Genomic DNA, 72,089 nt, shown 5'->3' with positions numbered 1-72,089 from the left:
CTTGTTGTTGTGTCTGATATACAATAAAATCTCTTCTCTGGTGCAAATGTTGTAATTGCGAACCTAAACAAAAAAAGTGAAACAATTACTTGTTGCCAGCTTGTGACTAGATTCAGTATTTTTGACAAGACAACGACAAAGACAATCAAACCGTGAACACATATCCTTGACAAAATATTCCTACATTTTTCAGTAGCCAGAGTATCACATCAACTTGTACCTGAAATAAATTGAAACACTTTATCCAACACAAGTAAACTTGCCTTCTTTTTCAGTCCTTTCTTCTGCTTGTAGCTAAAACTGGACCTTCTCTTTTGATCAGTTAAAAATTCAGTTTTCAACTTTTTCTTGCCATACTTGCTGTTTCGTCCAACTTCCTGATAGGTAGTTTTCTTGATTGGAGTTTTCTCTGCAGACTGTAATAGGACAAAAAAATTACTGCTGTGTTGACAGGAAATTAAGTCTGACAAGATTGTTAGCTTTGGTTTGTGACAAAATAAACCATGCACTTCCATGACTACTCTGAAGAAAAACCACCTTGAAATGTTTATTGTTAGGCGTTCTGCTTGTTTGTAGTTGCTCACTTTCTTCATAAAGAGTTGAAATGTGGAATGTACATGTACAAAAGACGAGCAATTAACTCGTGCGGTAAAGAAAATACACTGTCTATGTTTGAGATGATAGAGATCGTATCGTGAGTTCATCGTACCGAGAACAGAAAAAATGCTAGCATCTCTCAACGTACAAAATGAAAGTCTTGACTGCGGGTTAAGATTTTGAGTCTTCGACGATCTAGGCTGACCGAAGAACGGTCTCACTCCTCAGGAAAATCGATGACGACAGTGGACAGATGAAATGTCTTGTACACGAAAAAATGCTAACATTAGAGATTATGAACAGTGAAATAACATTGGGTTTAATATATGGAAGTCGGAATGCCCGGTAAGAATAGAACACTTGGTTTTATCAAGCTGAATATCTCCGTTCGTTCGACACGACGAGCGAGCAGCTGCTTGGCAAACACATAACATCGCAAAACATGCCGTACACGTACCAACACCCGAGCTGCCTTGGCGATGAAAATGACAGGCCCGAGTTTGTTTACCGACGTTCAACTTCTTAACTAGGCCTAGTAGGTTGTTTAACGTCAAAAAATTGAAATGTTATTTACTGTTGATGGTTGATTCATGTCGACCAACTTCAGAGAACGACCCAGGCAAGAACGTGAACTTCGCTGATCATACAGGCGTGCTACTGATGACCTGACCCAATTTTAACTTCCGGTCACCTGATCTAAAACACTGCGTCCTTTGCGTTTGCAAGGCGATACAACTTCCATATTTGGCATGCAGTATCTGTAACCTTTCGAAGTCAGGTGACTAAAATATCTTTCTCGCTCAAGACCTCCATGACCCCTAACCTTTGCGTGGAAGACATGCCTATGTATGATAGTAACTGCACTGAATGACTACCTGCGAGATTGGTTATAAATTCAAAAGAACTGAAGCTAAATGTATCAGATTTTTCCATGCACCGAATAATTATTGTATCCTGACACATAAAAAGTGAATTTCTTTTTTCGTTTTGGCTTGTCAATGGCGATAAACCGTTTCTTAAAATGGGTTTACGTCAGCGGCGAGGTCTGTGGTTTGCCATGTTGACAACACCCGCGCATTCGAAAGCAAGGCTCCGCTTCTAATCAAATATGCAAATTCACTACCCAGTTTTTCAAGTGTATAGTTAAGGAAATATAGCATTTATGCATAATTAATGAGCTTTGTTATCTATGGTCAAGGATCAGCCCAAAAAATTCAAAAATACTTTCAACAAGTGATGATATGACATGATAACTTATGTGGTATGGTATCATAATCCTGGCATATTTTAGATATTAGAAAATAAAGCGTTATTAATAAGCTTTGTTGTCCGGGGTCAAGGGTCAACCCGAAAAATCCCTAAATATTTGCAACGAGTAACGGTCACGTGATAGCTCATGTGGTATGGTATCAGCACTCTGGCCTCTTTAGTTAAGGAGATATACCATTTATTTATAATTAATGACCTTTGTTGTCTGAGGTCAAGGGAGAGCCCAAAAAATCTGAAAATTGGCCCTTAACAATAGGGGCCTGGGGCCCAAGCCAAACGTGACCTTGAGCCCCTAATAAAGTACATACCTGATGAAAACAATATAATTTAGGTAACCACTCTCCTTGCCACTGTTTTCACGTAGATGTTGTTCGAGTGCATCATAATAAACCAATCCATATTGTTTTGTGAAAGAAACACCGGTAAAGTGCTCCAGTCTGTGGAAAGTAGCTCCCACTAAAGCATACTCATCCTTGATTTTATGGCCATCCTTATACGCCGTCAGTGTAACTGTTTCTGGATATTTCTTTATTTTACGGTCTAGCCTTCCTATACGAACAATGTCAGCTATTAACAGAACCAGGACATGAGGCATATTTGTTTGATGTTCCTCCCTAACATCCGTTTCCCATCACAGCAGGTAATCCTGTCAGGAAAAGCAAAAACATATTTTATGCAGTGACAGAGTTGTAACTGCCCATTGTGACCCCCCACGTACCTACTTGAGAATCCAAGTGTTCCAGCAGCAACTAATCTTTTGTACCAAAATAATATTTAACAAGCCGTGCATCGGCTACAGTCCCCACAATAATTTCTACAAGTTGATCAATGTCATGTATCTTTGATGCTAAGCCATAAAATATTATAATGAATCACAAAGAAAATTGGCATTCACATGTATCAATATCATAGAACACTGTTCTTTAAATACCAACTTTGAATACCGTCTGTTCATACATGTCTGAGTTATCGCTTTGGACAAGGGAATTTTTCAAACTAAAATGGCCACCTGGCAGAAATATGTATTGTGGCAAAAAGTGACATGCATATATCAGATAGATGTATGTCTTACAATACTGTCCTATATATAAATACCAACTTTGAATGCATTCTATTCACATGTACAACATGTCTGAATTTAAACAGAATCCTTCTTTTCTAGATTCCGTTAAATTCCAGACCCCACTCCTGGTGTGGCCAGGCATACAAAGGATTCAACATTCTGTACATTCAACCTCAAGGTTCTGCAGGAGCCTTAGAAATATTGATTAACTAGCAATCAGTTGTGCTTCTTAGTTTCTTTTGATGATTTCTTGGATATATTATGGTACGTATTTTATCATGCTCAAAGGTGACTGCCAGGCTTCCACGTGCTAGTTTTGGAGCATGCATGAGACTGTTCATCCATCCTGCAGTCCGAGGTAGATTGTAACGAGTCCGGAAGTGTTCGCCAAAGTTTTAACTTCATTTCCAGCACTCGATAGTTTTTAGATGTAACATTATGGACGTCATGCTTTATAAGTACGGTCAGTTAGCTACCGACACAAGTGGTTGGTTACTAACTTACCTTTACAACTTTTATGTGCCACCAATCAAGCCCTCAACTATCACTTTTCTTGTCTCTCTAGCATTGGTTCCTATTAACACACACAACTCTTAACACTGTACCTAAAACACGTGTGCAGATGTTGGCACATCAGTGTATCACTCGAGAACGCAAGTCGTATATTTGCATATGTTAATGAGATTTTCTTTCAAATGAGCGTCACTGCCACTACGCAGACGGAGACCGTTACGCCGCTTTTCCCGAGATCATAACTTCACAGGATAAGCTGTAAGACGGTAAGTTTGTCAATCGAAATTAACTCGCAAGATTTTCCTTCCATGAAAGCTATGCTGTTTGGGTATTTTTATGCACTATTTAGCGTGCTATTTCGAGAAATTGGAAAAATTGTGGTCGTTGATCGACCTGTACAACGTGATTTTAGGGTAAATTTAACACGCGTCATTTTCGTTCCTGACTGCAAGTTCCCGAAATAATAACATTTTTGAACAGATTTGTCACGTTTACAATTCGGTCAAAATATTTTTTTTCATCTCAAGACTTATTAATCATCTCTTTTGCCATTTCAAAATTGGTTGTGATTCCACGATTACACTGATTTGTTTACAACTTACGTAGCGTCGCGTCGTAGCGTGTACACAAGGAAGATTGATTCATTGACTCTAGTGAGGATTTCACTTTGACAGCTATGCTTGGGTTAATAACCGTTTGTAAAATATTAGTTGTATATGTTTCGTTATTTTGTGTTTGTGTGAGTATTCGTACTCTGTGGCAATGATCGCGAAATTGCTCAATCGTCAACCCGGAAGTAACTTATGTCCCATAGCGATCGTATGTCAAATATTTAGGTATTTTCAGCGGAGCTCTTCTTGGACAAGTCATATGTTGTATTTTTCTGAAGAAGTTGCCTTGATAATACTATAATGACTGTCCAGCCTTTCTGAAATGTTACAGAATGTAATTACATTGCATTTTATGTTATTTTTCCTTTAGGTGCTGCATGGTCAAGGGCATCGTACTGTGTACTGACTTGTTTCAGATTTATACAACTTTCAAATACAGTTGTCAGAAACAAGATCATCAATTTCCAGGCGCTGTTTTCTACAACTACACAGGTTTGAAAATAAAGTAAAATTTATTTAATCAAATACAAGTTGTATGCATAGATAACTATGCCTACCCACACAAATCGAAAGCATTGGCTTGAAAGGTTTTCAGTACCCACATACTAAACAGTGCCAGTAAACAACTGAATTGCTTGCTGTTGACAAACTATGCAAAGCAGCTTCTCAGTCTGAAGAAAATCTGCCCATATTGCTTATCAAACAACAGATAAGTACAATTATAGTAAAGAACAGACTGAAAAAAGTCAATGCTCCAAGTCTACCCCAACACTGTCAGCCCTACAAAAGACATGTCGGATATTTTGCTTGTCTTGCCAAAGACAGATATAAATTATTTGTCAAGGAAGTGCAAAGTAAGCAAAAGGAGTCTTTTGTACCCAACATTCCCCAACATCACTATCACATTTGATGTGCATAAAACATCACAAGACAAAGAAAATCACAGTTTGGAAAAAATAGCGTCAATGACACTGTCGCTCCCATATGGATGGTAACAAGAGTGTCGAGGGAGTGAGAAATTTGTGAGCAATGCTTGGTTTGTGTGCAGGTGCCTCATGAGTTCTACACCATGCAGCGGATCTGAGTCAGAAAAACTGTAGCAACTACACTATACTATAGGACGCTTGGTGAACCACTACTTAAAAGTGAGCTTCATCAGAGTGGTTTGACTGGGATGTTTGTGTTAGGTGATAGGGTAATGTACATTGAGAGTTGGAGTTCCACCCAGAATTTATGTAGCTTGTAGTTCATTGATGAAAATTATGTCTACAATTGGAAATGATTATTATTTGACTTTATGGTGATGATGATGGGAAAATCTGGTCCAAAACCAACAGACGGACTATGCACATATCCTCATCTAGGTCAACCATGCCTGGGATTGTGGTGTTGTGTATGGGTTAGGTTGGGACTAAAAATGTTGGCAAAAATAAATGGATGACCCAGCAATTAGTCAGTAGCTGGATGGTTGGTTAAGTGAAGTGTGTGGAAGTTGGTCAAGTTTTTGACATGGACAGACATATATACATGCATTGTACACACATAAAGAAATAGAGAAAATTTGAGAATATAGTATTTAATGAAAAATATAGTTGACAATGACAGAAATGAAATTTATATCTCTTCACCAAACGGTGATCAGTAAGTTATCGATCACTTAAAAAGAAAATAAAATGAAAATTTTCAAATTAAGTAGGGTGTAAATAAATAGTTTAAAAGTCAGAAAAAAATAATTTTCAAACTTAACACAATATTCTGCACTAAGTGGTATGACCTAGCTCTCACTGTAACTTTTATGTGTAACTTTAACCCTTTGCAGTCCAGAGCGCCCTCAAACGCCCTATGGGGGTGCGGCCAAAGCGCCCGAACATTCCACACTTCCGGGTTGATTTGAAAATGCGGGAAACGTAACGGTTTTCCGTGAGATACGTATCATCAGTTTCTGGTGACGTACTAAGCAAATGTGAGGCTATATTTTCCCGCTCATAAATATTCAGGTTGCCATTAAAAGATTTTGAATAAAATCGATCTGTGTTTCCTGGGACGCGTCGTCAAGTTGAATTTTAAATTCTTGTTTACGTCTTTCCGTGGCGTTTACCGTCTATGAAAAATCATGGATCCTGGTCGGGCAAATGCCGAAGTCATGAGAATTTTCATGGAAGACGACGATGAGGAGGAATTTTTAGGCTTCCCAGACGTAGAAACGGCGAGTGACATCGACGTAGGAGAAATTGATGCGGCACTACGGCAAGTACTGGAGTTTGAGGACGGCGAGCTACAACCGGAAGCGCCTGATAACTTGCGTGAGATTCCTTGGTCGGCCGATCTTGAAAATTTCGATCTTCCGAATTTTGTGGTCGCTGAATCTGGTCCAAATCATCGTTTAGGTGTCGGAGCTCAGCCGTTAGATTATTTTTTTCTGTTAATTCCGCCTTCTTTTCTTCAACTGGTTGTCGATGAGACCAACCGCTACGCAACTCAGAGTCAACGCATCAATGGCGCCGACCCGTACTGGTATGAGACGAAGGTAGATGAAATGCGGGCTTTCATCGCCGTGAATATTTTGATGGGAATCCACACCCTCCCAGACGTAAACGACTACTGGTCAACTGATGACAGATTGCAAGTACCGGGGATCGCAAAAGTACTGCCGAAGAACCGGTACAAGAAGCTGTCGCAGTATTTTCACATCAATAACAACGAACTCGATCTGCCCGCCGGTGACCCCAACCGTGATCGCATGTTCAAGGTTCGACCTCTCCTTGACCTGGTTCATTTTTCTTTTGCTGCTAGCTATGTGCCATTTCGTGAGCTGTCGATCGATGAGGCTATGGTCAAATTCAAAGGCCATAGCTACATGATCCAGTATATGCCAGCCAAGCCAGTCAAATGGGGTTTCAAGGTGTGGATGCTTGCTTGTCCCCGTACCGGATACTGCCTGAGTCTCGACCCCTACACCGGAAAGAAAGGCGGACAGGTAGCACAGAAGGGCCTTGGATACTCAGTCGTCTGGAATCTTTCAAGGATGTACCACAACATGGGGCATATTTTATTTTACGATAATTTTTTTAGTTCAGTTAGTCTCGCCCTAGATCTCCAGAAACAAGGTACCCTGTGCTGCAGTACTGTCCGCACAAACAGACTCGGGTTTCCAGAAGACCTCCGGAATGTGAAGTTGCGGGACAACGCAAGCGAAGCCCGGCAGTTTGGCAGACTGGTGACAACATCATGGCAAGACAAGCGCACAGTCAACATCTTGTCAACATCATCGCAGCCAGAAATAACAACAATCAGACGGAGAGGTGGTGATGTATCATGTCCGAAGAGTGTGATAGACTACAAGAAGTTCATGGGCGGAGTTGACCTTTCTGATCAACTCGCCACTTACTATCCACTCGGAGGCAAGCATTACAAATACTGGAAATATTTGTTTGGTTTATCATCAACAGAGCAATTTGTAATGCTTGGATCATGTACAAGATCGCCAACACACCACCTCCAAGGCATCGATATCGCCAAAAAGACTTCCGTCTTGATCTGTCAACTCAACTGGTGGCTGGTTTCACTGCTAGGAAAAGACCAGGCCCTCCAGCAGCACCAGTCCTACTTCCATCTTCGCTGGCTGCGGAAAACCTGCCTTGCCATGAGTGTGTGAGAATCGACACTGCCAGAGGAAAGAAGACCTGTGTCCTCTGTTCCAAACTTGGAAAGAAGACAGCCTCTGGCAGGGGTGTGCAAACATCATGGATGTGCTGTAAATGCAAGACAGCACTGTGTAAATTTGACTGTTTTGTCAAATTTCACGCCATCCAAATGTGAGGTCAACATCTCTCACACATGCCAAACGGCCCTTTTCAGGGCCACTAAACCCTCAAAAAAGAGAACTACCATACACACATATATTTATTTTGAAATAAAGACATAGTCACACATTAATAAATCCTTTCATTTTGTTATAAATATTGAAAATTTTGTTTTCAATATTACTTTTACTTTATTATAAATTCAAAATTTTGATGCAATATTTCTTCGTTCTGCCATGAAATTCTGCAAAGGTTGGTAGATATGCAATGATACCAACCGCAAATTCCGGGCTCTGTATGATGCTATAAAATTGCAAAATGAAAAAAATTGTTCTTCAAAATAACATCTTGTAAAAAAGAACACACAAACTAATATGAATGTTTTATTTATATTATTTCATCCGGGGACATCTCATCTGAAAAGGAAAGTGTAAAATTGTGCAATCAATCAGCTGCCAACTTCGATCGATGAGAAAAAGTGTCAAGAAAAGGTCTTGGATTCTCCATCAGCAATATATCATTAGAAAGGAAATTTCGTAAGCTTCAAAATAAGTTCTGGTTGCTGTAGTCAGTTTTGAGCTGGTTTTTCACAATTTTGGAAAAAAGAAAACACTGTTAATTATTACATAATACTTTAGTTCTTGAGTGGAGAGTTCTGGTCTCCACTGTATATTGTTATGCAAATGAGCTGGGCTGCAAAGGGTTAACACTATACTGCTTGGTGCCAGAAACACAGACTTGATCCTCATAAAACACACAAACAGATTTATTGCTTCCTTGGGGAAAATTTTGTACCTGATTGAGTGAATGGAATCTTTGGGGAACAAAGTATTACACAATTCATTTTCAAACCTAAGGGTGAATCTTCATGCACCAAATGGTGTGACTAAATTTTAAGCTTTTGTAACCTTCACTCTAACTTCTTGGTGAAGTTTGTCATTACAGACATTAGACAGTTCTTTTTGCAATTGCTGCTCTGTGTTGCTCATGTTGCCTAGTTGAGATGGTGACGAGAAGAATCTTTGCTTGCCTGTGGAAAACTGTGTATGTCGTTGACTGAACAGCATCATTGAGGTGCAATGTAAAAACTACACCAGATTGTGATTGTGGGGACCAACTCTTCTTGCAGAAAGTAAATCTGAAATGATAATAATATCCTAGTATCAAAGATTAGAATGGTGAAACATGATTTGTTTGTAGATGAAATATAAAGTGGAATTCAGGTGTCATCTCTTACAGTTTATTCAAGGGAAAATTTTCATGTTATTAACTTCAAATCTAAGGCAACACTGTGAGAGGTGACACATCCACATTGTCAGGGCTTCAAACTTAATTGTCTGGTGTTACTGATATGTATTGAGATGATTATTTTTGCATGGGACCTTGATATAATTGCCAAAATGCAAATGAGTCAGTATAATTAAGGCATATAATTTAAGGTCCTGAACTTGTGCCAGTGTTACAGTAGGAGATTTTCCTCTGTTTGCGAGAAATATGCCTTATGGTCTATTGCAATCTACTTACAGAAGCTATAGGACCTATAACAACTCAGCTTGGGTAATCCTCCCTTGGCATTGGTGAAATGCTGTCAAAGAGAGCATTGAAATAACATGTAAAATTGTGTAAACCTAGGTGCAGACCAACAAAGTAATCATAATAGGTTAAGAATGAAAAATACCGTCAAGGACACTATGTGCTCACATTCGGTTTGAATTGGTCCATTAAAGAAATATTTAAACCAGAAAAACAAGAATGACAAAAGCAAATAAGGTCTCCAACTTAGGTACTGGAGGTCATCTTTAGGAACATGCATATCAACTTCTATAGCAATGGGACAAGCAGATCCTAAATACATAAGCAAATGTCAACAACAAAAAACAGAGAAGGCTTGATAAAAAAGAAAATAGCGCCAATGGCACTTGATCACAACTGGCACATTGTGAAACTACTCTATCTCTGGGTACACCTGTACATGAAATACGGAGTTTGTCAGTAAATGCACACAGAAAACAAAGTCCCGAAGTAGCGAATTCCAGCCATTTTCAAACCACACTGTTTGTCAGTGGGGTAAGCAATATTCGCAAAAATCACATTTCCAGGCTAATAGACTAAGTTTTATGAAATCACACGTCCTTATTACAAATAAAACGATCTTTGTCTTTAAATCAATGCGCCAGTAAACAGGTCCAGCAGCAGGTTATGTCATCAAGTCTGTAATGTTAAGGGTCATAACAAATGTGAGAAATCTAAAACATTAAATATGTTGTTTTTTATCAATTTATTACCAAAAGCGCATGAAAATCTCTGATACTTTGAATCAGCCATCCTGCATATTTGTAACATTCATCAAAACCTCATTTCTGTTCCACAACTCATTAAATAGTCCACAATGCAGGATTGGTGTACATTCCAAAACTACACATATGAAAGACCCCTAAAATCAATTAGTTAAAGGGGGGTTAGAAATTTCCCAAAACTATCTAACTGCTGCTCCGTTTGGCTCCATTTTTCGGAATCGGAACCTTGGAATTAGTCTGAATATCTCTACCAAATATCAATGCATTCTGTTCAGCGGTTTTTGACTTTTTGTCGTTTACGGAAAATGGACACTGTCCACCACCGGTTGAAGCTAACCCTATATCACAACTTCCAGATGTGATAGTGACCTATGGTCATTATGTTAAAAATACCGCCAATGGCGCTTGGACATTATGACCGCCTAGTATTATCGGCATTTATCAACAACCACACTCACTGTGAATTAGACAGACCACGAAGTCAATGAGCAACATATAGCTGAAAGACTATTTTTCACATTGCGATTTTAAGCTCATTTTTATGAGAAAAGAGACATGTATATGTATATGGAGAAAAAGCAGAAGACATATTTGTAAATTGTTTGTTAAGTGACAATCATATATGCATCTCTTGAAATTTCGTGGTATAAGGTATAACAGTAGTGTAAGAATAATGAGGTATGAATAAGTTAGTAAAGCTAAGTTGACAGTAATTAAGATTACAAAATTATACACTAAGCTGGGGAAATCTGATTGAAATAAATGTTGAAAAGTAGCAAAGTCATGGTCATCTTTTGTCTAATACCTTGTGTAAGTTCATGAACTTTACATAAATCTTGCTATAGATTTGTTGCTAATGGGCAATAACTGTGTTTCAGATCATTTGAGAGCAATCTATCCATGACAGGTTTAAAATGTAATATACTTCCATTTAAAGGAGAGAAACTTCTCAATAATTTTTTTCCCTGTAATTTGCTGTGAGAACACATGGACAGATGCTCAGGACTCTATGCTGGTGCTACCTTGATAACTAACCTACAACTTGTAACGTCATTGTCTAACCTGTTCACCCCAATTTCCTGTAGACAGGTCCACACTCTCCATTGATAACAATGGGTTTGGGCCATACCATTGTAGTGAAAGACTGTAACATGTGAGGTTGTGGATACTTAATCTCTGGAATGTCAAAGTCTGTATATTGACTCAAGGATGTTTACTTAACAAATGCCTAGGGTCATCTCAAAAGTGAGAATCTAAACTATGAAATATGTTTTTTTTAATGCTTTTGATGCCCAAAAGACCATAGAAATCTCTTATACTTCGAATCAGCCATCCTGCATATTTCTAACATTCATCAAAACCTCATTTCTGTTCAACAACTCATAAAACAGTCCACAATGCAGGATTGGTGTACATTCCAAAACTACATATATGAAAGACCCCTAAAATCAATTAGATAAAAAGGGGGGTTAGAAATTTCCCAAAACTATCTAACCAGCACTCCGTTTGGCTCCATTTTTCGGAATTGGAACCTTGGAACCAGTCTATGTATCGGTATCAAATATCAACGCAGTCTGTTCAGCAGTTTTTGACTTTTTGTCGTTTACGGAAATGGACGACATCAAACACCGTTGAAAACCACCTCTATATCACAACTTCCAGTTGTGATAAAAAGGTGGGAGTGGGCAAAAATGCACAAGGGATCTGGTAAAAAAGTAATGGTGCATCATCGATCTTCTAGACCCTACCTCCTCCTGAATATCAAATGTTCCAACCCTTGGTATTACATAAGACCAAATGACAGGAAGTACATTTACAACCTTGGAGATTTTTAATTAATGCCATGAGTGTTATCATTCTAATGTAAACAGCACTTAAGTTAGTTACAGATAGTGAAATGCCTTCCACTGTGGGCGGTGATTACAACATCTGGAATTATCCTGGATCCAAATTTCTCATCAGTTCTTGTATGTCTTACATAGAAAAGTTGCAAAAATTGGTCCAAAATGAAAAAATCACCTCAGCTTTGTTTTCTGGATCAAATTTTCCTACAAATTGGTACCAAATATGACAAAAATATGTTCACAGCCTTCAAAATTGTCTCACAACATATCCTGGGTTGGTGTAGGTCATTTAAGGTCACAAACTGAGAAAAGTACCTAAAAATATACAAATTTTGGGGTTTCCCAACACTTTGAGCAGAAAATTTATCTAATAACATCTTTCGGGACTTTATACCAAATTACAAAGCTATCAAACAAGGGACTTTATACCAAATTACAAAGCTATCAAACAAGTAATTTTGAGATAAAGTTTTCTTGACCAAAAATGACAATATTGTCTTAAAAATACAATTTTTTATATTTCAGGACAATTTCCACATATCTAACTATTGTCATCTCTGTACGTCTGTGTACCAGATATGAAAGCTGTCTGTCCAGTGGTTTTAAAAAGGAAATACTGTCTAAGATTTTTTGACCAAAAATGACAAAATTGCACAAAAATAGTAATTTTCCCAATTTTGTCATAATTTCAACAAATTAGAACAGTAACACCCTTGCAAAGAGACAACCCAAATTTGAGAGCGATTTGGCTGGCGGTTTCAGAGAAGAAAATTTTTTACTGAAAATGAGAAAAATCACAAAAAAATTCAGCAAAAATACAAAATTCAGGATATCTGCACAATATTCATAAAACTGTATAAGGTTCACCTAAGGTACTTGCACACAAATTTTCAAAGCAATCAAAAAAGCGGTTCTTGAGTTATTAATTCTTAACCATTTTCACATTTTGTAAGCTCATTTGCATAATTTTGGCAATGCAGACTTCATTTGAACAAAATCCCATCTATAGCCCAGGATGCATCCACACACCAAATACCACGCTGAAACGTGCAGCGGTTTGCGTGTTTTTGATGTTGACGGACATACTGTACGTACATACATACATACATACATACATACATACATACACACATACATACAGACGCCATCAACTTCAGCCTATACGATAAACTCACATTGGTAAAACCAAATGTGAGCTAAAAAGGCTTGTATCATAGTTGAAAGACACTGGAAATGTTTTTAAACAGGTTTCATCTGGAGTTGTATAGATATTCTGTATGAATACATTTTCAGTATTTGGGGAAAAAAGCTGGTTCTATGAGAGGAACATGTATGTGCACACATGTATTCTTGATCTGGCACTAACAGCTGGATTCCATATCTATTGCTATAATGATAGGAAGGAGGGTCTTACATATTTTTGACATTTACGTCTATGCTGATCACAAGTCGAGTTGAGCACAGATGAATCCGTTTTAGCCCAGCTAAACATACATTGAAGCTGTTATCCAATGTGAAGCAGCATCTGTGTCATCCAACAGGTTGTTAAAAACGTTTACCACTTTTTCTTTGTCCTGAAATGGCAGATGAGAATTTTGATTTTAGAATGAAATACAGCAATTTTAGAGCAAAATACAGCAATTGTTAGAGCATCCCTAACACACAGTGACACTTTCAAAGTACTGTAATAAGTGATTTTATTGACTGTGTGACCAAACGGCAAAAGTCCCTTAAATGACAAAAGATTCATCACATTCTGATTGCATAAACAGTAATTGAGTGAAGACTTTTTTATAAATTGTACTTTAATATGACAGACTTGACTACATAAACTTGCAGATTCCATAATAACGATGATGGTCACTTCCAGGAACTGGTGTAAAAAATATCACATCTGAAACAATATGTATTAATGTTAATTATTAAATTGTATACAAATGTGATGGCAATGTTACAATATTAGTAATTTTGGAAAGTTCAGACTATGGCCACTGATATTGATATCTTAAATTGGAATGACTCCATCAAGGGTCAACATTGTGTCACTTACCATCATTGCTGTCATGATAGCGTTTTATCAAGAAGTGATCCTCCTACAACTTGGTGATGTCCTTACAGTGTATACCATGATAACTTATCTGGTATTAAATTGGTATCATAGAAGAGTGGACTTGGTAGAGTGACTTTAGCCTGGCCAGACAAATCTGCCATTGTCATAGTTCTTCATAGCATTGTTTCACCTGACCGTATGTGTCCTTTTCATATCCTGAATTGAAATAATGTTGGGGAAAAACGTTAATAACTTACAGGACAAGCCTAAATGGCTAAATTAGTTACATAGAAAATTTGTATGTTGATTTAATATGAAAATAACAGGACATGTTTTTACTAGTTTGTTTATTGTATGTGCCTTTTTCAAATATTAAAGCATGCAGGAAAAGAATCACAAACGCTGTTAACAAATACTGTATTATATTAAGTTAGGCTGGAATGCCAGACAGTTGTATATGAATATAGTTACTGGCAAAAAAATGAAATTAAACAACAATAAATCGTATAGGCCAGTATGACCAAAAATTTTTCATACATTAACACACACCTGCATGTAGACACAAATGTGAAGTAGGGACCGTGATTGAAGAGAGTATGTTGAGTGACATTGCGAAGCAAGTCTTCAAAATACCATCAATTGAACAGAAATTCTAATAATTCAACAGAACCATGAAACTACAAAAGCAATCAGTTTGATGGCAATATACCTAAAAGTCACATACAACTAGTCAAAAAAATTGTAAAATATAACAAGTATAAAGAGGTTGCAAACAGTTAAGTATGAGGACGTTATGAGTTGGAAGGCAGTTCTAATTGAGAATATACGTACATATAATGCCCAGATGTTGTGTATGATGTGATTTTTCCAAACACATGTACCAAGGTAGAAATGCCAGGTGCATATGCTATCTCCTGAGTGCTGTAACCAGTGGGTGCTGTCCAATTTTTGTAGTGGGATGTTGACAAGAATTGAGCAGACGCCCAATTCTGCATCCTCGTTAATCAACAAGTCACCAGTACATGTGAATATCTTTGGACCAAATACCAGTATATAGCCGGCGCTCAATCTGAGAAGGTTCAGATCATTGGGCGCCGAGATCAACAGATGACCATAGTAGCGTCTGTGGCATCAGTGACCACAGCGCGATTGTGTTACCACTTCATTAAAATGTAATCAATGTTGTGTGCAAAGTCACCTTGAGGAATAATCATTTCCAGGATGCCCTTTTTGCACCTCTATGATCATTCCCAATTTTACGTAGTTCACAAAATTTATACACCTGTTCACATGTATAATAATAATAATAATAACAATAATAATAAAATAACAACAAAAATTTATTTCCATAGGGTCTAATCCACATCAATCAGTGATAAGAGACTTTTAAAATACACTTTTTAAAAATGTAACAGTACAAAAGACAGTTTTAGAAGTATATAAAACAGAATCATAGTGTATAAAAAAAATTTAACATTTTCAGTAGTTACTGACATGTACAATTTTCCCGGCAGGTCAAACAACCATAAACACTTCCTTTTCTATCTTTTGCCTGTATTTCATTGACATACGTTACGTCTCCTCATGTGCACACTACAAAATCACGGGTAATATATCTCTATCGTAATACGCAGTAACACTACAAAGCATACTTGATTATGATTTTTCCCTATTATAATCACTGGAGATTGAATTCATACGGAAGGAGTAACTCTTAGAACGGTCTGGCAAATGCATGCAAATATATTATTCATCTTTCTACCAGGCGCATAGACAAACCACAGAAATAACTATGACTTGGGAGAAAGAGTATTAATTTGTCTGCTGGCAACATTTCATTTCTATTATATATAATTAATATGACATTTCAACAATATCATTCTCAGTATATTTTGACTAGTTGAAGAGTTTCCTGTAAGGTTACCAACATGGCCGTGAATAATAAGGAGGTCTTTGCAATAAATGACTGGATTTGCTTTAATTAGTGCATTCATAGTATGTTGGCTTCTTTAGTATTTTGTTCATTTGGTTGATCAGCTGGTATAACTGCATATACTCCTTTGTGGTCTGACCAGGAATTTTCTATTGTACCAGATGTAATGTTTGACTGATTAGCAAAAATCAGATCTAAAGCTGAATGGTTATCAGTGGTCTCTTCAGTTATTAGTTGCTGGCATTTAAAGGTTGTCATCATAAAGTTAAGGAAAGTAGCATTAGTGTCAGAAAAGATATCAAAGTTAAAATCACCTGTGATAATAAGTGGTATTATTAAGTTGACATGTGGAAGAAGAGCTTGTGAAACCTGCTCTTGAAATGATTGTAGGCTACAACGAGGAGACTTATAGAGTACAACGACTTGTATATGTTGATGCTGCACTGTTAATAAGTTTGCATATATGAATTCAAGCTCTACAGTTGTATATTAATGAACATGAAGTACTTGGTATGTTTGCCTTATGTACAGGACAAGTCCATGGTAGCTAGGGTCTAGTGATATTGGATTCAATGACTTGGTCATTTCTGAATAAGCTGTAGTTGGGGAGAGTATAAGTTTCATCGTTATCATTGGCTATTAATCTTGATTCAGCGGTACCAATGATATCAGCTGCAAGAATGTTATATTCACTTTGTAAATCAGCAAAATGTTTATGTAATGATCTAGTATTTAGAAATACTACTTTGCAGTAATCCTTAGGTAGATCATACAACGGTATGAAGCACAGTTGAAGTTGCGCATGTTGACGTAGCCTGGCCATTTCATTCCTAACTGCCTCAGATATTGATATTTTAGTTTTATTGAGGTCAAGAATATGAAGGCCACTTAATTGACGCACTCTGCTTATAGCAACATAATGTACCGTATATGGTCAATTTTTCTTCCAGCCATGTTGATTATTACCTCATCTACTGTAGCACCTTGAGATTTGTGAATTGTTTTTGCAGCAGACTGTTTCAGTGGGAATTGAATTCTCATCACTGAGACATGTTTCTGGTATCTAATAACAGGAAACTGACGTTTGATATCAAATACTGGCGTCCACTCTTTGTTCATATTACCTTGACATAAGTGTCTGTATTTTCGTCTCCTTAAAAGACCAATGTGTTTGTCATCGAACTCAACCCATATTATACTTGATCTGTTGTTGGATGTATTTGTCATTCTGTGGTCTATTTTGTGCACTATACAACTAGCGCCATTGGTCATGCCATCTTCAACATCAATATTAGCAGTGATATCATATCTGAGTCCGATAGCTATAGGTGCTTCTGATAACAAACCGCATGTTTTGGATTAATCTTTGGGGATCGTTTTCAGGATCTGTGCTTTTATTTTTGTGACACGTCACCTACAACTGTATCCATTGCAGGGAGCATTTTCAAATACCTCAGTGTTATGTGCTAGTACCTTTTCATGGTAGTGTACAAATGGAGAGCTGATTTATTGTATGTTTGATTACTTGGATGAACAGAATGTTGCTCCAACTCAGCTATATCTTGATTTGTGTGATTTCCTTCTCTGAGTCGATTGAGAAATTGTGCAAAGTGTAAATCATCCTTTTGTCTCATGATTTCAGTTAGTTCATGCATAGTGAAATATTCCTGCCATAAGTTTGTTGCTAGTGGTCCATACTCTCTTGTTAAGTCACTGAATATCCAGCCATCCATGACAGGCTTTAGTTAATACAAGTCACCAACAGTTATCAATGAAACACCGCCAAATAATAGATTGTTGCCTTTAATTTGTTGAAGGAACAAATTAATGAAATTTAATAGTTGATGTCCAACCATGCTTATTTCATCTATGATAACAACTGATAGATTTCGATATTTAGCTCTTAGTGTGTTCAGTTGGTCGCTGTCTAGTGGTTTGTATTTGTAACCTTGATTCGCTGGTACTTTGAATGCTGAGTGTATTGTACGTGCTTCCATCGATATTATAGGCTGCTTTTCCTGTGGGTGCACACAACAACAATCTACAGTCATTAGGATTCTCTCCAGCAGTTGAACACAGATATCGATGTAAAGCTTGATAATTGCTTTTATTACAACAGATTTTCCTGTACCAGCACCCCCTGTGATAAATATATGTAAAGGATCTTTGTTCATCTTGACGGATTTTAGGACATGATGGAATATTTCTTTCTGCTTTAAGTTTAAAGATCTCACCAGTGCATAATATTGGTCATCAGGGATACGCCCAGGTACAGTATTATTGTCATCATTGATTGTATCGGGATAGTCCTTAGACCAACATCAATACCTAATATATCATATATGGCATGTTCAGGTTTGTCAGGATCAAAGTATATGTATATGTGTTCACTTGGCGTGGAACCTGTCTGTAAGTCATCATTTTCTGTCTGCTGTGCATTTGGTGCAATCTGGTTAAATGCATCAGTATCATCGACATCACACTGTTCAGCAGCTTGCTTTGCTTGTTCCAACTCTTTTGTATAGTGTTCATAATCTACTGCATTATTTGCAATAATATGCTTACTAAGTTCATAGGCATCTTGAAATGTGTCACAGTCAGTCACACAGTAAATCTACAGTTTCATTTCTCCATGGCATGTACAGTAATAATTTCTCTCGACAGTAATTTTCATTGTCAACTCTGTTATTGTAGTTGACACAGCGTATTACACGAGGAGTTTTCAGTTCTTGTATGGTAATTCCATTTCTGAGATTGATATTTATCTTGGATTTATCCGGTGTGATATTTGTTGCCATTTCAGACGTCTGATTCACTGAGAATATCTGGATTGTCATCATTGACATCTGGTGGTGACTTGTGCTATTTTTGGATATTTTACTTTTAGTTTGGATGCATAATCTGCAAGGCACCAATTTTCCAATGCTTTTGGTCTTCTAGCATAACGTTTGATAAGATTATCACTTTCTATGTCAGTGGAATCACCAGGTGTGTTTTCAAGGGCAGCTTTACTTTTCAGTAGAAATGTTCTTTCATGTGGAGGTGATGTATTAATGAATACAACCTGTCTTGTGGCTTTAGTTGGTGGCATTTGTAGTATAATGTAAGCAGCCTCCTGTGCACTGATTTCAACATTGTTAAAGAATTTATTGCCATGTGTCTGACTTGTGCCTTGAGTTCCATATTACCTCGTCTGGCTTCTTTGCATGCTTGGTCAAGTAAAGCACTCATACCTCCTTGTGACTTACTTATGTATGATACAATGTACATCGCACATGCATATGGATCTAACACAAACTGAAGATCATGATTGGCACCCCATGCTGGTAATAATGGTTTCATGTAAGAATTGACACGCAAGTCACAAGGGTCTCGTTTCAGGAATATTGTGACTCTTTGTAGAGAACTACGGATAGCTAGAATGTATTCTTCATAACTAATATGTAATTCACTGGACAAAAAGTTGGCAAATGTTACAGATTTTCCTTCTTTCATATCATCTAGTTTTTCTTTGATGTTGTCATAAATTTCTTTGTATTTTTTTTGTCAACTGTATCATCATTATCTAATGGTGTGAGAATCATTGTCTTTGACATTGGAGGCATTGGATAGCCAAAACGACATATGGGTTTACCTTTTTCTCTGCATGATTTTGAGTGTTTATGAGTTTGCAGGTTAAGTAGTTCACTTATTTCAGCTGGTACATTGGAAGAACATGAGACATATTTGTCAATGAAAGTGATCACTTCTGCAGGTGTGTTTTGCTGATAGTTTGGTGCATTCTCAATCCACATCAACATATGAATATGTGGAGAACCTCTTTGTTGGAATTCAACTCTGTAGAAGTAATCAGTAAGTTTGCCTATTGGTTCATGTGGACTTTTGAGAATAGTGTATGAATACATTTATTCTGTGGTCAAAGAATCGAGCACAAGTGACAGGGTCTGATTGCAGTAACCTTGTCTTTGTAGCCCAATCCATTGCTTTCAATTCATCATCAGTATAGTGTTTACCATCAACAAGGCGGCCTAGTATGCGGTGAAGGTCAATCCATCTAGTATCAGCACTTGAGAGGGAACAGAACCATGTCGGTAAACCAAGTTGTCTGATCATAGCAAAGACATCCTTCTTCCTTTTTTCCAAGTAAGGTGGTGAATTACGCAAATCTCTGAATATATAAAAACCGTCATCAAGTCTGAGTAGTTCTGTTACTTTATCAGGGTTTAATAGGTCAGCAACTTTGTAATTTTTACCCTCAGTTTTACAACGCCGTAGTGCAAGGTGTACTTTATCATGTATTTGTTTCAACTGCAATTTCTTCAGTTTAAAAAATATATTTGGTACACAATTAGCAACGCGTCTGTCCACATTACGAACTTCCCATTTACATATGTCACTGTAATATACAGGAGAGTTATTTTCTGTATCAATGAGTCGACGTTGTCCACAGAATATTATATATAGATATTCGTATCATCAAGTAAAGTATCCATATTAGCAAACCGTCACCCTCTTTAGGTTCAACCTCACTGAATGTATCACTACCGGTAGAATCAGTGTCAGAATCAGATTCAACTGACGGTTGGGATGCACTGTCTGTATTATCAATGAAGGCTGCCATGTCAGTATCTGTATTATCACTGATTTTCTGGAACCATGAATCATCAATTTGGATACCTGAATTTGGTATAGAATACTATTTTCCATAAGCCACACTAATGCCTGCATCACTTTGTTGGGTCTGATATTTTCAGTAAATTCGCATCGTGTATATGATAACTTTCGTTTTAGCTTGACTGGTATAGTTGCACATTCATTAAGCATTCTTGGTAGCATATTGATGGTAGGGTTTATATCTGTTGGGATATTCACAACAGGACCAGATAATGATCTTTGACCTCCACGGGGCAAATTGCACAAATGCATGAAAGGAATTCTCAAAGCTATTAAGCGTTCCTCTAATTGGTGTAAATGTAATTCTGATGGTATATTGGGAAAATTCATTCTATTGGCTATAGACAGTTTTGGGACTTTGCCTGCAGATATAGATCTATAGCATGTAGTACAAACCCATTCTGTATTGTTGACAGAGATATAGCCAGTCAGGTATTGAGATGCATTGGCAGAATGTGTGGCTAATTTGGCAGCTTGAATTACAGACTTTCTGAACCATGTTTGATGACATGATGAACAGACATAAATGGGTCCTTGAGATGTATGTTTCTGGAAACTATCAATGCAGTCTTGCAATAATTCACCATGACGGTTGTCTGGCAAGGTTGTATTCAGTTCAGTAATTTCTGAACAGTCCATTGCTTCACTACTGCTTTCAATTACATATCTTTCTTTGTTTTTTAAGCGCTTTATGTCTTGTGCTTTTCGTTTCAAATGTTTCTCTTTCTGTTGGAAAACACCACTCTGCCTTTGGGAGCTTTTATAACTTTGTTGCTGCTGTCTCTCAGTGTTTTTATATTCAGTACATTTGCGAAGAGATCTCATGGAGATTTTGGTCTTTAATTTCTCTTTTAGTCTAAATGTGGGATTCTTTCGCAAATTTTGAATGTATATTTTATGCCTCTCCTTTTCTGGCTGTCTGAAGTTAGGATTTTGACGCAAGTATTTCATCTGTGAGCGCAATTTCAGTTTCTCTTTCTCTTTGAACACTGGATTTTGTCGAAGTTCAGTTATGTATGACTGTAATTTTTGTTTTTCATTCTCTTTGAACACTGGATTTTGTCTGAGTTCAGTTATATGTGACCGCAGTTTCAGTCTCTCTCTCTCTTTGAATTCTGGATTTTGTCGGAGTTTTGTTATATGTGACCGTAGTTTCAGTTTCTCTCTCTCTTTGAATTCTGGATTTTGTCGAAGTTCAGTTATGTGTGACCGTAATTTTTTTCTTTCTTTCTCTTTGAACACTTGATTTTGTCTTAGCGCTTTCTTTTGTACTTGTTGTTGACAATGTTCTTTGTGTTTGAATTGAGGATTTAGTCTCTGTTGTTGCATATGCAATTTCAACTGAACTTTTTCAGTCTTTCTAAAATCTTGGTTTTGCCTCTTCAGAGCTTTCCTTAATTTATCTTTTTCACGTTCACCAGCCAAAAATGAGTGGTTTTGTCTTCTTTTCTGTTTATATTCTCTTGCATACTGTTTACTTGAAACCTTTTTAGGTACAGATGACACAGTACTGTTCACATTACCTTTATAGCTGTCTAACCTCTGAGCATTCTTTTTAGAAGATAGTTGTTGTGTCTGGAAATTAAAATAATTAACCATAAGTTCCTCATGTCTGTCATGTTGCTGTCGAGCCTGATGTGCTGAATTATTAGCATGAATGATCACTTCTTGAAGCTCATGCGCTGTCATTTTATTCAAATTCAAGTTATCAAACAAAGAATACAAATAATTAATTAGAGCATATTGTGTGTCAAAGAATATTACAATACTTGAGCCATCAATGTGTTGAAAGCCATGTGAATTACGGCTATGTGAATCAAATATACAATATTTACCACTGTGGTGTTTGGAAAGAGCCATACAATAGCCACCTGTCATCAACAACAAAGTGTTACTAGAATTGAAAGCTTTGGTAATGGCGTCCTTGAAATGTAAACAGTCTGGTACATCTATATCTCTGAAATGATCTAACAACCCAAAATACTGCTTGCATTTCTCTATATTGTACTGCAAAGACTTCATGTGTACAATATTGGTAATTCGTTAAACATTAAAATGTCTGAATGAAATTCATTGCTGGCCTGCAGGTAACTGACTGTTTCTCTGTATAAACTGTCACCATTATGTAAAATGCAATTCAAGTCCTCAGATGTTAATGAATGCTTGTCTTGAGATACACATAAGTATACTAGGGCATTACAAGTGCATTGTTTACCTCTTGAAGATTCATGAAAAACAGGACTTCCTTGATGAATACTAGCTTGGATAACATGGCCTATAGTGTAACTTTCCCATTCAAGCTTCTGACAGTTGCTTTTCTGAGTCTGAATAGTTTTACTTTGCAGTAAAAAAGGATCTGTAGGCAGTATACTACTGTTGGACTGTATTTGTGCACTGCTTTGTGGTACATGACATTCTTTGCTGTAAAGGTTGCTTATGGATGGTTCACTTATGAATAGGTTGCTTGAGTGTAAGTTGCTTAAGGTACTTTCATATAGAATACTATCGTATGGTAGCAAACTCTTATTGTATCGATCACTGTCGACAGATATATTACATGGTAATGGGTGTTTTGCCTCACTGGAACCACCCAAACCAGAATTGTCAGCTGACGTACGCCTATTATCAGCATGGCTCCTGCCAGCACCAGGCTGTAAAAGAAACAAAAAAATGCATTTAGTTTAACAAGCATATCATTCAAGTGTCATATTCATGCTATTTTCATATCACCTTGATTTACTTAATTTTCATGTGATTTATACAGAGTACATTTGTATCAATAAAATGTATGTACATTAGTAGCACGATAAAAAACTTCAAAAAACAAGTATTTGAAACATAAAATTTGTATGTGTAAGGGGGGCAGCTTACCAATGTTTTTTTAATAACAATTGAAATGTTACCTAGTAACTGGATAATGTAACTCATCTTCAAGTAACATTCATTGGCAGAAATTTGATTTTTGCTAATTTCACATTTCACATTATTTTTGTTATCTGGCCAAGAATTCAGAGAACAGCCATGCTTCCCATCAATATTTGTACTTACTAACAAGTATACACCCTGACTTATCAGTTTCATAAAATTGATGAAACTTAATTTCAACTAATAATTTATCTAATTGAATTTTTAGTTGTCTGATCAAGTGAACACTTGTTCACTACCTGTGGCTGAGTTATTCCTCAGTGACCATGTTTACATTCAAGCAATGTGGTGTTGAAAACAAAAAATATAGGCAACAAAGTACCACACATAGGAGCTTTTACTTTCCAAAGCATCCACAAGCCCACATATAATTATCGCAACATATCAATAACCACTGCATGGCCTTGCATTCTGGTAATTTTCCATGGTCTTTGGTAAATAAATATTAACCGTGCATCCTTTTGTGCTAATATTGCCAATAACTCTGCTGAAATTGTTTACTTAATGCATAAGGTGTCTACTGAGGCTGAACAATCATATAATTGAATTATGGTGGTAAGCTTACACAAACATACCAGGATGTTGAGACACACAGACTAATTAAATGTAAAAGCACTAACACCAGACTAGACTTACAACCGATGATCTAGCCCTTTAAGCCTACTTGATTGCTCACCCGTTAGCAGAATTTTGTACACACTTACTTGTTGTTTCACAACTGATTTTCGCCAATATTTCTTCTTTGGCATGCTGTATTTTCAACCTATGTATTAAAAACAAAATATAATTTTCAAAACTATTTACAGACTGGTAGAGATAAAGTATATTTTTTTTAAAAACTCATAAATTAGTTATGCTAACTCAACGTCAATAGGGAATATTTTTAATTGATACCCAAGCATCCTACAATTCAATTTTTTTTTGAATAAAAGAGGTGTGCATAAATAACAATTCAAAACACCCTGAAAGAAAATATTGTGCAACACATTGCATCATAATTGTTGTTGTGTAGTCAACCAGAAGTCCTCACAAACATGATACAATAAAACAGCAAGAGAAGAAACAATAAAACAAATCTTTTTGTTTGTAGATACCCTTTTAATTCAAATCATCTCTCCCAAGAGGATAAGATTTAAATAAAGAGTCACATTAAAAAATTTAAAAGGGTTCGAAATTCCCCGGTATCTCTGTGCTAACAGATTGGTATACCAGGGTTGGTCCTTGTGCAACTATATACATCTTGTACTACTTGAAGTCGTAGCCCACATGGGCAACTGTTTTTTTTAGACAATGAAACGTCAAATTTGATATATTTTTTTTCATTGCTACCTACTACACACTAAGGGAAAAATACTGTCTTTGTTATAACAAGAACTTAGCACAAATATGATAATGAAATTAAGCAAGCAAGCTTATTTACAACCAATGAACCATGAGCCAACTTGAACTTGAAGTTGAGTTGAAAACGAAACAGGTCACATGTACCATGCATGTACCTACTACTACAACTGCCACGCAACTAACACTGTACTCTCCGACATTAACTGATATAACCATAGACTCTCGATATGATATAACCCACTCACACACCTACAAATTATGAACCTTTAATTGTACGAACTGATGCCACAGACTAATGCCACAGTACACCTACGTTCGAATTAACTGATACCCGATCGACTTCACACGACCGACACGAGCGGTCGATATTAAACGAAAACGCATTTACCGTTTTAGGTTCGTCCTTTTGAAATGCACTGTATACAGAAGCCCATCCTACAGCGCGGCCCATTCAGATATATTCACGGGGCTCGCCACGTGCGGCGATGACACTTGAAACCCAAGTGGCAAGGAAAATCGTCCCAAGGCAAAGTTGATTTTTATCTCGACGAAGTGGAAAACAAGATTAGAATACTGGTCTGTTTTAGTCGTTGTCGACTTTCGTTTCTCTCTCAATGACCCGCTCAAACTACATTTACTTCCGCATTCATTGCAGCTGGTGCATGCTTTCTCAAACACCCTAGTCTCGCGAGAGTTATGACGTCACGTGTATACTAGTACAGTATGCTCAAGGCAGTCTCGTGTGAAAATGACGATTGACTGTAACGTCGCCTACCTACAAACGCGATGCATGCACATTGCGGCCGTGGCCACGCAGCGGCGAAATCGAATCGTCATGCACGACAGTTGTTGCTGGTCTCGATCAATTTCTTCCTATTTCGGCGGAAATTGCTCAGTTGAGGAAGGGTTCAAACTGCGTAACGTTGAACGTCAAGTGAAAAAAGCCTCACTAGAACAGCACGCAAACACGCAAGCTCATTTAGAAACGGCTTTTCTGTCTTTTGTATGCGGTATAGCTCTGCATGGCAGGGCTGTGTGTTACCGGCGTTATACGGCCTCCCACCACAGTCCTGCAGACTGATATAGAAAAAACCGCTGGTCCTCCTGCAGAAAATACGGCGGGCAGTTTCTCCGCCGAAAACAGCCAATTTTGAATCCAAAACTTGCATCGATCTTCGTTTTCGAGCACACCAGCCTCGGCAAAGTACATGATGTGCCCAGCGTATTATTAAATACAGAACACGTCTTTCAAAGTCCACACAGTTTGGCGTATATAGTACCGCGGAACATCTCAGGAACAGACTGTTTGAAACCTCTACTTTAAACAATACACGTGTATGTGTTCAACTGAGTTGTTTGTTTAAGAAAGGTTTTGCTGTTGTTTCAGCGGTTCGAACAGACATCAACGCTTAGCATGGGCCGAACCGCCGTATAATATCGATGAACCACACAGTCCGTAAACTCAGCTCCGTGCACTGTAGCTGAACGGATGAAGATCGACAACTGGCCATGCTGTTTCAAATTCATATCAAAATGCATGCTACGCAACACTCTATATCTCAAAGTAACCTCACAACATGTAATCCCCATTGTCACTTCAGAATATTTTGACTCGGCAATGCCATTCTCAACAATTTCACAAACGCTAAAGTTCAAGTACACGTGCACACACTACAATCCACTATACACAACTTCTCCATGTAAAAATATGCATAAATATAATAGACCATACATTTTAAACAGTATTGATAGACATAGAGAATAGCTTACCTTCTGACTCGTGAAGTGCACCCAAAAATCTTGCAAAACGCAGGAAATAATCCGAAGTCCAGAGTAGTAGCAAGTTCAAGCTTCAACTTTTCTTTACGCACAATGGCATGTCGAATTGCGTCACAATTTGGCTATTACATCAATTGATACTATTCCCTAATTACACGTCTCTCTTCAGCGTGCAACAACAGGGTGCTACACTATAACCGTAACTGCAATGACGCGTTGAAATAGGTGGAGCTGGCTCTGCAGCAGTGACGCAGTTGAAAATAAATTGACCTTGAACATTGACTTTAAATGCATGTTAAAAAAAAGTCTTCATAAAACAACCAAAACATCACCATTCAAATACATACAAAATGCATGGATAATCCATAGTAATGTGGACACCAAGTTTTAAGATTCTCAAACAAATATTTTTGAAGAACAAAGATATTCAACCTCAAAATGAAAAAAAAATTCTTAAAAATATAAAATTAATAATATCCCTCTAAAATTAACAGTTTTTTAAAGGATTGACGCTACCTACCTACACACAAAATATCGACACATTCTGCCAGGTGGTTACCGAGTTGCAGCATCTTCACCAATTTTCACTTTTTTGTACCTCATTTGAATATTTTTGACACATACATCTTCATTTGAACAAATTCACATCTCCAACCTAGGATGCCTCTAATTACCAAATATGAAGACATATTGTCTTGTAGTCTTTGTGTTTTTGATCGGGACGGACTAACAGACATACATACATACTTACATACATAGACACAGACGCCATTTTGCCACCTTATACGAATACCTCCCATTTGCATATATACACATATGCATATATGGGAGCGTAAAAATCACGTTTGTACTGAAACAAAATTTGAATATACAGAATACAAATTGGGACTTTGATTCAACTTTTCAACAATAACCATTCAGATTGTACATATTTACGGTGTGTTGGCAAATTAAAAGTAGGCATTTCACTGTGGTGCTTTGGGCACATGACTTCTTTTACAGCTAAGAGAGAAAAATGAAAAAAGTTGCAAAGCAGATGTTGCTATGAAAGCAAGCTTTTGTAATTGCAGTGAGAGTGTAATTGCAGTGAGAGTGTGAAATAAGTTTAAAAGTCATGGGAATTTCCAAATGTTGAATTTACTTGAAAAATAATGTATCAACTTCAGATTTATGATTATTACCAAAATATAGCATGCGAGTTTTACATAAAAAATTTCACACTATTGAATATTATGCAAGTATATAATTTACCGTAAGTATTGTTCTCCAATAATAGGAGACAGTATCCATAATTCAAATAATGGTGAAGATCAGATAAATATGGTGTTCATAAGAATAGAAAATAGCGTCAAGGACACTGAAGCTCCTCAAGTGTGAGGCCAGTTGCTTGAAGTAGTTGGTTGTTGGTAAGCAGTAATTGACTTGGAGGCATGGTGTTGGCATATGGGATACACAAGATTTGTGTTAGATACGTTTAACTGTGTATACGGCATGATTCGGCTCATTAATATAAGTTTCATACATTAACACCAATCTGTCCTAATGGAGTAGCTGGCAGTTTACTATCAGGCAACTAGTAAAGTGAGTAAGCAAAATTTACTGCATTGGCAGGTGAGCCAACGTAATTTCACTGTCAGCACTCTAGTGAAAATTGCTTCATTGTGTTTTTCAACATTTACAATTGTAGTATACAAGTGAATTGCATTTTCACATTGATCTGCTTGACCAGAAAATTCGTCAGCCTTTTGCTGAAGTAGGTTTATATCTTCTTGTGTATATGGGCCAACTCTGAGATGATTAAGTAATTCTGCAAAATGTTTATCATCTTTCTGTCACATAATATCTGTCAGTTCATGCTCTGTAAAGTACTTTTTCCAGAGGTTTATTGGTAAAGGGCCATATCCCTGGTATAGATCTTTAAAAATCCATCCATCCATGACAGGTTTGAGTTGCAACATATCACCTACAGAGACTATTGACACACCAACAAATATCTTATTAGTCCCCACGGACACCGTCCGGGGGGACTTATAGGTTTGGTCATGTCCGTGCGTGCGTCCGTTCACGCAGATATCTCAGAGATGCCTGGAGCAATTTTGTTCAAACTTGGTACAAGGATTATTATCTATGCCATACATATATGCATGTCGATTTGTTTTACGATCTGATCCAATATGGCCGTCTGGTGGCCATTTTCTTTCCTGTATTTGATGTCGGTGTGTACATTCATGCAAATTTCTCAGTAATATGCTAAAAGCGATTCCATTCAAATTTGGTACATAGATTACTCTATATGTTATACATATGCACATGATTTTCGTTTTGATCCGGTCTAAAATGGCTGCCTGGCGGCGTTTTGTTTCCTATATTTGACGACTGTGCGTTCATTCACGTAAATTTCTCAGCGATGCTGGGCGCGATTGCATTGAAAGTTGGTACATATATTAATCCCTATCACCCTATATGCATGCCAATTTTTGTAATGATTCGATAAAAAATGGCTGTCACTCTGATCTCAGCCTAGCAAATTTACATGCATTTGCCATAAAATCTTTTCAAATGAACAGCGCCCCACATATTAGCCCGTAGTCATTAAGTTTTTTTCCCGATACAGAAAATCTCTCTTTTCCAGTTTAAAACACCATTGGAAGGATTATTTTCGTTCCGAAACTGACAAATTACCGGTAAGTTGCCGTTTCTGTTGTATTTCACGCGATTATTTGTTCACATAATTATTAGGTCATATGCATTTCGACTGGTGTGTCCGAGTGGACTTTCTCGAATTTTCCGAGATTTTCAACACTGCCATGCTTCAATGTGCTGGATTCAGAAAGTTTAAAATTGACATGGATTGTTCAGTTATTTATTATTTTCTCGAAATATGTGTATTTTAAGACTGCTCAAGATCTGGGAATGCTTAGACTAAGTATGGCTTATTTAAATCATCGTAAACCACGCGCCTCTTAACGGCAACAGCTCAGCGCTACCCGTCAAGAGACTGTGGTTGATTACGCTAAGATTTGCGAGGAATGGGGCATCACATAATATGTGTACTGACCAAGTGTTAAGGAACAGTTCGTGACCCCATTTCAGCCTCTTTCACGGACTGTACCATTCAGTAAAGCATCATTGAGGAGGGAGAGAGACGGAGGCATCCCATACGATATTAAGGTAACACTCTCACAGTTCTTGCTTTCACGAGATATTTGTCACTAAGACAGTGTGCTGTATCCACCCTAAATCTTTAAATTGTGATTGTTATTGACCGACTTCAATACTTTTGGTATATTTCATATTACAAACGGAGAAAAGTGACACGTACCCCAGGCTCTAGACTAAGGTGTACCATTTTGTGTGACTAATGACCAATTTATTAGGATTTTCAAATCATGTTTAGACACAAAACAACCACAGAATCACCAAACCCAAGTGCATACATTTATTTTACCAGATCAACAACATATTTACACTCTAATCAACTTATACAGTTCACACCTTTTGTCTAAAATGTACCAGCTTGGTCCTTGGTCACATTTTCTGTGTGACTAAGGACCAAGGGGGGATTTTCAAATAATATTTAGACACAAAACAACCACAGAATCACCAAAACCAAGTGCATACATTTATTTTACCAGATCAACAACATATTTACACTCTAATCAACTCATACAGTTTACACCTTTTGTCTAAAATGTACCAGCTTGGTCCTCGGTCACATTTTTTTGTGACAAATAAGAACCAAGTGGGGATTTTCATATCCTTTGAAAATACAAAATAACCACTGAATCACCAAAACCAAGTGCATACATTTATTTTACCAGATCAACAACATATTTACACTCTAATCAACTCATACAATTCACACCTTTTTTTCTAAAATGTACCATCCTGGTCCTTGGTCACATTTTTTGTGACTAAGGACCAAGTGGGGATTTTCATATCATTTGAAAATACAAAACAATCACAGAATCACCAAAACCAAGTGCATACATTTATTTTACCAGATCAACAACATATTTACACTCTAATCAACTCATGCAGTTCACACCTTTTGTCTTAAATGTACCAGCTTGGTCCTTGGTCACATTTTTTGTGACTAAGGACCAAGTGGGGATTTTCAAATAATATTTAGACACAAAATAATCACAGAATCACCAAACCCAAGCGCAAACATTTCTTTTACCAGTTCAACAACATATTTACACTCTAATCAACTCATGCATTTCTCACCTTTTGTCTAAAATGTACCATCCTGGTCCTTGGTCACATTTTTTTGTGACTAAGGACCAAGTGAGGAGTTTCAAAACATATGAAAACACAAAACAACCACAGAATCACCAAAACGAAGTGCATACATTTATTTCACCAGATCAACAACACATTTGCCAATTTTGTTTTTGTTATAATTTGTCTTTTGATAACAGATTATTCAAAATGTGGAAATTCCATAAAGCAGTGGAGGCACACAATCCTAATAAGTTGAATTTTTGTCACCCAAATTGGAAACTCAAGAGGAGATTATTGAAGAAAACAACTGTTCGTGCTCATCCAAAGGGAGCTGCCAAAAATATACAGCAAGTACGTGTAAGTTGAAAAGTTACTTATATCACTAACACACATGCTGTTGATAGTTCTAAATCTTTGCATCAGAATCTTAGTCTCCACAGACAAAGCCTTGGGACATAAATTGCACTCTGCCCATCCACAGGTGCATAGCCACGGTATATTGATATCCCAGTTCAACAATCAAGATATCTGCAGATGATATGATGGACAGAGTGAAATGATCAAAATATTGTCAGCCTCAAGCTATTTCTGATTATATTCTGAATATATTTGCCAAAAAGAAATTGTTTTGCCATATAATATTATATTCTGAATATATTTGCCAAAAAGAAATTGTTTTGTCATATAATATTATATTATAATTAGCTCCCATATATGCATATTATGTATATATGCAAATGGGAGGTATTCGTATAAGGTTGAAAAATGTCGTCTGTATGTATGTGTGTATGTATGTATGTATGTATGTATGTATGTATGTACCGTATGTATGTCCGTCCACGTCAAAAAGTCCTAAACCGTAGCATCTACTGTCTTAGTATTTGGTGTACAGGTGCACCCAGGGGTGGAGATGTGAATTTGTTCAAATGAACAAATCAGTGCCAAAAATATGCAAATGAGGGGAAAAAAAGGAAAAATCCTGCAAATGGCTAAAACTCAGTAAGCATTGGTCAGATTTGGTTGAAACTTGGTATGCAGATTTCTTTAGGTATTCTAAATTATGTGTGCAAAAATTGGGATGAAATTTTCATGTTTGTATTTTTAGGGTATTTTTTCCGTTTTGAGTAAAAAAATCTTGTTCTCTGGTATCGCTCGTCTGCTTGCTATGAAACTTTATATTCATGTTCCTCAGGATGGCCTCAGTCATGCTTGTACAAATTGTATTGATATTGTCATATTTGTAATTTTGGGGCAATTTTCCCAATTTTTGATAAAAAATTTTTTTATCCAAAAACTACTGATTTGATAGCTTTGATATTTGGTATACAGGTATCTAAGATTAATCTCAATATAATGCATTGAAGGTATGTTGAAACTGGCCATTTTTTTTATTTTGGGGGCAATTTTTGCCTTTTTTGGTACAAAAATTTTTCTCCTAAAACTTCATTCTGATCTGGTAGCTTTGATATCTAGTGTACAGGTTCCTAGGGTTTATGTTAATTAGATATATTCAAAAGTAGGATGAAATCTGCAATTTTGTATTTTGGGGGGCAATTTTTCTCATTTTTGGTCAAAAAATTTGTTTCTCAAAATTTACCTGTCTGATTGCTTTGATATTTAGTAAACAGGTTTTTCTGGTTTTGTTAATAAGATATATTGAAATTAAGTTGAAATCCGGAATTTTGAATTTTTGGGGCAACTTTGCGAAACTGTCACTTTTACTGGGATATCTTTCATTTTGTATTTTTAAGATTTTTTTTGGGTAATTTTATATCTACTGGAACTAAGAGTATATAATGTGGTGATTTAGTAAGCATTTGATATGGTAAACTGTATTTGGTGTTGAAATGCTGTAAAAAAATCCTGGCAGATTTTGAAAAAATTCCAAACAAATGCCGATAAAAAATTCAGCCAGAGTAGGTTTGATTAAAAGAAAAGGTGGGAGAGTGGGGAAAAAAAGAATTATGGATCGATAAAAAAGATAATGTACCTCATCGATCTTCCAGACACCCTCCCTTATCAATGGTCCACCCGATGTATTTTTGTGCGCAATTATCATGCAGTGTATTTAGTTTAAGATGTCAAGTTAGGTAAGGATTTGAAAGGAATAGTCAAGTTCACCACAGTTTAACTTTATCTCTTGTGTCATCATCCTTGTGTATGTAATTGGTTTAGTTTGTTAGTTGTTCCAGATGTGGATGCACCAGCTGTTCTGGAAGAACAATGTTTACTTTATCCTGTAGGGTTTCTGAGTTGATGATTGTATGTTGAAATTTCTCCATGTATCTGGTGTATGGGCAAAGTGTAAACATTGGTTGCATGTTATGTATTTCAGTCTATGTCAAATATTGTAAATGAAAAATCAAGAACAGTTTACTGTGTGCTTGTAAAAGATAACATATTATTTCTCAATACATATACTGCCTTGCAGATTGATTGTCTTAAAGATTCCCTTATCACAGAAGTAGAAAAGGAAAATAAACTAATCAAATTGCTGTAACATATTCACTCTCAGTGCCTGTATAGGCGTATACTTCACTATTTTATCATTACATTCAGCTGTTGTTATATCTTTATCACTTTCCATGGGCCAAGGCACACTTGGGGTCAATGTCATCACTCTGTGCCAGTCTGTGTATGTCAGTCTGTCTGTATATGTATGTCCATGTTTCATACAATTGTTGACTTGTTTTGATAACTATATGGGAGCGAACAGTGATGTTGTCACTATTTTTTCAAACTTAGCATAAAGAGAGAGTAATGTGGCAAACAGATACATGTCAATTTATTTCGTGATATGATCCAATATGGGCACCAGGCTGCAATTTCGATGCAAAATTTTATAAGAAATTACATTGATGACCAAATAGTTCTTGAGATGAATATTATGCTTACTATATAAGAGCCTTTCAGATGTTGCTTTGAGTAAGTATACATATCATATACAGGGGCAAGTCACATGGCTGAGTTTGCAGAAAATCCCCAAATAATACAGCATTTCAAAAAAGTGGCCATGGCAAGAGAATTGCCAGCGCCATCTGGCCTGCAAAATTAGGGTAAGTTATGCTCATTTAGTTAATTACTAGACTCCTGCTCCCTAATGTCAACAATATTACATATAATGCAAGGTCATGTGAGGTGAATTAATATAAACTATGCAAAGTGTATTAAGTGGCGTTTTTAGCTAACATTTTTTATACCAGGAGTGTTCTCCCCATGATTTTTTGATAGATGTGCGCCTAATTATAATATTACATAGTTGTTACATAGTATACAACGTGTTGAGCGGTCTCAGTCAGAAAAATGTAACAACTTAGCCGGCTATTGAACCACTCTTTTTTGGGAGTGGAGATTTAGCCGAGCGGTTCTGTCTATGGCCTCTCAGCTAGGCGACTGATGCCGTATGTTGTGGGTTCGAATCCGATTGAAAACTAGCCGTATTTAAATGCCAGTCTTTATTCATCTTTTATACAAAGTCATGTGAGGTGAATTAATATCAATTATGCCAAGTGTATTAACTGGCATTTTAGCTAACAATTGTTATACCAAGAGTGTTCTCTCCATGATTTTCTGATAGATCTGTGCCTAATTTCAAAACAAGAGATGTAATTGTTATTGTATTGAGTTTCTATTGTTTACAGAAAATATATAGAGTAGTGGCCACAACTCTATAATTGCTCTTGGGAGAACATTCACTAATGTGTGCTTAGGCCAAGAAAAATAGAAAGTTTGTTTCTCATCCTAGACATATTGCAAAAATGATGCTGTGACGTGGTTTTTTTTCTTTAATTTTTTTTAATCTTCAACCACTGCAACGTGAACAAACATGAGAACAACATGCATAGACATAAATGTGCAGCAGTGTTGCTTTAGTATTTTTGTATAGCAACAGTTCTGTGCCATGGTTTGACTTTTAGTGCAGCAATGCACAGTTTTGACAGCTTAACATAACAGTGATATATGTGTACAGTTCTGAATGGAATGTTAGTGTCAGTTATTTTGTTTACTGCTCTGTTTTATACAGCACTGTACAATGCACTATTGTTGCATATTTTTGCAAGTTATTCCTATTTTATTTTCTCATGAGCAGAAAAACAGTCGATACGGTGGTCTGAATTGACACGCGCGAGGATTAGAAGCAAATTTTTTTTTTTTTTTTTTTTTTTTTTTTTTTTTTTGCCTTAATTGGGATTTTTTTAGCGGATGAAGTTATAAACACTACAGCTGTTATCATGGTATTTTGTGTGCAGATGCACTTGGGACTGAAGATTGGATTTTGTTCAGTGTAATTTGTTATTACCGGTATCAGAAGTATGCAAATGAGCTTCAAATATATGAAACTTGTCAAAGTCTAAAAATTGAATAACTGCATGACAGATTACTCTTAAATAAGTTTGCAAGTTTGTAAGGTATACCCGGTATTGTTAAGTTGTTCCATGTCCTAAGAAACAAGTTTCTTTTACTATTTCCTGATGCAGAATCATTGACAATTCCTACAGCCAGTGTAAATCAATATAATGTGAGGACCCTCAGAAAGCTGATACCAAAGTTGGTGAATCCCACTGGTAAGTAAATTTGTAAAAATTATATGTACATTACCTATTTGTGTTACTTATTATGAAGACAGCGTTGAACAAATAACAGGAATTGTGCACCACAGGAAATAGTAATCCCGAAATCGTTTTTACAGTTTTTATACTTTTATATGTTGAGTGATCTGTAACATTCAGTTGTCATCGGTGTCATAATTACAACTATTGGTGTTATGTTTCGTAGGCAATATAGGCGAGCGGCAGACACACCTATTTTTCACACTTAATGTACCCATCTTACATACGGCCACATCATATGTCATTTGAAAGCTTATTATCTCTACTTCAAGAAAATTGACGATGTGGAGCTGCCATGTAGGGCCATCTCCCCTAATTTGCATAATTCAAACGGGTATCCAATTTGCATAAATGCGATATAAAATTAGAAATTTCATGGTTGACTACTCTAAACATACTTTTAAACTACCGAGTGATATATCAAATGAAAGGTATTTGCATGTAGAATACAACATGGATATCCAAAGAGATTGATTTCACTGAAATATTTCCATATTTATTATGAAAAATTATTTTCCCCTTTTGAATAACAATATTTTAATAATTTTAACACATGCAGCCACATCATACAGCCACACCATTCGTCATTTAAAAGCTTATTATCTCTTCTTCATGAAAATGCACAATGTTGAGCTGTCAAGTAGGGTCATAGCCCCTAATTTGCATAATGTACATGGGTACCCAATTTGCATAAATGCGATGTTAAATCAGAAATTTATTGTTAACTACTCTAAACATACTTGTAAACTATCGAGTGATATATCAAATGAAAGATATTTGCATGTAGAATACAGCTTTTATATCCAAAGACATATTTAAGGTGGTTGGAAAGGCTAGAGCGTCAGTTATAAATTTCAACAAAACTATTAAAATATAAAAGTAGTCAACATTCTCTGTGGAATAAAAAAAACTAGACATTTGGGCATAAAGGCATTGCAGAGTTATAGCCTGTTAAAACTTCTGAAAAACTGACCAAATATGAAGAAGTTGGGGAGTCCTTAGTGTATTAACTATGGTAGAGGTCCCCTAGCTTTTAATAAAATGTTTGAAAAGGGAAAGTCATTATTTGCTGTTTTTCAGGAAAGTTTGACAAGGCGGTGCTGGCATTCAGAGTGAGTGACTGCTATTGTAAATGCATTTTTAGATTCTTTGAGTGTCAAAGAGGTGTCAAAAGTGAGATTAACCAAAAAAACTGGTCTATGACTTCAAACGAGGGGTGCAAATATGGCTTGTTTTCAACATTTTTGACAGAATAACAGTTTTCCTACATAATTGTATACCAATTTAATCCAACTTTGAAATGAGATATGGACATGGAATTTTACAGCCTATTAACAAGGTTACAGATAAGATTTGTACGGCACAGTTTCCTGTATTTGAAGTACTTTTTGAAAATCACATTTTGAAATTTGAAAGAATTTTTAATAATTTTTTGATATATAAACCCATGTAAAATCATAAAAACAAATTTTATTTACAAATCCTGCCGTACAAATCTTACAATAAATAGTGTCAACATATTTATAACTAATTTGGTAATATTAATACTATCCAATTATTATTAAATTCAAATATGTAAAAAAAATATGAAAAATTAAATTTTAATATTTACTGGTGTCATATTTCAAAATCATGGCTGCAAATATACAATTTTTATATTCTTTGGAGAAAATATTAACTAAGGGAGTTATTCTGAAAATCTTAACTAAATATCTTGATTCTAACACTTGAAATTTGACATTAACTCTGAGAAAAGAATTGGTGCAAAAATAGCCTTTCCAACCACCTTAAATTGAATTCACTAAAATATTATCATATTTATATTGAAAAAATATTTGCCAATTTTGAATAACAATATTTTTAAAAAATCAATACATTCAGCCACATCATACAGCCACATCATACGTCATTTGAAAGCTTATTATCTGTACTTCAAGAAAATTGACAATGTTGAGCTGTCAAGTACGGCCGTAGCTCCCAAATTGCATAATTCACATGGTACGGAAATTACAGAAGAATGTGATATAAAATTAGGAATTTACTAACTACTCTAAGCATACTTTAAACTATCGAGTGATATATCAAATGAAAGGTATTTGCATGTAGGATACAAAATAGATACCCAAAAGAGATATTAAAATGATTTTATTGAATTTTTTTCATTATTATATCGAAAAATATATTTTCCCCTTTTGAATAACGATATTTTAATAATTTTAACACATACCACTACATCATACAGCCACATTATACGTCACTTGAAAGCTGATTACCTCTGCTTCACGAAAATTGACGATATGCAGATGCAAAATAGAGCCAAAATTCTTTAATTTGCATAATTGGTCTATAATCTAACCTTTGTTCGACTCTACCAAGCCACACTCTGTCTTTTTTAGTTATACAGTAGAGAGAGAGTCCGAAGATGTTACTTCTAAGATTAATTAACTTTATTCAAGTGATTATCAAGTTACACAATCAGATATCATGTACATTGAGTAGCTCATACATATGAAGTAGGTTACTTAATTTTCATATCATGACAACTCCCCTTTTATTGTCTCATCTTTTAGCAGATGGAGATGCCTTTAGAGACAGAAACATTGCAGCTGATGATGCTGCAGGTGGACACGTCGTACAAGTTGGAACCGATGCAGCTGACATTGATACGAGGTGGTAAGGGCAACCCATTCATTTTTTCTCTAATCTCCGTAGGAAAAGGAAGGCAGGACAGATGATGGACACAAAAAAAACTTCCAAGTTCCAATAAATATGGGGTTGTTTCAGTTCAATATTCTGTTTACTCTGTACTTTCAGTCTTTTCAATTTCTTTTTTTTCCTTTAGACTGGGTTTCTTGTTACAGAAACAGTTCACATGACTTTAAAGAGATAATTATCATGCATTATTACAAATAAATATTATTACAACACTTTGAGTTTCCAAGTACAAAATTTGAGATTAACAGGTCATGATCTATGGTTATGTGGCATCTCATTTGAGTACAAACAATGTGATCTATATCTTTAAACAAGGCCAACTAGACTGCTACATATACATAATACACTCAGCTACCTACAGCTTTCAACAAAGCATTCTGCAGATGTGATAGACACTGTATACCAGATCTGATAGATATCCAAGAATTCATCCTTGTCAAGTTGTCAAACAACTGTACAAAGTGCCAGATAAGGTACATGCTAAGGAACAGTACATCCTTGATATGTTGAAGAGTAATACAGGAGCAGATGGATCAGTTTTGTTCCTCATCCGAGGTACTGAAGTTTGCCAGACAGCTTGGTGAAATATACACGGGATAGCTGACAGAACATTTTGACGTGTTCAAGCACCTTCAAAAGTGATACTTGTCATCAATCTCAGTTCAAGTAGTCAAAAACGTCGTTGGCAATTAATCTGTTGAGACTTCAGGAGCCCTGGCTTGGATGAGGTTTTTTTTGAACGTACTGGCGATAAGCTTCCTGATGTTTTCAGAATCCACTTACCATCATTCCTCACCAAGACTGCTGTCTACGTAACTTTTCAACAAGAAGAGGCAGCCAGAAGCCTGGTACCGTCAACAGACTTGAAAATGGTGTCCAGCTCACAGTTTTACCGCTTATGGAGTGAATATTTCCCACATGTGAACATTCCTCCTGTAAGTCGCTTTTAGATTAATTTGGCTAAAAACTTTTTGTAGAAGAAGTTGTATTTTTAAACTTTTGTGCAAAAAATTAACATGTAATGATAAATTACAAGGTTACAATACTTTGGGGTAAGGGCTAAACTGAATGCAACTAGTAATAGGATATAGTTTCTTGGCCAAAGTAGTATCTGAACGAAATACATCAAACAACTAAGCACAGCTATATTTGCAACTGCGGTGCTAAATTTTGTCATTGTTGTACAAAAGTGGTCCTCTAAAACTTATATACAGAGATGGAAGAAATTTCTTTTTAAATTTTATTCTCTATCAAAGGAAAATAGACTGACAAAATGTGACGTCTGTACTGCCTTAAAGGACAAAATGTTGATTGGGTAGAGGAAGTACAAATAAAGTCAAAAATAATTTTGACTGGCTTTAATTTTACAAGGGGATTTCGTATCCCAATCCAGTAAGGGAACAAATGAAAAATCTCTATGGCTTGTAAATGTGTACAACTCGAGTTCTTGTTCCGTGAAAATCAACCTAAACTATCTTAAACCTTGCCAAAGCGGCCTGAAACGAGCACATATGGTTTCATAAACAAATTGTCCACACAGCTATCCATATTATAATACTTATTTTCCGAAATAAAGCAGATTTTTCAAGAAAAGTTGGCTACGGGCCAGTGTTCAGCGTGCATGAGAAATGATCGCTTGCCATTGTTCAAGTCCATTACTAATCACACTTATAAACACGATGTTTATTGGGGTGTTCAGCAGACGCGGTTGCGTATAAGCTGAATCCCGGGCCCAACCGAAGCGGCCTTTAAGATGTTCTGAATTACAGTGGTTTGCATTTTCAATACTTTTAACAATGTGAGACTGTCAATGTTTAAGGTACACAGTCCGGGTCAGCTCCAAAATTGGAGACTCATTATGATAATGTATTCCGGCATTCAGCCAATCATCACCCAGATTACATCATTAATAAAGTACAGGTCACGCTGGGTCACAAATTACCCACCAAGTGTGATCGGCAGTTTTGGGCCGCTTATTAAGCCCCTGTCTTGTGAATTTCGACGAATTTCGACAGTCAACATAATCCACGTGTTCTGCAGAAGGTCATGTCCAACAAGGAGTCCGATTAGTGAACAAATATTCGAAATATTGACGATTCATTTCTACCCCCAGTTTTCGATTTCGCTCAAGTACCGAGAATCATTTTGTGGATGTTCGTCATCTCTATTAGAAATACTGTTATAAAGGTTATTTGTGTAGGTACGCGTATAACATTTTGCAAGAAAGAAGAGCAATGTCAGAGCTTTAAAACGATACCTGTTTTGTAGTTGTCAAACGCAGACTAAAAATGGTACGCGATTTTGAAAATGTGTTGACAGAGTGGCCACACAACTGTTCCCCATACGGTAGAATTTGTATCGCTGCCATCTCCGATACAAATGGGGTATTCTGAACGATCTGTGTAGGTACACGATTTATATTTCGCAGGACTTCAAGCCAGAGTCTAGGAATCACAGCGATATATGGGGTTTGGTTGTCTTAGCCAGAACAAAACTGGTACGCGATTTTGAAATTGTGTTTTGACAGAGTGGCCACACAACTGTTCGACATTATGACAGAATACGGCGCGGGAGTTCGACACAGTATGGCGTACGTAACGAAGGACGCATGTGGAGGTTGCCAGGAAATACAATTTTTACTGATGGCGCGCTGGCCGCTGATTGGCTAATGAGAGGGGGAAATATTATGGTATAGCGTCTCCAATTTTGGAGCTGACCCGGACTGGTACAGGTTTACTTACGGTAGTGTTCAATTCAGTGTTTACGGCATGTCGCAGTTATTTGAATTTTCATTTTGTGCACAGTCTCGGCACATCTACAAACGTTCCTTTTCTTTTTTCGAGGGCATAGCTTTTCAAGTTTGTTATGGTTAATAGATGCACCTTGCTAAATTAGCGTTATTGGCTTTTTTCGGCAAATGAGTTTTTTAAGCATGCTAAAATCTGGAGTAGGTCAAATTATACTGAAATTGGTTGCTAGAGGGCACTTCCATATGCCAGTTTTCTTATGGTGACCCCTTTTTTTCATTTGCATTGGAATCTTTACACCATGAAGCTTAATGTACAAGGATCTGGAGGAAAGTTTGTGTTCAGACCATGAAATTTCTATTGAAAATATCAAAATTTGGCCAAATTGTGCTTTTCTCATTATAGAACTATAACTATTCATCTAAATGTCGTTATATTTTTCTTTGTTTACTTAAACAAGATCACAAAACTGATATATGTCAATAGAGGGACTTGTGTTGAATAAAATCCGGTGAATTAATTGTTTTTACTTTGTTTCAGTTTATTGTTCAATATTGATAGTTAATTTAATAAATAATTTTCATTGCCCTGTCTTTCCAAGATTTGGCATTCTTTACCTTTCTCTATTTCAAAGGTAGTTGGAATAGAATTAACCATGCATAGTACTAATCTCTGATAGATGTGTTTCAATTTTCTGAGATAGCTAAATGATTTTTCAACTGGTTTTTATGCATTGTGCTGGCTGACAACAACATTGCATAACTTTCAGCATAAAATTTCATGCGCCAAATTGTGGCCTTTCTTCACAGAAGATATTTGTTGGATGTCTTACTCTTCAATGTTAACTGTATTGTTGTTACTATGTAATTGTCATTGGAACTATGAGGTTTTGCAAAAAAATTCAATGTGGGATTTTCCCACTGTAGGTTGGTTAGATCATTTAAGAAGTTCTAGAGATCTTATATCCAAATATGACAAACTATCACTAAGATTACAAGAGACAGTATTCCTGGCTTTGACTCAGAACAGTAATTTTGCAGCTTTTCGAGATACGTATTGTCACTGGTTTACTGCCAGAGGGTGTATTAAGTTACCTGGAGGTACCCTCGCACCATTAGTCTCTGTTATCTAGACTCCTCATTGGTGCTTCTCTGTGGTAGCCCAGTGGAAATACCCCTCAGGAGTCTGGGTAACCAAGACTAATGGTGCAATGGTATCATTTAATCCAACCACATCAGGGTAACTTAATACACCCTCTAAAAGTAAAACAAGTGACATTTCGTGCCTTGAAAATGTGCAATATTGCTTTGTCGCTTTAGTGCATTTCACACTTTTCATGTATAATTTAGAGTGGCCCATAAACAGGGAATTTGCTTTTGCCTTGGTACTTGGTGCAAAAGTCATGGTTATTTCCAGGACCTGGCATAAACATAGAATGTTGCACAAAAAAAATATTTCATGTATTCTTAAGGTGTTCTGTATTACTGTGGTTTGTATTTCAATGCTTTTAACAATGTGAGACTGTCATTAAAATTCAGTACTTGCAGATTCAAGTGTATTGATTCTCTTATCCTTTAAAATTGAAAGGCACTCAAAACATTCATTTTCAGGTGAAAAAGTGACAAATACTACATTTATTCATCAAGACATTTATAATGACTAAAAATTTAACAATTTATACAATCGGGTCAGTCACAATCAGGGTGCTCTAGACAGATTTCGACATGTTACGCTTAAATATAAAAAAATACCGCAATTATACGGTGTCGCTCAAATTTGATCAGAATTGGTACATACCAGTATGGGTACCAAAGATCAACAATAAATGTTGTTTATCTGTTCAGTGCAGGAAAATTCTACGTTGACGTTATGACAATTATTTCTGCACAGTACAACCAGAAAAACAACAAGAAACATTTAAACCAGAAAAACAAGAATGACAAAAGTAATTAAGGTCTGAAACTTTAGGTACTGAAGGTCAACTTTAGCAACATGATATGCATAGCAGAAAGGCAGCTAGCCCCCCCCCCTTAGTTTGACCATAGACGGTCTTCCTCCCCTCTACTGACGGTCTTCCTCCCCTCTACTGTCTATGGTTTGAGCAGGTCTTTTAATATGTAACAGTTCATAAACAATGACAGGAAATGACTCAAATCAGTGGAGTAAGATTGTTTCAAGCCTGTTTCAGAATTTCGCTTTTTCTTACCTCATTTGCACATTTTTGACACTGATGTGTTCATTTGAACAAATTCACATCTCAACCCCTACATCTACCTGTACACCAAATACTAAGACAGTAGCTTTGGCGGTATGGGAGCCTTTGTGTGTGACGGACATACATCCGCACATACCTACAAATATACAGACACTTAGACTCATCATATAAGCTCTTTTTGGTATTTATATATAAAACCAAATATGAGCTAAAAATGTTGAGCAAAATTTAATGAAACATTGTTCTTAATATGAAACAACCAGTAGAGCCAAACAGGCCCCATCGAAAAAATGAAGTTTTTTTGATGATTTTGAGCTGAGTAGTGAAATCAAAGTGAGACTTGAGTGGACACCGTGGGTCATCAGTATGTAGTAGGGAGATGGTGCAGTGGCAAAGAATGTGAAATTTTCAGAAGAGTTACTTTCAGAATGTGCTTAGGAATACAATTCAGAATAACATTCAGACACTCACTTTGTGAGATAATATTCTGTATATTCCAGAAGAGTCCTTTCAGAATGTGCTTTGGAATACAATTCAGAATAATATTCAGACACTCACTATGTGAGATAATATTCTGTATATTCTAGAAGTAACAAGTCATTGACAATGACATAGTCCCCACTTGTAATAGGAGTAATAGTCTTGATGGGCAGGGAAATGAGGTCAGAAGTATCACTGGAGTGTATATGTTCAGATCTATGGCCACATAGGTCTATGTCATTGTTCCCAATTTGAAACACATAAGGCATGTCTAAGTTATGGTTCTAAATCGGGAAAAAAGATGAGACCTCTAGCTGTATTGGCCTGCCAAGAAATACATATGTGCATAATAAATGAGGTACAAGATGTGACATCTAAAGGTCTACTATCCTATCAAAATTGAAGCGTAAAGAACTTGTGGTTACTGAGTTATGCATATATATGCATATTCAAGGTCAAAGGTCAAGGTCACTTGACATTTTGAAAAAAAAACCCATTGTATTGCTAATTAATCCATATATGCCAAAATTCAGACCTCTAGCTCTATTGGCTTGCCCACAATTATATATGTGCATAATTAACGAGGTAAAGCATGTGTTGTCATAAGGTCTCCCATCCTACTAAATATAAAGGACATAGCACTTGTGGTTACTTATTTATTGACATAATCGTGTATTTTAGGTAAAAGGTTATCGAGGTCACATGACATTTTGTCAAAAAATTTCTATCTTATAGTCTGTCCCTATATACTAAAAATCATACATTTACCTCTATTGGCTTGCTCAAAATTAGATATGCACATAATTAATGAGGTACAATATGTGGCGTCATAAGGTGTCCCATCATACCAAATATGAAGGGTGTAGCACTTGTGGTTCCTGAGTTATGGACAAATATGTATATTTGAGGTCAAAGGTCATTGAGGTCACGTGACATTTTGTCAAAATAATTGTATTGCTAAGTTATCCCTATATACCAAAAATCAGACCTCTAGCGCTATTGGCTTGCTCAAAATTAGATATGTGCATAATTAATGAAATACCATATGTGGCGTCATAAGGTGTCCCATCATACCAAATATGAAGAGTGTAGCACTTGTGGTTACTGAATTATGCACAAATATGTATATTTGAGGTCAAAGGTAATTGAGGTCACGTGACATTTTGTCAAAAAAATAGCATTGCTAAGTTATCCGTACATACCAAAAATCAGACCTCTGGCTCTATTGGCTCGCTCAAAATTAGATATGCACATAATTAATGAGGTACAATATGTGGCATCATAGAGTGTCCCATCATACCAAATATGAAAGGTTTAGCACTTGTGGTTACCGAGTTATGGACAAATATGTATATTTGAGGTCAAAGGTCACGTGACATTTTGTCAAAGCGTCTGAGATATCTGCGTGAATGGATGGACTCACATGGATGGACTAACGGACTGACATGACCCAATCTATGAGCCCCCTGGACTTTATCTGTGGGGACTAAAAACTGTGTCACTGCATCCTTTTTGCAATATGAATACGATGAGAAACTAAATTTTATTTTTCTTGGCCTTATACATGGGAGTCTATGGACTGCCTTATACATGGGAGTCTATGGACTGCCTTATACATGGGAGTCTATGGACTGCCTTATACATGGGAGTCTATGGACTGCCTTATACATGGGAGTCTATGGACTGCCTTATACATGGGAGTCTATGGACTGCCTTATACATGGGAGTCTATGGACTGCCTTATACATGGAAGTCTATGGAGGTGAAAACTAAAAAGTCCTCTAACACGGCCAAATTTGATCGCATTGTGAAACAAATCAACGTGCATCTGTATGAGGTAGAGTACTATCCTTTTACCAAGTTTGAACGAAATCGCTCCAGGCGTCTCTGAGATATCTGCGTGAACGAAAAAAGTCATAAAATATGCAAATGAGCAATTAATTAATAAGCCACACCCACCAAAATCTAATCAGATATAAGTCTCATCATGATAATACCAAATACCAAATTGCATGACATTGGACCTAAGGGTTCTTAAGTTATGAGTGGAACAAAATCTGTCTACGGACAGATGGACGGACGGACGGACGGACAGATGGACGGACGGACAGACGGACGGACGGACAGACGGACACACACACAGACATTGTGGCGACATAGGACACCTTTGGTGCTTCGCACCACGGTGTCCAAAAAGTACCCTAAAAATGGGTCAAAATAGGCGTTATGCTGTTTCATCTGAAAAAGCACATTTTTTTAACTCACTTTTTGAAACTTTTAGATTAATTTTTCCGATTATTCAGAATATTTAAAGTATCACATAGCATTTCTTCTTTCTTTTGCAACTTATTTCATCTTAATACATGGATTTGAATGGAAATGGCGTGATAACAAGTGAAATTGGTGTGTCGTTACGCTTTTTATATTTTGACAACAGCATTGATTTATCTGTCTATTATCACTTGGAAAACATTACCCTAGAATGTTTCCTAAAGCATCTATTTAATTGTAAGACCAACTATGTTTAGTTGGTACTAAATGTTGATTTGGTCAATGTATTGATTATGAATGATCAATCATGAAAGTTGCCCACATTTTTTGTCCCAGAACTTTGTAGTGACACCTCATAACTTTCAGCCATATTCAGATAGTAGAGATCTGATGTCATTACCCAAAGTGGCCCTGTTTGCCTTCCTTATGTGTTATAAAAATATAATCCATTTACCACTTGTATTGTTTTAGTATATCAAAAAGTGGCCAAATGTAGTGTCCGTGACAGCTGTAGTGTCCATGACACTAAATCCAGACACTGCTTGTTACAGCCATTCAATCAGGTAATTCTATCGTTTACTAGCTGAAGTTACATTTTTATAACAGAGTAACTCAGTTTTAGAGTAAGACATCAAATAAAATATCTTAAACCTGAGAAAGATGTTTATGCTACCTTTTGAGATTGTAATGTTAAAAAAACTGTCCTATGGAATAACTCTATATGGGTTAAAAAAATGAACAGGAATAGTGTTATCACTTGTTTCCCAATGAAATATTAAAGTAGAAATGTTATTTATGATGAAATTAAAGTATAACACTTAATAAACTGATTTACTTTCATATTAAACCTCTTTCCATTTGCAACTAGCTCCACGTCACGGACACTACACCTCACAAGTGGTTAAACAGTTTTTACTGCATTTACATTTAAATGCACCTGACATCTAAAGTAAACTTCATAGACCATGCTAAAGCCTTTTAAAACAAAAGAAAATTTTTTGAATTGGTGGCAGTATATAATACAGGACTACTGCCATCACAGGTGACCGTGGTAGTATGACACTGAATTTCCAAGTATGAAGTGCTTGAACCAAAGTTGCATGAACTGCAGTGATAACTTGGAAAATATTCTGCAGGCATATAAGAATGAGATCATCACTTGGCGTCAGTGGAAGTACATAACTGTGACAAAAGATGGCAAGTCAAAACGGTGTATTTCATGTGTGGAAAACAATACTTCAATTGCAGACTTCACCGTGCAGACTTCATATCAAAGGCTGATATGAAGTTCTATCCACAGCACAATTATGTTCAGGGCAAATTGGCAACATCGGCAAATGTCCAACTGTCAAAAAAAAATAGTGACAATGTCACTGGTCGCTCCCATATAGTTATCAAAACAAGCTAAAATCAAGCTAAAAGATTTTTTTATCACAAATAGAAACAATTCCCCCAATAAAATAAAATTATGCAAATTTCACCAGAATTTGATCAAATCTTACTGACGTCACCCGTAAAAACCTCTACACTAAGTTTCAACTCAATCGGACGTGTGGTTTCAGAGTTAAAAAAAATTTTTGATCAAAAATGAAAAAAATAGCCAAAAAATGCAAATATGCAAAGTTCACCACGATTTGCCCAGATTTGGGAAAGGTCACTCCTATGCACTTCCATACCAAGTTTCAAATCAATCAGACTTGTGGTTTCAGAGAAGAAGATTTTTTTGACCAAAAATGGGAGAAAATTACAAAAAAATTCATGAAAAATAGCTAGTCCAAGATACTGACCCAAGATGTGCACAATCATTTCAGGTCAGCCCAAAGTACTTACATGCTAATTTTTCATCTAATCTGCTCAGTGGCTATTGAGATTTTCAATAAAATGTAAACTAGTAAACATATATACATACGGCTATAAGAGCTAACAAGCGACCCAATGGTCGACAGAGCTCTGCTGTGTTATGTAGAGAGCAACTTTTTGTGACATATGTATTGATGAAGAAGGTTGAGATCTTGATAGCTCATTTCAGGATGGCCTGACCTAAAATGGCAAAATTAGCTGCAAAAATACAAAATTGATGATTTCATCATAATTATGTATAAAATGTATACCAAATATCAAAGCTATCACATGAGTAACTTTGAGAAACAAATATTTTGACCAAAAACGGCAAAAACTGACCCAAAAATACAAAAATTGAAGATTTCATCAAATTTCACTATATCACACTAAGAGAACCCCAGGAACCTGTATACCAAATATCAAAGGCATCAGACAAGTAGTTTTTGAGAAACACATTTTTTGACCAAAAATGGCAAAAATTGCACCAAAAATACAAAATTGCAGATTTCATCATATATTCCGTATATCATATTCAGTTTATCTGTAGGAACCTGTATACCAAATATCAAAGCTGTCAGACGAGCGGTTTTGATGAAATAAATTTTTGACCAAAAATGACAAAAAAATTCCTTAAAAATACAGATTTGCTTATTTCATCACAATTTGAACAAATCCAAGTTGGGCTATCCCTAGGGACCTGTATACCAAATATCAAAGCTGTCAGACAAGCGGTTTTGATGAAATAAATTTTTGACCAAAAATGACAAAAAAATTCCTTAAAAATACAGATTTGCTTATTTCATTACAATTTGAACAAATCCAAGTTGGGTTATCCCTAGGGACTTGTATACCAAATATCAAAGCTGTCAGACAAGCGGTTTTGATGAAATAAATTTTTGACCAAAAATGACAAAAAAATTCCTTAAAAATACAGATTTGCATATTTCATCACAATTTGAACAAATCCAAGTTGGGTTATCCCTAGAGACCTGTATACCAAATATCAAAGCTGTCAGACAAGCGGTTTTGATGAAATAAATTTTTGACCAAAAATGACAAAAAAATTCCTTAAAAATACAGATTTGCTTATTTCATTACAATTTGAACAAATCCAAGTTGGGTTATCCCTAGGGACCTGTATACCAAATATCAAAGCTGTCAGACAAGCGGTTTTGATGAAATAAATTTTTGACCAAAAATGACAAAAAAAATTCCTTAAAAATACAGATTTGCATATTTCATCACAATTTGAACAAATCCAAGTTGGGTTATCCCTAGAGACCTGTATACCAAATATCAAAGCTGTCTGACCAGCGGTTGAGATTTTTTACCAAAAACGCCTTTTTTGGCACTAATTTGCATATTTTTGGCAATGACAACTTCATTTGAACAAAATCTCATCTACAGCCCATCATCCATGTACACACCAAATATCAAGATGAAATATGCAGCGGTTTTGGAGTTTTTGATGTTGACGGACAGACATACAGACATACAGACGTACAGACATACAGACATACATACATACAGACATTTCCCTAGCCTATAAGAATAGCTTCCATTGCCATATATACATATGGCTATGGGAGCTAAAAAACTGCATGAAGGAAAGAAAAGTCTTACTCACCATGGACTTCAGTGAGAACTACAGCTGCCGTTTTCAAGATGAAGTCCAGTCAGGTTATTTTGACCAAGTTCAAGTGAAACTTCATCCAATGATGGCATACTACCAAGAAGATGGCATGTTGGCAAAGCATGCAATCATTGGAGTTTCACCGGATACCCACCACGATTCTCATTTGGTTAAAGTGTTTGAAGACAAGGCCTTTGAGATATTGAGTGAGCAACCAGGGTTACAAAATACTGGTTTGAAAAAAGTTCATGAGTGGACTGATGGTTGTGCAGCTCAATATAAAGGAAGAAAAGCATTTGCTGACCTTTCCCTGCAGAAAACATACCCTGTCATCAGAAATTTCTTTGAAACGTCACATGGGAAAGGGGTTTGTGATGGAATTGGCAATGTTGTAAAGAACACTTGCTACAGAGCCATAGTAAGTGGCGAAGCTCTGATTAGCAATGCAGAGTCACTAATGCAGTATGTTCAGGGGAAGCTGGCACATATGGACACCAAGTAAGAGAGAAGGGTGGTCAAAAAGAATTGTCCAAATGGGATTTCATCTTCACACCAAATGTACTACATGAGAGAGAAGAAACCAACGTGGCAACACTGACTGGAACCAGGGTACTTCACACTGTCAAACAGGGACGTTCTGATTATCACCTACTCACAAGACAGTACTGTGATTGATGTTTGCAAGATACTATTTGCCAAAATGTTGAATGGGTGAAGCCATGGAGCCCAAGAATATTGAAAAAGCATAACATTCAAAGCAGTGCTGAAAATGCATGTATCCTTTCTTTATTAATATGCACGAGACTTGCAAGGTATGCATGTTTTCTGTAATTTAATGTCCCTTGTTTCCACTTTAGTATACCTTAATGCTTTTCTGCAGTAGCTAGTTGTGGTGGTGGTAATGACTCTGTTGGTGGTGGTGGTGGTGGTGGTGGTGAAGGAAATGGCTCTGTTAATGAAGGTGGTGGTGATGGTGTTGGTGATGGTACTGTTGGTGATGGTGGTAGTTGTGACAGAGAAAGTAATCATTGTGATGCAGATCTCAGCAACAGCTTTAATGAGAGGTAAGAAAATACCTTGTTTTGTTCTTCATAATTTATATGTTTTGTCAGATCTCTATCATTTAAGGTAGCGGTAAAGGCTATTTTTGCACCAATTCTTTTCTCAGAGTTAATGTCAAGTTTCAAGTGTTAGAATCAAGATATTTAGTTCAAATTTTCAGGATAACTCCCTTAGTTAATACTTTCTCCAAAGAATATAAAAATTGTATATTTGTAGCCATGATCTTGAAATATGACACCAATCAATATTAAAATTTAATTTTTCATATTTTTTTACATCTTTAAATTTAATAATAAATTAATATTACCAAATTAGTTATAAATATGTTGACACTATTAATTGTAAGATTTGTACGGCAGGATTTGTAAATAAAATTTGCTTTATGATTTTACATGGGTTTACATATCAAAAAATTATTAAAAATTCTTTCAAATTTCAAAATGTGATTTTTCAAAAAGTACTTCAAATACAGAAAAATTGTGCTGTACAAATCTTATCTGTAACCTTGTTAATAGGCTGTAAAAATTCCATGTCCATATCTCATTTCAAAGGTTTGATTAAATTGGTATAAAATTATGTAGGAAAACTGTTATTCTCTCAAAAATGTTGAAAACAAGCCATATTTGCACCCCTCTTTTGAAGTCACAGAGCAGTCTTTTTGGTTAATCTCAATTTTGACACCTCTTTGTCACTCAAAGAATCTAAAAATGCATTTATAATAGCAGTCACGCATTCTGAATGCAAGCACTGCCTTGTCAAACTTTCCTGAAAAACAGTAAAAAATGACTTTCCCTTTTCAAACATTTTTTTAAAAGCTAGGGGACCTCTACCATAGTTAATACACTAAGGACTCCCCAACTTCCTCTTATTTGGTCAGTTTTTCAGAAGTTTCAACGGGTTATAACTCTGCAATGCCTTTGTGCCCAAATGTCTAGTTTTTTTTATTCCACAGAGAATGTTGACTACTTTTATGTTTTAATAGTTTTATTGAAGTTTATAACTGACGCTCTAGCCTTTACCGCTACCTTAATTGTTCAATGATTCTTAAAGCTAAACTAAATGGATTTTATTTTTTTTGCTAGATCTCTCAAAGTGGGAACTATGATCAAAGTAAATGTGCCAATATTCAAGAAAAGAATGTTGCACCACGTGCCATTCCAAGCTGAGGTAACTATCTACATTTACTGTACTATCCAAAGTGTACCTTAACTAATTACCATGCAAGCAGTCCCATCACGGAGCGAGTCCATTTGGATTTCTTGGGACCATTACCTAAGACAGACAAAGGAAATGAATATATTTTATAGTCATGGTAGATCAGTTTACAAAGTGGGTAGAATGTGTACCACTTCCATCACAAACTGCCGAAGTTACAGCGCAGGCAGCAGTAAATGAGTTCTTTTCTCGTTTTGGCTACCCTTTTCAGATATTTACTGACCAGCCTGGGTAGGAACTTTGAGAGTAACTTGTTTACTGCAATTTGTGAAGTACTCAAAATACACAAAGCAAGAACAACACCATATAGACCTTCTGCGAACGGCCAAGTGGAACGTTATAACCAGACCCTAATGGATGCCGTTAGGTGTTTTATTGGTAATACGCAGAATAAATGGGACAAATATTTACATCAAATAGCAGGCACATTAAGGTCATCCGTAAATCGTCAAACTGGGTTCACACCCAATAAATTGATGTTAGGACGGGAGGTAAATCATCCCGCAGATTTAATGTTTGGCAATTTACCTAATTTTAATAACAGATGTCTACAAGAAGACACTTATGTAGCAGAATTAGAAAATGCCATTAAATTTGCGCATGAGGTTGCTCGCGAAACTCTAAAAACGAGCCAGAAAAGAATGAAAAGAGACTATGATCTTAAAGCTAATATCTATACATATCACGTTGGTGACTGTGTATATGTATTGGACACAGCTACAAAGCCTGGAAAATGTAGAAAACTATCAAAACCATGGAAAGGTCCGGGAGTAATAATAGAAACAAGTCATCGTTGATGACACAGTCCCCACTTGTTAATGGGTACTTTGATTACATGTCCTCAGAGAGGATAGAGTCCTCTTCATTAATTAGGTCTGTGATAAAATACTTTGATACAGATGGCACTCAATGGCCAAGAATGAGTTCTATGGTGATCAGTGTTTCCCCTGGGTTCCAAAATCTTGTAGCAAATTTGGCTAGAAGCCCTAAAAAATTATTCGCCAAACCAGATATTCAATTAGCCAAGCCGATACCACTGATCACAAATGACGTCATTTCTTTCTCATTAATATGCAAAAATAAATATTTGTCTGCATTTTCCGTAAGAATGACGGAAATAAACCCTGTTAGTGCTACTATGGATACTAAAAGTAACACCAATTTATGGTTCAGATTACAAGGTGCCAACATCAGCCACGCATACTTTTACCACATAAAATTTGTCCGAATTTCAAGCGACACTTGTCCAAAGTTCGGCGTATGCAACTAAGCTTATATATTCAGTAACAAACCTGAAATTGCTATCGTATATCGTGCGATACGGTACTGTGTACATATCGCTACAGACAACGGCACGAAACCTGGTTCAGCATACTAGTTTTTTCAAATGAATCAGATATCCATTCTCGTAGCAGTTCGAAAGTAAAATACTCTCAGACTTGAGAAATATGTGCATTTTTTTAGACTTCCAATACATTTGCTTTACGCTTGAAGTTTAGCAAGCGAAGCTCGGACAGCGCGCACAGCGTATAAATGGCGCTTGGGTCAGGGGTCATCATCAAATACGTCAGTGTGTATTCACAGCCATGCAGCTTGAATCATGCCATGGATCGCGGAAATCACGGATCATAAATCCAAATGTTCACGTCTATTAGTAAACAGAACCGTAAAATATCAAATATATACCCTTTTGATATGGAGAAACATCTTTTTGTTTCACTGACGATCAAGTTAAATGCTCAAATATCGCGACAAGACTTTGCGTATTTATTTGCACGATGTGAACACGGAACTTGGCCCACTCGGCGGACGAGCGAGCGCTTCTCTGAGAGTCTGCACCACGGTCCGTGATACACTGAAAATTGTAGCGAATTTATATTTAAGGAAGCCAATTCACACAAGTTTCTAACGCCAGTAAAGGTATTTTCTTGTTGGCAGCAATACACCATGCCTTACTCGCTCTACGTTCTAAAAAATGCCATACGTATGCTTTTGACCATGCATGCCGCTACCTTCCTTTCCAAATTCACGGTCGACTTTCCTACATTGATCATAATTTTTCTTTCCATTTCATAGCTTTACTTGCGCTTAGAATGTGTGTTGTAGGGGTGGTTCCCCCCATATTGGTGGAGCAGCCAAAGTAAAAAAGGAAAGTTTGCCGTTTTGCTTAGTTTCACCGTCACTACGATCCTTCAATTCAGTGTCGATGACATCATGATGGCTGTCATTGCACGGAGTTATCTGTAGGCACACATTGCGCGTAGTCAAACCCAAAACTTCGCAACATTTTAGTCAACTAGTCATGATATACATGCGGTACTATTGATTTGTGAGTTATTTCGTTACAATTTTATTCATACTCAGTTCTGTATGTGTTACAAATAGGATCTCCTGTCGGGGATGCACAGAGATAAAGCATTACGCCTCAAGTTGAATGCAGGACATGTGCGCGCGGACAGACAAAGTGATGACGTCATAGTGCAATTTAATTTCGATTCGCAAGTTTGGCTAACTTTTGCCAAAATCTTCTCGCCAAACGCTACTTTTTTCTCGCATTTGCGATTTGGCGAGCGGGCAGCGGAAACACTGGTGATGAAAACATAAAACCAAAGTAGGCCACCATCCTAAAGTTCATAAAATGAGTCTACTAGGAATTAATCAACAGGATGTTGCAAAACATTTTTGCATACAATCCTAACACTTAACAGATTATCACTTGTACCATATTTCATAAAGTTTGATGCAGTATTTACAACACTATGAGATCAACATCTGTATCAAGTTTCATCACATTTGACGTTGTATTAATTTGTGGCTATATCACCCTAATTAGGAAAGTTCATTACTTATGCAATTACAAATTAATTAAAATGACACTGATAAATGTCTTTTTCAATGTTAAAGCAATGTGAGCTTAACATCTGTACAAAGTTTCATGAATTTGATGCAGTATTTCTTGACATATCAGCCTATTTACGAAACTTCAATAATTGACATGTTACTGCTACATGACGTGAAACAAATTGAGGAGCATATGTATGAAATAGGTCAATGTCCTTGTACCAACTTTGAATGATACTGGTGGCAATATGTCTGAGTTATGGCTCTGTACATAAGAAAATTGTAACAAATTCACCACCATGCAGCGATATTTGATCTTACTGTTTAAAAAATCAACAAGTATATGTACGACATAAGTCAATATACATGTACCAACTTTGAATAAGATCAGTTGAGACTTGCCAGAGTTATGGCTCTCGACATGAAACAACCATAACAAAATTGCTACCATGTGGCCATGTGATTGGACCATCTCGTGAAACCAATCGACATACATATGTATAAATAAGTCAATGTCCTTGTACCAACTTTGAATAAATTTGCTTGATACATGTCTGAGTTATGGTTCCGGACATGAAAAAATAGCGTCAATGACACTGTAGCTCCCATCCTGGACTATTTAGTGTTTGTTCTCTGGTCAGATATTTGAACATGTGTGAAAGGGATAAAGTGCATGAAGTGAAAATACTTAAATGTAATGTACTGGAGACAGTGAAATATGTTTAATGTAATTATTCAGAATATAAAATGGAAAAAATACAGAATTAGATATATCGAATACTGTGATACAACCATTAACTCAACAAGTCATTGACAGTGACATAGTCCCCACTTGTAATAGGAGTATTAGTCTTGATGGGGCAGGAAAATGTGGTCATTAAGAAGTATCACTGGAGTGTATATGTTGAGATCTATGGGCACATAGGTCTATGTCGTTGTTCCCAATTTGAAACACATGAGGCATGTCTAAATTATGGTTCTAAATCGGGAAAAAAGATCAGACCTCTAGCAGTATTGGCCAGCCAAGAAATACATATGCGCATTATAAATGAGGTACAAGATGTGACATCTTAAGTCTAATATCCTATCAGAATGGGAGGGTATAGAACTTGTGGTTACTGAAATATGCATATATATGTATAATCAAGGTCAAAGGTCATCGAGGTCACATGACATTTTGAAAAAAAAAATTATATTGCTAATTAATCCCTATATGCCAAAAAAATCAGATCTCTAGCTCTATTCGCTTGCCCAGAATTAGATGTGTACATAATTAATGAGGTAAAGCGTGTGTTGTCATAAGGTCTCCCATCCTATTAAATACAAAGGACATAGCACTTGTGGTTACTTATTTATTGACATAAACATATATTTTAGGTAAAAGGTCATCGAGGTCACATGACATTTGGTCAAAAAATTTCTCTCCTATAGTTATCCCTATATACCAAAAATCAGACATCCAGCTCTATTGGCTTGCTCAGAATGAGATATGTGCATAATTATTGAGGTACAGTATGTGGTGTCATAAGGTGTCCAATCATACCAAATATGAAGGGTGAAGCACTTGTGGTTACTGAGTTATGGACAAATATGTATATTTGAGGTCACAGAGGTCATGTGACATTTTGTCAAAAAAATTGTATTGCTAAGTTATCCCTATATACCAAAAATCAGACCTCTAGCTCTATTGGCTCGCTCAAAATTAGATATGCACATAATTAATGAGGTACAATATGTGGCGTCATAAGGTGTCCCATCATACCATATATGAAGGCTGTAGCACTTGTGGTTACTGAGTTATAGACAAATATGTATATTTGAGGTCAAAGGTCACCGAGGTCACGTGACATTTTGTCAAAAAAATTGTTTTGCTAAGTTATCCTATATACTAAAAATCAGCCCTCTAGCTCTATTGGCTCGCTCAAAATTAGATATGCGCATAATTAATGAGGTACAATATGTGGCGTCATAAGCTGTCCCATCATACCATACATGAAGGCTGTAGCACTTGTGGTTACTGAGTTATAGACAAATATGTATATTTGAGGAAAAGGTCACCGAGGTCAGGTGACATTTTGTCAATAAAATTGTATTGCTAAGTTATCCCTATATACCAAAAATCAGACCTCTAGCTCTATTGGCTCGCTCAAAATTAGATATGCGCATAATAAATGAAGTACAATATGTTGCGTCATAAGGTGTCCCATCATACCATACATGAAGGGTGCAGCACTTGTGGTTACCGAGTTATGGACAAATATGTATATTTGAGGTCAAAGGTCACCGAGGTCATGTGAGATTTTGTCAAAAAAATTGTATTGCTAAGTTATCCCTATATACCAAAAATCAGACCTCTAGCTCTATTGGCTCGCTCAAAATTAGATATGTGCATAATTAATGAGGTACAATATGTGGCGTCATAAGGTGTCCCATCATACCATACATGAAGGCTGTAGCACTTGTGGTTACTGAGTTATGGACAAATATGTATATTTGAGGTCAAAGGTCACCGAGGTCACGTGACATTTTGTCAAAAAAATTGTATTGCTAAGTTATCCCTATATACCAAAAATCACACCTCTAGCTCTATTGGCTCGCTCAAAATTAGATATGTGCATAATTAATGAGGTACAATATGTGGCGTCATAAGGTGTCCCATCATACCATACATGAAGGCTGTAGCACTTGTGGTAACTGAGTTATGGACAAATATGTATATTTGAGGTCAAAGGTCACCGAGGTCACGTGACATTTTGTCAAAAAAATTGTTTTGCTAAGTTATCCCTATATACCAAAAATCAGACCTCTAGCTCTATTGGCTCGCTCAAAATTAGATATGTGCATAATTAATGAGGTACAATATGTGGCGTCATAAGGTGTCCCATCGTACCATATATGAAGGGTGGTAGCACTTGTGGTTACTGAGAATTTGAGATCAAAGGTCATCAAGGTCACATGACATTTTGTCAAAATATCCAAGATATCTGCGTGAACGGATGGACTCACGGATGGACGAACAGACAGACATGACCCAATATATAAGCTCACTGGACTTCATCCGTGGGGACTAAAAATTGTGTCACTGCATCCTTTTTGCAATATGAATACGATGAGAAACTAAATTTTTATTTTCGTGGCCTTATACACGGGAGTCTATGGAGATCTGCCTTATACATGGGAGTCTATGGACATGTAAACTAAAAATATGCAAATTTCACCACGATTTGCCCAAATTTGGGAAAGGTCACTCCTATGCACTTCCATACCAAGTTTCAAATCAATCGGACTTGTGGTTTCAGAGCAGGAGATTTTTTGACCAAAAATGGGAGAAAATTACAAAAAAATTCATGAAAAATAGCAAGTCCAAGATACTGACCCAAGATGTGCACAATCATTTCATGTCAGCCCAAAGTACTTACATGCTAATTTTTCATGTAATCTGCTCAGTGGTTATTGAGTTTTTTCAATTTTGACTGTTTTTACATTTTTTCACTTAATTTGCATATTTTTGGCAATGACAACTTCATTTGAACAAAATCTCATCTACAGTCCATCATCCATGTACACACCAAATATCAAGATGAAATCTACAGGGGTTTTGGAGTTTTTGATGTTGACGGACAGACATACAGACATACAGACATACAGACATACAGACATACATACATACAGACATTTCCCTAGCCTATAAGAATAGCTTCCATTGCCATATATACATATGGCTATGGGAGCTAAAAATCGAAAAAAATGCCCACACGGCGGCCATATTGGATTGTATCACAAAACAAATCAATGTGCATATGTATGACATAGGTCGATGTCCCTGTACTAAGTTTAAATAAAATCGGTGAATAAAATCAGTTGAGACGTGCCCAAGTTTTGGCTAAGGACACGAAAAAATTGTAACCAATATGGCTGCCATGCAGCCATATTGGATCATATCATGAAACAAATTGACGTACATATGTATGACATAAGTCAATGTCCTTGTACCAACTTTGAATAAAATCGGTTGAGATATGCCTGACTTATGGCTCTGTACATGAAAAAATCATTAGAAAATGGCTGCCTGGCGGCCATATTGGATTGTATCACAAAACAAATTGACGTGCATATCTATGACATTGTTCAATGTCCTTGTACCAACTTTGAATAAAATCGGTTGAGATATGCCTGACTTTAATGGCTCTGTACATGAAAAAATCGTTACAAAATGGCCGCCTGGCGGCCATATTGGATCGTATCACAAAACAAATTGACGTGCATATCTATGACATTGGTCAATGTCCTTGTACCAACTTTGAATAAAATCGGTTGAGATATGCCTGACTTATGGCTCTGTACATGAAAAAATCGTTACAAAATGGCCGCCTGGCGGCCATATTGGATTGTATCACAAAACAAATTGACGTGCATATCTATGACATTGGTCAATGTCCTTGTACCAACTTTGAATAAAATCGGTTGAAATATGTCTGAGTTATGGCTCTGTACATGAAAAAATTGTTAGGAAATGGCTGCCTGGCGGCCATATTGGATCGTATCACAAAACAAATTGACGTGCATATCTATGACATTGGTCAATGTCCTTGTACTAACTTTGAATAAAATCAGTTGAAACGTGTCTGAGTTATGGCTCTGTACATGAAAAAATCGTTACAAAATGGCCGCCTGGCGGCCATATTGGATTGTATCACAAAACAAATTGACGTGCATATCTATGACATTAGTCAATGTCCTTGTACCAACTTTGAATAAAATCGGTTGAAACATGTCTGAGTTATGCTCTGTACATGAAAAAATCGTAATAAAATGGCTGCCTGGCGGCCATATTGGATCGTATCACAAAACAAATTGACGTGCATCTGTATGACATATGAAGTAATTCTTGTACCAAGTTTGAATGAAATCGCTCCTTGCATCTCTGAGATATCTGCGTGAACGGACGGACGCACACACGCACGGACACGACCAAACCTATAAGTCCCCCCGGACGGTGTCCGTGGGGACTAAAAAGGACACCATTTACATTTAGGGTTGAATTACCCAGAATGATTATTACAGTGAACCATGATAGGTTAACCCTATGTAAACAAGAGAAATTACCATCATGGATAATTAAATACAAGTCAAACCTTGAGAAAAACAACAACAATACTAATCAACCAAGGGAACAAGCATCGGACGGATTATATTGTATTTGTAGGAGGCCAGATGATGGCAAACTAATGATACAGTGTGATGAGTGGTATCATGGTGTTTGTGTAGGAGTAACTTCACAGAATGTCACAAATATCGACAAATATACATGCCCCATGTGTGCACTATAATTATTATTATTATTATTATTATTACTATAATTAAGAGAAATATACAATATACACGCATAATGTCTAGTCAGGGTTACTGTATATTATATATATAAAATAAACTTTCTATGTTTATTTTTCCAGACAGTCTACCAAACCGTTGATATCGGATCAGGTAGGACCTATCCCGAAGACTACGGGAAATCAGAATATAGTCTTTCCAGAGCTATTATTTCGGTATTTAAAACACCCACGTTATGGCTGAAAGAAAGCAGACGAAAACCCTCGGCTTACGCGATCCTAAGAGATGGCAATGTGTAATCGACCATATTGAAGGAAAGATAGCGAGAGGACATCTGATTCCAGCCCGTGAATTGATGTCAGAACTAGGTTTCAGCATGGGGTTGGAGGCGGATGTCATACAAGATCTCGTGGTAAGACAGTACAGGATCGCAGTCGAAAAGGGAAACTGGGGGTGGGTGGCAGAAGCTCACAAGTGTGAATTCTGCTGTTCTGTAGGATGGATGAGGGAGAATATCCCCCATAAAAATCCTAAAATGAACAAACCAAGAGTACGACCAGTGTACCATCATGACCTGAATGAGAGGGGAATGGTGCAAGATTACAGGTTAAACTTCCAGACAGGCTTGGTGACCACCCGGTTTAATGCGGCAACTGGAGAGGAGATTTCCACACCAACTCCAGCGGACAACGCAGAAAATCCGATGGATAGTCACCATCAAGGAAATACACCCTCAGTTGGAATGGATATAGGCAACATTAGCTTGGGACAACCTCGTAGACACGAGGAGACCAAGGAGTGTAAATCCATTTCAGCTGGGGCATCGACTAGCAATCAATGCAGTCAACAGACAGGTTCACTTTCTGCAACAACGACAAGCTTGAGCAGGCCCTCAAGCAGCAAGTACAGCAAGGGGAAACGACCATACCATATGGTTGGGAAAGAAGGAAAGACACGGGAAAACTTCCAGGTTACATCAACCTTTTCCGTAGTATCCGGAGGAGAGTCTGAGGTGTCCAGGAAAGTGTCACCATGTACCATGACGATCAGCAAAAATAGAATGGAGAAGAGTGTTGTGGAACGAGGCTATTGCGACTCCCGAAGCTTCCCGAAGATCTACGAGGATGACGTTACATCCGGGACTCTTTTCCCATGTGGTCTTTTGTCTTACTTCTGTGCTGAACTTCGAGCTAACTATACGCATCATATGTACGATCCGCTTACTGATAGAATCTACAAGTCCAAGCGACTCCTCAACTATCACTGGTAATTATCCTTTGGAAACAACCATGATAGTGTTTGCGGGCACACTATACAACAATGTGAACTTCGTCATCCAGTGATGTCACTATACCCACAGCTAGCAACTGGAGAATTATCGAAATGAACAGGTTCAACTTTCAATATAGTCCATTCACACGTACAGGTCCGTGCAACGAGCAGCAGCTGGTGCTACAGTGGATTGCAATGTCATTTGGGTACATAGACAGCGATGACGAAACTTCTGCGCCATTACTGCGACATTTTGACAGGTTCAAGGGATGGTTCTGCCCAAATTCTGGAGCGGAATATCCGGTCAAGGCTGATGTTAGAAATTGTAAAATCTTGTGAGTGAAAAGTCTGTAAGATTATCCTATAAACTACAAATTAATCCCCCAATGTGTCCCCAGTCAATTTAATTTGGTGCAGAATTATTTACACGCTTTACAATACTGTGACAGCCTACATTGTCTCTGATCATTTCATTACATATGTCTATGAGAGCACTCTCCATTACAGAAGAGAAAGCATGTTTATTTTATGGCCATGAGTTGTTGTAAATATCTAATTATAGTACGTTTAAAGTAATGTCAACTGAACGCAATCTAAGTGAAGATGTTGTAACAGATAGTTCTGCTTTGCGCTCTCCGTCTTGTCAACTGTAAATTGTAAATTATCTCCTATATTGATAGGGAACTACATTAGTGAAGTTTTATAATCTAGCATTAACTTTGATCCCATGTCAAGCATTTTCTCATGCTTGCTTTCGATGAAAAATTCATGCTGTAATTGCTTCCATTTATGAAGATCTGTTCGAATACAATTCTCAAGGCATGTAGAAGTTTAGAAATACTTTCAAATTAAAATTTAAAGTTAAACAGACAGTAACGGTCAATTTTTAGTCTCCACGGACACCATCTGGGAGATCGACTTATAGGTTTGGTCATGTCCGTCCGTCCGTCCGTTCACGCAGATATCTCAGAGATGATGCCTGGAGCGATTTCATTCAAACTTGGTACAAGGATTACTTCATATGTCATACAGACGCACGTCAATATGTTTTCTGATACGATCCAATATGGCTGCCAGGCGGCCATTTTATTACGATTTTTTCATGTACAGAGCCATAACTCAGACATGTTTCAACCGATTTTATTCAAAGTTGGTAGGACTTTGACCAATGTCATAGATATGCAGGTCAATTTGTTTTGTGATACGATTCAATATCGCCGCCATTTTGTTACGATTTTTTCATGTACAGAGCCATAGCTCAAGCATATCTCAACCCATTTTATTCAAACTTTGTATAAGGACATTGACCTATGTCATGCATATTCACGTTGATTTGTTTTGTGATGAACTTCATAGTGATATGGGTGCCAGGCGGCCATTTTATTTCGATTTTTTTCATGTACAGAGGCATAACTCAGGCATGTTTCAAACGATTTTATTCAAAGTTGGTACAAGGACATTGACCAATGTTATACATATTCACGTCAATTTGTTTTGTGATATGATCCAATATGGCTGCTGTGCGGCCATTTTGTTACGATTTTTTCATGTACGGAGCCATAATTCAGGCATATCTCAACTGATTTTATTCAAAGTTGGTACAAGGACATTGACCTATGTCATACATATATGCACATTGATTTGTTTTGTGATACGTGTGGCCATTTTTTTACGATTTTCCATGTCCTAAACCATAACTCACACATATATCAAGCAAATTTATTCAAAGTTGGTACAAAGACATTGACTTATAGTATACATATGTATATCGATTTGTTTCTCAATATGGTCCAATATGGCCACAATTGTTGGCAATTTTGTTATGGTTTTTTTCATGTCGAGAGCCATAACTCTGGCAAGTCTCAACTGATTTTATTCAAAGTTTGTACCTGGACATTGACTTATGTCATACATATACTTGTTGATATTTTAAACAGTAAGATCAAATATCGCTGCATGGCGGTGATTTTGTTACGATTTTCTCATGTACTGAGCCATAGCTCAGACATGACGTGGTAGGATAGTATGAAAAAATGTTTTGCAACATCCTGTCAACTAATGGCCGATTTGCATAAAGATGGCGATGACGTCATAGGCGCAATGCATTGTTGTCCTCAGGGGTACAAGTTGTTAGGTTGCTATAGACCGCCATTTTGTTGGTTACTATTGACATGTAAATTATGGGGCGTTACGTTTGTGCTATGGCTCACTGCCTGAAAAGTCGTATGAGCGATCACCGGGTGTAAAGTTTTACAAACTCAAATACCAACCTCAACATATACAGAAGATATGGAAAAGAAGAATATTGCTGATGAGAACGGACGTTAAAAAGCAAAGCGATTTGACAGATGTGTGCATTTGCAGCCGACACTTTCAGGGTGGTGCAAAAACGAAAATTTCGAACATTCCGACTATTTTTCCCAAGAAGTCCGACGATGGTAGCATCACATGGCCTCAAAACCACATTCAAATATTCCCCCGTAAGTCATCACGAAGAGGACTTCCACCAAACCGTACACCTCTTTCGTTAAACAATAATAACAACAACAACGACGGTAGCGGCGGTACGTTGTCGGAAAAATTAGAGGATCTGAAACGAAAGGAATGCAATAAAAACAACGAGGTAAGTTACTACGGTCCCTTTGAGGGACCATGGTTACTTTTTCTTTTCAACCCGTCAGACCGTGATCATTTTCACCTCGCTACGGCATCAACTTGTGTAGATTTCGCGAAAATGTATTACCGCTACGGTACGAACTGTATCAGGAAAACCTGGCACCATAGACGTTGAATTTTGAAACACATAGCTCATGGATCCCTCTTCTGTGTCATAGGGCCATAGGGGCCATACTCCAGTGGCGCGATGACAATCAATCTCACGTCTTTTTAAATGATTTTGAATGAAAATGAGTGCGGCCTCGTTATTCGTATGCTCTCATCTGGGCGCCAATAAACAAAGTCGGAGGAAAGAGCAGTAGGATTCACGGCAGTGAAATCCTCGTTTGACCTGAGACTCACAAAGGGGAATCCCCCACTGAAACTTTGTATGTTATTTGGGAATCCCCTGTCGAAACATTGTGTCCAAAGTGTAACTTTTGGATAGGGATTCCTCTGTGGGATTGAACATGGAAACTTTGTCTGTGTGATAAGTTACAATGTTTCTATATGAATCAAAGTTTCCTGCTATTTTTAGTCCAATGAGCTTTGTTTACATTCTGTCAGCTGTGATATTGACCCACTTTCAATCCTTTCTTTCAGCCTGAGTGCCATGACATTGATAAGGGAGAGAAATCACCCATGTTATCTGTCAAATTGAGAAGTCTACAAGCTAAACAAGACTCAGAACCATATGGGGTAAGAATATCTTCAGTCGTATGACTATATCAGAGCATTTTCATAATGTAATAAAAATCATATCATAAAAGTCTCCAGTCATTAAACATGATTTGTATTCAGTGTGGTGGTCGATTTATAGTACTTACTACAGTCACTTTGTGGAGTGATCGTGTCACTAGTATGTTGGCACATGCAGTCTCTTCTTTGTCTCACAAGATGTCAATGTCTTTCTGAATCATGTTGTTATTTTTGATCTCCTGTTGCTCACTGAATGATGTGCCAATGGGATTTGCATTGAGATTTGTTGTGTCATATTATAGAGGTGTTGTCTATGAATTATGAAGTATACTGTGGATAACAATAGATCTTGTCATTTGATTTTTGTGCAGGTACCAGAAATACCTGGTAATGTTACGGAAAAGGAATTCCATACCTGTGACAAATTAGCTGAATTGGAAAGGCAATTGATGGAAGAAAAGGAGAAAACTAGGAGACTTGAACAACAGTTGGAAATTGAACGTTTTGGTTTGAGGCGATTTATGTGGAGTAATGAGGATTTTAAGTTTTATACTGGATTACCAGATTATTTTTGTTTTCTTGCCATTTTGATTTTTAAATACAGATGGGAAAATAAATTATTTGGGATCAACAACTAAGGGGAATGATCCATCTTATGTTACACAAAGGGGAAAGAGAGGAGTTTATCACCAGCAGATGAACTCTTTCTTACACTTAATAGGCTACGTCAAGCTTATTTAGAAAAAGATCTCGCCATAGATTTCACATCTCTGAATCAACTGTAAGTAGAATATTTTCAACCTGGATAAATATCAGTATAATAAATTTTCTCAACTTCCTATCTGGCCATCAAAAAATTTGTTCATTCTAAACTCCCCCATGTTTTTAGTTCTATTGGATATGAAGACACATTTTTAATTGTTGATTGCACAGAAATTTTCATTGAGCATCCTAGTAGTTTAGCATTGCAGAGCATTACATTTTCAAGGTACAAAAATCATAACACTGCCAAAGGTCTTGTTGGTATATTACCACATGGGCCAGTTGCTTTCATCTCTGACCTTTATGCTGGTTCTGTATCAGACAAAGAGCTAACAAAGAAATGTGGGCTGGTTGAGAAGTTTTCTACATTATCTGGTGTACATGTTATGGCAGATAAAGGTTTTGAAGTGCAAGAACTGTTTGACGCTGTTGGTGTTCGTGTGAACCATCCTCCTTTTCTAAAAGGAAATAATCAGATGACACTTAAACAGGAAACTGAAACTCGTAGAATTGCTCGTCTGAGAATACATGTTGAAAGGGCAATTGAGAGAGTAAAGAATTTCAGAATATTACAAATGACTATTCCAATTACCTTGTGTAGACAATTAAATGAGATCTGGCATGTTTGTTGTCATTTAACAAATTTTCTTCCCCCTCTTATTGATGATGGGAGTGAATAAATACTTCACTTTTATCATATTGAGTTTCTGTAATGCCTACTTATATAAATTAATTAATTCTAAATATAAAATAGTCTCAGAAATATGAATTGACAGATTATGTGATTATTTATTGCTTAATTTATATTCAGATATATTTATCCGTATATACAGTATTTATACAAAATTATTTGTCACAGTGTATAAGTCAGTATTTGTATATTAAATATTCACATACATTCCTCAATATGTACAGTATATATCAAAAATTATTTGTCACTGTGTATAGATCAGTATTAATGTATTCAATATTCTGATATACAGTATGTAAAATAAATTATTTGTCATTGTGTATTAATCAGTATTTGCATATTCAGACATATTCTACAGTATATACAGTATGTATAATAAAATATTTTTCACTGTGATAAATCAGCATTTGCATATTAAATACCTGGTATGTATAAAGACAATAAATATAATGATAAAATATCAACATCAGATTAAATTGTTGATTCATCTATTACATATTGTTGTATGGCTTCAAATAATTTAGAATATCCGACACAGTTTTTAATTACTTACACTGCGTCTTGTCAACTCAGGCAAAACATAGGTAAAATAAAATTCCCCAAGCACTGGCAACATTTCCTTCCACAAAGCTATGTCTTTATGTATCCTCTCAACAGCAAAACCACATGGGGACCATACAACTAAATCACACCAATCTAAGCCACACACGAACAGTTGACCTTGTATCTGAAAATAATACTTATGATTATGATTTAGTGAAAGCTTATTATCAACAAATTCAAAAAAAGTATCAGGCATTTTAGAAGCTTCTTCTGGTGTATACTTTGCATACTTTGATAGAGATTTCACTTCAACACAACCATGTTGAGGGCTTTTATCAGCAGGAATACATGGTGGTTTAATTGTCACAAACTTATCTACAGAGGCACCCAAGAAAGGATAACTGGGATTAACAACCAATCCCATATCTCTTGTTGATACTGTGTAGCCATTTCTTTCCATATCTTGTACATACTGGGCTACAGCTATATGTTCACTCTGAAGGCCCCATGTAGTATGTTTATTTGAAAATGACTTTGGATTAACTATTCTGTCAACCAATTTATCAGGGGGATACTTTTGTCTGCAGAAAACATCTTTGAACTTACTGGCTGTGATTCTTAATTTTCGGTGGGAATGCCAATTTGGATTTCTGTATTGACCCCTAGTTGACATTTCTATCCTGCGCGATGACTCATCACTTGTAATATTTACTTTCAAAGCATAAAAATCATAATCATTTTTATCAACATTATAAATTAAATTACAGCTACATGGGCTAGCTACCTCTGAATGCGTACAAGAAATACTAGAAGATGGAACAACATTTACTTCAGTCATGCTACACAATGACTTGTCAATCTGTCCTTGATGTGTAACATTTCTGCTTACTGGTTCACAATCATTAGAATTAAGAAGCTCAACAAGATGAGATGATCTAGAACAGGCATCCAGAAAGTCTGCAAGCTGCTTTACTTTCTCCTTTGTGACAGTCTTTTCTTCTGTTGGACAAGCATTATAATTATCTTTCCGTTTTCTTGGACGACAGACTCTATCAGAATTACAGTCACGTTCATAGTCATGTTTTATCCAGTCAATTGAGTCAAATTTTACAGCTGTGTTTCCATATACACTAGGATGGTGGTGTGTTTGTAGTTTCTGGGTGCTGGTTGTAGTTTCTGGTATTTCACTTAATCCACATCTCTGGAAATCCATTACAGCAAACACAGTGGCTGCTACATGTTTGCAATACCCACCCAACCCTGCTTTACAAACACATTTCCCACCAAGGATTTTACCAGAATTCAAATTTAAAAGAATGAGGGTGGAATACAGTTTACTTTGGGGTACTGGATTGTCAGCTTTGGAATATGACTTTACAACCATTGATTTTATAAGTAAAAATGACTGGTGTTCACTGTCATGAAGTAAAATATCCTTTACATGGTTACTTTTATAGAAATTCCAACCACTGTCTCTGTGTTTTCTCGCTGTACTCAGGCAGTTGTCACACTTTGAAATGAAATAGTCGAAGACAGTGCTATCTGTAAGATCAGGAAGACTAGTCAAATTTCTCGTCCATCCACCTGCAGGAGGGTATGTGAGCAATGACTCCACAGTGTTCATGGAAACTGGAACATTACAAACTCCAGTTTTGTTGACTCCATCAGGGTCAAACAGGTACTGCTCATCCCATCCATGACCAATATACAGGTACACTCTATGAGAATAAAAACAAAGGATACTTCATCAGTTATCTAGACATAGACCTGTATCTCAATATAGCATTTTAGAAATTCAATTGAAAGGATAAGTCAAATTTTATATCATACACACACGTTTGAACTTCTTTTGAGGATTGAGAAACTATTTTTGAGAAAACACCATTCAGACGCTGTCAGTGTAACCTAGTTTGACTACAGAGGGCCAAGAAAAAATAAACAAACAAATAAATGAATAAACAAACAAAATATAAACAAACATACAAATATACAAATACATAAATAAATAATAATCACACAGACAAACAAACAAATACATAAACAACACAAACACAATATCATAGAATGTTGAATAAATAACAAACATACTAACAAATAAACATGTATACACATACACAAACAATATATATATATATATATATATATATATATATATATATATATATATATATATATATATATATATATATATATATATATATATATATATGTATGTATGTATATAATGTATGTGTGTGAGTGTAAGAGACAACAGCATATTGAAAAAAGATTGAAATGATTGACTGAACAGCTCATGCAACTTATTCAACATGCAACTGTTGTTCCACTACAAGTATAGGAGTAGTGCACTGCCGTCACATGTTGAATATGTTGTATGAGCTGTTCAGGCAATCATTTCAATCTTTTTTTCAATATGCCGTTGTCTCTTACACTTACACACATACATTATATATATATATGTATATGCATCTGTGGATACATTTGTTTGTTTTATTTGTTTGTGTGTTTGTTATTTATTCAACATTCTATGATATTGTATGTTTGTTTGTTTATCTATTTGTTGATGTTTGTCTGTTTATATTTATTTATGTATTTGTATGCTTGTTTGTTGTTTATTTTTTGTTTGTTCATTTGTTTGTTTTTTCCTTGGCCCCCCTGTGGTTTGACCTTGACACAAAATCAAAACACCAGCTTGTACAGTATCTCAAATGTAGCACAGTGATGGGACTGGGACTGTGATCTCAAGAATATACACTCGCCAGGCAGTATGGCGCGCGGCAATGGCATCATTGCACTCTACAGCACATATTACACGGTTATGCAAAATAGATCATGACACACTCTATCATGCTTTTGTTTTCGTTTTTTCAAAATGCGGCAATATGTAAATTGGAAGAAAATCCCACACTCTTACGCTAGGCTAGATTACTATGATTAGATACAAGATGTAAGTTGAACTGTGGTCAGTCTATTCGTCTAACCTTTACATTGTGTGAGACACCGGAAAAACACTACAAAACCCGTACGGTCTGCACGACAGTGCTGACATGGGCATTTTCTGCTCCTTTCACTGTCACTTTATGTTTTGGAAAGTCAAACAAGTGCAATCATGTTTTGTTTTCATTTTTGGCTACTAGACGTAGCAGGTAAAAACGGCACACCTGGCTCTCCCGCATACAACTTACGAAAACTGGTAGTTGAAGTGCAGTGGCTCCGATGTGGTCTCTACAGCTTCACATTAGCACAGAAATGGTCGGTCGAGAACAAAATTCAAGTTCTTACGCCCAAAGTACAATCACTCACTTGTGGTGAAATCACATATGTGAACGATAATTTTTCATCACTTTCCAAAAAAATGTTCATATTTTGGAGCAATGACGGTAGCAACCATGGCCAGCGCGAGACTAGCTGTATTAAAAAGTGGAGGCATCACGCCACAAATCTGTAAAAAAGTCAACATACGAGTTTGAAAAAAATACCTTTCAACGAGTTCTCGCTTGTTCCCTCGTAGACTGGCACCTTTTCTGCATCTCAGCCATCTCTTCAGCTCTACTAAAGACAACTCTTCCGGTTTACGACCTCGCAACTGTGCCCCAGGAATCGCTGACGACATGTTTACTTTTACATGAATATTTATGTTCTGGAAACTGACCCTTGTACCCCTGAGGACAACAATGCATTGCGCCTATGACGTCATCGCCATCTTTATGCAAATCAGCCAATTCCCAGTTGACTCATTTAATGACCTTTAGGATATTGGCCTACATAGGTTTTATGTTTTCATCACCATGGAACTCATTCTTGGCCATTGAGTACCATCTGTATCAAAGTATTTTTATCACAGACCGAATGAAGACAACTCTATCCTCTCTGAGGACCTGTAATCAAAGTACCAGTTCTCCTTCAATATTTAAGCAATAAAGCACACCCAGCGACGGTATACCACGAGATTTTGTGCAAATACCGCTAGTACAAGAATGGCAAAAGTAAATAAGATCTGAAACTTTAGGTACTGAAGGTCAACTTTAGCAACAGGCATAGCAGAGAATCTTTCAACCATGGATGTACAAAAATAGACATCCATGGTTTCAGCAGGTCTGTTAATATGTCACAGTTCATAAACAATAACAGGAAATGACCAATTAGCTGTTTCAGTTACTGCTACTACTCCCAAACAATTAATAGGTACCCTGCATACAAATAGGTTAAAGGTCAAAATCCTCTTACTCAGATGTGTGGGTTGATTCAGTTACTGCAACCACTCCTGCACATTTGCAGGATTTCCATTTTTCTTACCTCATTTGCACATTTTTGACACTGACGTGTTCATTTGAACAAATTCACATCTCAACATCTGCATCTACCTGTACACCAAATACTGAGACGGTTAGTTTTGGCGGTATGGGAGCCTTTGTGTGTGACGGACATACAGTACATCCCACAGACATACAGACGCCACCCACTCATCTCTTTTTGGTATTTATATATAAAACCAAATATGAGCTAAAAAAGACAGAGTGCATCTGCTTTTAATCAGATTGCATTTTAACCTGTTTAAGAAAATTTGAAAAGTGCAGTTGATGACCACACCAAACATATTGAAAAAGTGGTCACAAGTAGAGCTTTGAAGCATATAGGGAAAAAGATCATTCTTCTAAATATAATGCGGTGGGAATAGAATGCATACATATTAGCATTAATTTTTTTGTCTTATTTTACAGGTATCAATGTGGACACTGACACCATGAATGATGAGCAGTCATGTATCTGCTGTTGTGAAGTGGCGGCCAAGGTAAATGAAGAAGTGGATAAATGGGTGTCAACATCAACGCAGAGTTGTTGTATAACAGAACACTGCAGGATTTGATGCTGTCTACCTCAACCCATTGGTACTTCGGACAGCATACCGGCAGTACCGCCAACATTATGGTACACTGGGTGCTCCAACACATGAGTAAGTTAAAAAGATTACCATTAAAACACAAAATTATATGAATTCAGCAACTTTATTCTTGGACCTAGAATTGGTCAAAAATAACTTAAAATATGTTTTTTGCATCACATTTCATTACAAACTGATAGGAAATATGACTACGTGAGATAGCAGTATCCAGATCCAAGTATTCCATCATGTAATTTTGTTCAAATTTTTTTACAATTTTTCCCCATTGGCTGTATCTTTTCTGCATTTTGCTTCCCAAAATAAATCATTAATTTTTGAATTTTTTTTTACACTTTTTATGTCCAGTGTGTGAGTTGAGATGCGACAATCAGTGATTGGACCCATTTCAATGAACAGAACAATACTACTAATATCTCACAAGAAACTGAAATAACCAAACCAATTTCTGTGGTCATTTTCCACTTAAGTACTATTTTTTAGCTCTTGATAAGAACCCCCCCCCCCCAATTTTCACTTGATCATATACTATCAACATGTACAACCGCAACACCTGAAAATGATAGATTTATCAGATTTATCTGACTTGTACATTTACCCCTTCAAATTCAATCCCGTCTGTCTGTAAAAAAAAATTACCACTGTGTCTTCCAAAACATTATATTGCACAATTCTAAAA

At 36.5% G+C, this 72,089-nt stretch overlaps 3 protein-coding genes and 1 long non-coding RNA gene across 4 annotated transcripts; 3 read left to right on the top strand and 1 right to left on the bottom strand.

Annotated features, from left to right (window-relative positions):
• Nucleotides 1-6,166: 6,166 nt before the first annotated feature.
• Nucleotides 6,167-7,708, top strand: LOC139146329 (piggyBac transposable element-derived protein 4-like). The gene has a single exon (XM_070717736.1). The coding sequence runs from the start codon at nucleotides 6,167-6,169 to the stop codon at nucleotides 7,706-7,708; it is 1,542 nt and encodes a 513-aa protein (XP_070573837.1).
• A 21,924-nt stretch (nucleotides 7,709-29,632) lies between these two features.
• LOC139146390 (uncharacterized) lies at nucleotides 29,633-35,467 on the top strand. The gene is made up of 4 exons (XR_011555145.1): nucleotides 29,633-29,870; nucleotides 31,124-31,283; nucleotides 33,875-33,982; nucleotides 35,405-35,467. It is a non-coding gene; the product is annotated as an uncharacterized lncRNA (long non-coding RNA).
• Nucleotides 35,468-63,380: 27,913 nt separating this feature from the next.
• Nucleotides 63,381-65,152, top strand: LOC139146328 (uncharacterized). The gene is made up of 3 exons (XM_070717735.1): nucleotides 63,381-63,783; nucleotides 64,419-64,514; nucleotides 64,886-65,152. Exons 1-3 carry the CDS (start codon nucleotides 63,472-63,474, stop codon nucleotides 65,150-65,152), a joined length of 675 nt encoding a protein of 224 aa, XP_070573836.1. The 5' UTR covers nucleotides 63,381-63,471.
• Nucleotides 65,153-66,047: 895 nt separating this feature from the next.
• Nucleotides 66,048-70,209, bottom strand: LOC139145961 (uncharacterized). The gene is made up of 2 exons (XM_070717412.1): nucleotides 69,990-70,209; nucleotides 66,048-68,228 (listed from the first exon to the last, which is right to left on the bottom strand). Exons 1-2 carry the CDS (start codon nucleotides 70,121-70,123, stop codon nucleotides 66,509-66,511), a joined length of 1,854 nt encoding a protein of 617 aa, XP_070573513.1. The 5' UTR covers nucleotides 70,124-70,209; the 3' UTR covers nucleotides 66,048-66,508.
• Between the last annotated feature and the right edge of the window lie 1,880 nt (nucleotides 70,210-72,089).

This window comes from Ptychodera flava, chromosome 12 (assembly GCF_041260155.1).
Source record: "Ptychodera flava strain L36383 chromosome 12, AS_Pfla_20210202, whole genome shotgun sequence".
NCBI classification, from domain to species: Eukaryota; Metazoa; Hemichordata; class Enteropneusta; family Ptychoderidae; genus Ptychodera; species Ptychodera flava.
Note: the sequence above shows the minus strand (reverse complement) of the source record. Positions and strands in the feature narration are given on the sequence as shown.

Bases quoted from the DNA above. Each gene is read 5' to 3' on its own strand.
- LOC139146329 (XM_070717736.1), top strand. From the start codon at position 6,167: ATGGATCCTGGTCGGGCAAATGCCGAAGTCATGAGAATTTTCATGGAA.
- LOC139146328 (XM_070717735.1), top strand. From the start codon at position 63,472: ATGAGAACGGACGTTAAAAAGCAAAGCGATTTGACAGATGTGTGCATT. The intron at 63,784-64,418 runs GTAAGTTACTAC...CCTTTCTTTCAG, and splicing joins AATGCAATAAAAACAACGAG to CCTGAGTGCCATGACATTGA. The intron at 64,515-64,885 runs GTAAGAATATCT...ATTTTTGTGCAG, and splicing joins AAGACTCAGAACCATATGGG to GTACCAGAAATACCTGGTAA.
- LOC139145961 (XM_070717412.1), bottom strand. From the start codon at position 70,123: ATGTCGTCAGCGATTCCTGGGGCACAGTTGCGAGGTCGTAAACCGGAA. The intron at 68,229-69,989 runs GTATTTTTTTCA...TTATTCTCATAG, and splicing joins AAGCGAGAACTCGTTGAAAG to AGTGTACCTGTATATTGGTC.